Genomic DNA, 72,089 nt, shown 5'->3' on the forward strand with positions numbered 1-72,089 from the left:
TTTAAAATTGTCTTTTGTGATCAAATGTTTTATAGTGTTATAATTGAGAAAGTTGAGCAGGCAAAGATAGAAACAATATTTTTTAAGAAACAGGTAATGCAAAATGGGTACTTAACGTATTCTAGTATACATCTAGTCAAATTTATTTCACATGATTGTATACATGTAATCGACTGTATAAAAAGTCAAACATGCACAAAATAGCAGAAACAACATTTTTGCAGGGAGGCAAGCCCTCCCTGGACCTCCCATACCCCCTACTAATTATATATACCAACTCTGAGATCACTCTACAGTGGGGAAAATGGCACATTCCCCAATTCTCACTGTACTGTGATCTCTGCACAATTTGTTTGACTTTCTAAAAAGTCTATCAAGTGGTCTTGTATCATATGAAATTCAACTTTTTTAAAAAGTCAGTCATATAAAATAGTCCTGCATCTAGTCTCCTTAAAAATTACTATAGTGACAGGGGAAGCCTATGATGAAATGGGAAGGCTTTAGTCTGAGCAGCAAAACCTATGATAAAACTATATTATTATCAGAAATAGCTAATGTAAACTAGTTATACAAATAGACAATACTGTGCCTAGTGTAGTAGTTGTTAGGCATGATAAAGTTATGGTTATAGTTTTGGCCTTTACTGTAGACAGACTATTATACATGCTATTAATAACTGGAGAATAATAACTGGACATAACGTTATTAGTAAAAAGCTACAGGATGTAAGAATTATTGAGAACCATTTACAAAGGAGAGTTTACTTCAATCCTTGTCTAAGAGAAAGCGATTAGTCGTAGTGATGATTTTCAGCTATGTCAATATATCACTAAATGGAGAACATTTTATATTATTAATCATAAAAGTATATGTCAACCAGTTTTTTATATGCCATTCTAGTTAATGTTATGTTTCCCTTTGTTCAATGAGCCCTGCTTTTTTAGTAGGCAAGACTGTGCATAAACTGCAAACCAGAATTTATAAGCATTGTTATACTCTGTGACAGGAAGTTAAACGGATGCCTTATATGGGCATTTGCTAACTTGCAATGGTTGCAATACATTTTATTTTTCAATTTTAGATTATGCAAATGTTGACTTAAGATGGGGAAATATTGATAATAAGTTAGAGTTCAAAGAATACTCACGGCACATTAAATTAAATGCATACACTCCTCCAGCCATAAATAAAACAGTATTTATTTTTCAGTGTACTTAAAGATGAGAAGCTTCAGCTGTTTATGTATTCTTTTATTTTTACATTGATAACAGGGTAGATAGTTTGGTCTAAAGAACCCCTTTCAGCTGTAATCTGGACCACAAGGCAGAAATAATAACATTACAGTAGTTTAGGAAGTATACAAAAATATTTGAACCCCGAAGACAATGCAGCAAAAGTTTGTATTGTGTTACAGCTGCAAGGTTGTGTACAATTTCAGCTTTTCAGGACATATAAGCACCTATAAGCACTATATACAACAGTGAGAACCCATATAAAACTGTAAAGCACATAATAAATTTAAGGAGTTCAGCATGTCAATATGAAGGTTGAACAGACAGCAGCAGATAGGAAGAATTCTACCAACTGTTGTGGAAGGATTTACAAGTTGCTTTATTTCTAAGGTGTCCTTTAAGTTTAGCCTTGAATGCCTGAAGTGTGATTTGCTGTCTGTATTCTGGTGGTAGGTGGTTCAAGGCTGAGGGGCTAAGTTTAGAGAAGGGTCTTTCTCATACTGATGTTTAGAAATGAGGTCTACCTAGGTACAGGGTGCCATTCTGGCTAGCTCTCAGTGTGTAGTTTTGTTCACTGAATTGTGGACTTGATTTTAAAGGTATACAAAGGCTCAATGAAAGAATTTTAAAAACAAGAGTGCTGAATGGTAGGCTGGTTCTTCCATTTGTGTGCAGCCAGTTTAAGCCTGTGAATAATCTGCAACATTGAGTTTTGGGATGTGCAATAAGGGCAAAATCTACATATTTTATTAACTCTGACTTGAAAAACGTCAACATTTGTACTTGAGTGGAACGTAAGCAGTGGAAGTCCATATTCTAATCTGGGTAACTGGACATTTTCTGCAAGTGCTTGCCTTGATGGATGGGAGACGAGTTGTGTTAACTTGTAGCATAGTCTTAACTGGGTTAGATTTTTACTCACAATTCTGTTTCTGTATTGGATGAAAGTTAGTGAGGGGTCTAGTGTTAGTTCCAGGTAGCTTTGTTCAGTGGTGTTAGGAATTTGGTTATCACTGGTAAGCAATGAGAATATATTTAACTGTTATTTCTGTAATGAACATATAGTCTGAAGAAGTCTTTGCAGGAAGACAAAAACACTAACTGCAGATTTTTAAGTTCAGTGTTAAAGTGGTTACTTGAGTTTCCATAGTTGGCTTGGGTTTTTTATTACCTTGCCATTAAATCATAATGTTATTCTTGATATAATTTAGGAAGTCTGTCTTGATAAACAAAGAATGGTTGATTTCCTTTTAATTGTAGTCAAATGACTGCCTATTTGATATAGTGATAACATTTAAGGAGTAGCCAGATAATTAGATGCTCTTGATTTAGAACTGAACAAATGTGATCGTGATATGCAATAAAACATAAATTAGTATCAGTTATTCTTAAAAATGGTTTTTGAGTTTTCCTTAAATGAGTATATCTATTATAATATTTATTTATTTTTTGCTTTGATCCATGTGGCTATTAAATGAGTAAAGGCAGCAATTTTGGTTTGAGTTGCTGTCTGTCTTGTCTGCTTATGTACTGAAATTGTTTAAAAGAGTTGCGGTTTATAGTATTCTAACAATATATTTTTAAAGACTTTGCCTGAGCCTAAGTCTCCAGACTAGTGTTTAATACATGTGTTACAGACTCATAAATGCTGATTCTGGCTTGCAGGAGTGCCATTTAGGTGAGATGTATGATCTATATGCTCTGTGTTGACAGTGCATTCTATGCATGATTATGTCATTCTTCATAAATAGGTTTGATTAGTAGGTATTTCTGATTAGGTGGAACTATTTAGAAATGTCGTCCAGGCTGCATTATTAAAGAAAAACTTGTACAATCATGAAAAAAATGCTTTGCACTCAAAAAGCAAACCAGTAGCTAAGTTTTATGGTAGTTTAATTCTCCCTATAAAGTAAAAATAAGCTTTTTTTGTGGATTTTACGGCTCACACTATAATCATTTTTTTTAGATAGAGGGAGATAATGCAGTTCATATTTTCAGTCAGTGTCAGTGCACCGCAGAGTACAGTACTCCACTCTCCACTAATACTGCTGTTGTGGAATCTTAATTCCATAATGTCCTTCAGCCTGTCTCGACTGAAGCTTTTATAATTTATAAAAGAGGCATACACTGAATCAGTTAAATAAGTTTATGAATTTATTTTAACTAATATATATAACTCTGCTCTAAATGTCATGGAAGGCCATAATAACTATGATGTTAATATATTTAGGAATACAAATTGCTACTCAAAGATGCTTATCATTGCCTGGAGTAATTAAAATATGTTGACTCCAAGAGTATCTTTGAATTTTTTCTTAAGTGGGATGGATTTCCTGTAGGCAAATAATCAGTACCCTCTTTTGATTAAAAAACAAACAAACAAAGATTGCAAGATATTTCACTTTTTTAAGGAGCTTTTATCTGCTGCAAAAGAAAATAAGAAAAAGAAACAAAGAAAATTTCTTGTGGTAGTGTAACAAGACCACATGAATGAAATCCTTGTTTCTGTTTACAAATGCTACTTTATATTCCTTGAGTAATATCATGTACAATAATTTTAAATAGAATATAAACTGCATTTTTATACTCTCGAGACAAAGCTAGTTTATAACCAATAAAAATAACAAAGAAATAATATAAATAATCAGCCCCATTCTTTGAAGCAGTATTATCCTGGCAATTAATACTTATTACATAGTGTGCTTTCCTCTTCTGTAGAAAAAAAAAAAGAAAAAAATTCTTAAATTCCACAGCCTTTCATTTTGTAATTCCAAAATGCTTGTGAGTGGCTTTAGCTTCTTTCAAAGAGTAAATGGTCAGACGTGTGCTTAAATATTTTTAATTGGCTGGGTGAAGAAAGAAAGATTTTTATATTTTGATTTCATAACAAAATGCCGTATGTGTCCTAACTGACAAGGAGTGAACTTCCTTTAAACTGAAGTTTCATAGCTGGCTACAGAAATTCTTTTGCTCTGGCTTGAGAATGAAAAAAATGTGACAATTATAGTATGAGAAGGAAGATGCTCATCCTGTTATTGTTTGGTATCGAATGAGCTCTAATGGTTTCCTAATTAGATTGCACTTCCTGTAGTGTTTTGTTCATCAAGGCTTCAATTATATTTCATAATAGCCTACCAGACAGCATAAAATATATCCCAGCTCTCAGGCATGCTTTTACTGTATCATTTTTACTTCAGTCTGATTTCAGTCTTGAATTTTTGTAGTCAGGGCAAAGCATCCCTTTTCAGAAGGTCATCTATATGTAATATCTACTGAGAATCCACCTGAACACAGCCAGCAAAAAGTTACTGTTTTGATTAACGTTACTTAAAATTCTATTTTTTTATTTCAACTCTGACAAATTTGTTTGCAGAGAAATCATTTGCTATTTCATATTGACTACATTTGAGTTTGTTGTATCTAGCAGTAAGATTTCAGCTAACCTGTCTGAGTTTGAGCTAAGGTGGTTTGCAAAAGCACTACTTTATTTTCCTTTAAATATGAGGTGAACAGACTCAAATCTATATTGTCTCTACTAAATAAAGCATTACATTGTTATTAATATGTTTTTCATTTGAATCTTTAACTTTTGACACATTTCTTTTAAAGTAATAATTTCAGGACAATAAACAATTTTACTTGGAAGAATTACAGAGCCTCTTAACAGTTCAGTTTTGCTACACTATTTGACAGTAACACCTGAAGATATGTTGCTTGTGAATCCTACAACCAGTTCCTTGATGTGATGTTACAACATGTGTAAGAGCTTATATGGTTTCCTAGAACTGCAGTGGAGAGTATGACCACCAAATGGGCATTCTATGACATAGCCCATTTGCCTGATGTCCTGGACCATTAACTCTACCCAAATTGCCATCAAGGTTCCAACTGCCCTGCATGACATCCAGTGCATTAACTAGAAGAAGCCTTCTTCATCAACTGCCACATGGTGTGCAGAGTAAAGGGTATTGTATACAGTGTGTCTGTGTATCATCCAGACAGTTCCCATAATTCACACATCTGTCATGTATATAAACTGTACCAATGTTATATGTGGTGTTGACTATTCATAGATTCATAGGTATTTACTAGGCTGATGACCACAAGGGCCTTCTTAAGCCTAGCCATGCATCCCGAATTTCTGACAAGTTCTGGTACCCTTGACAAGTGGAAGCAGTGGCCTGGGAGATGAACCATTTACAGGTTGCCTGTGTCCATTAGAGACATAGGTGCCAAACCAGGGATGAATTTCCTGTTCCCCATACAATTGCCCAAGTTACACTTGAATTGGGTTAGGGAGGAACTCTGCTTAATATGGATGGGGAGCTTGTTCCAGAGACAGGGTAGTCTCTAGAATACATACCTGTCTCTCCAGCAGGTAATATTTATATCACAGGCAAGGTTTAAGTCCTTAGAATGGGTAATTCTAGTGCAGTTTTTTTTGTGGATATGCAGGAAGTCCATCAGAGTGGGGTCTGACAATGGCCTGTGTGCCAGGCATAGATTTCTCTTCAAAAGCCTGTAGGATATAGAATACAGGGATAGGGCCACGAGGAGGTCTGCATAGGACATTTTACTTACGTCTTGTATTCTCTTAGTAAGGAACCTCTGTGGATGTTCCACTTGTTGGATATGCCTGGTTGAATACATACCAAAGGGGACATTTAACTGAATGATAGGTATGATGAATGCAAAATACAGTGGAACAATGACTTCCTTGGACCTAGCTGCCATACCTTTGTTTATAAGTTGTACAACATAGAATGACTTCCTCACTACTGTTGACACATGATGTTCAAAGGCTAGATTATTATCTATGTGTACCCCTAAGTCCCTGACTACTGGGTCAGCTCTAAGGGGTGTGTTGTCAATATGATAGTTACCAGGGGTGGATGACTTCCTGGAGGATGCTATTATGCATTTCCTGGCATTTAGTTTTAGTCCATGGCTCTGACATCAGTTGTTTGTCTGTGTTTACCCTTCCTGGAGAAAATTTGTGTCAATGTGGGATTTAATGACAACTCCTAATCTGCTATCATCTGCAATTTTATTCAGCCAGAGACATTGACATTGGCCTTGACTTCAGAGAAGTACATGCCAAAAAGGAACAGACCAAGGACTGATCCTTGAGGGACTCCACTTGTGAATGGCCTCTTTGTAGAGGCGGACACCCAATTCTAACTTCCTGGGTCCTGTCTGTGAGCCAGTTGGCTATCCACCGGGTGGGGTCTATATTAGAACACTGAACATTTGAAATGTCGAGTGTTCTAATATCGACCTGTTTTCAGTGAACGCTGAAAATATCGAAGAAACAGAAAACCGCATTTTTTCCTAGGGAAAGAATTTGGTTGTCCGTTTCTGTTGCTTTGGTATTTTCAGCGCTCTGGTGGAAAGTTCTGGGTCGGGTTCAGGTAAGTGTGCGATTGTGTGGATGTGTGGGTTAGGGCGGGTTAGGTGAATTAGGGTTAGGGGGCGGGTCAGATAAGTGTGTGATTGTGTGGACATGAGGGTTAGGGTGGGGTAGGTGAGTTAGGGTTAGGGTGCGGGTGAGGTGACTGTGCGATAGTGATGGACCTTAGTGTTAGGGTTTGGGTTAAGGTAAGTGGATAGTTAGTGGTGTATGTATAGTTTAGTGTAGGGTTAGGTGTAAGAGTTTAGGTGTCTGTGTGTGGATTGCTGTTTGTTTGGTGTGCTTGTATTGTGTGTATGTGTTTTGGAACAGCAAATTTTTTCCCTAGGAAAAAATTAGCTGTTCTGAATGTTTGATGTTTTGTATTTTCGATTGCTAGGGTTCGATATTAAAACACTCGACATTTTGAATGTTCCATGTTCTAATATAGACCCCACCGGGTGACATGCAGGTTTGTACCTAACTTCCTGAGTTTGTCAACAATGCCTGAGTGGGGTATTGTGTCAAATGCCTTGGCCGGGTCAAGGTAGGCAGTGTAAAAATTTTTGCCCTCATCCACTGCTTTGGTGACCTTGTCAAAAAAGTCCATCAGGTTGAGTAAGCATGACCTTTCCTTGATGAAACCAAACTGGGTTGGATCCATTGTTTGGAAGTTTACTGCATCACTATTGATCATTTCCATGATAATTCTTTCCATGGCTTTACATATAAGACTAGTGAGACGTATGGGTCTGTAGTTTCCAATGTCTGTAGATGGCCCACCTTTGTGCAGAGGGACGACTGTTGCTATTATCCATTCATAAGGCATGAAGCCTGTTTGGGGGCTACAGCTAAATAGCAATTCCAGAGGGCCTGATAGGTCATGTTTCATGCTAATTAGAAGGCATCCTGGGATGTTGATCTGGGCCCATTAATGCATAAGATCATCAAGTTAGTAGGTGCAGACACAGTCATATGGACACAGGCAACAGGCTAATTGTAATAGTGTCTACTGTTTTGTGCTGCAGGTGATGTAAAATTTGCCTTGGAACTGTGATGGACAGTTCTCCATCAGTCGTTCCCAGAGTATGGTGGAGATGGCATACAACACTGTGGTATCTCAGACAGGGAACATCAATGAATATGTGTTCAGACTCATGAAGGCTGAGTTTTGCTGCTTAGATACATATGGTGGTGCAGTACATTATACACCTGAGCCATGCAGCAAAATATTCATTATGGTTGTAAGCAAGCAGATAACAACTTAGGAACATTGCGGTACTGCCTGACACGCCAGCGGTAGTAGCAGAGGAGGAATTAGTCAAGTCATGTACAGAAGAACAGACTGCAGCAATACCACATGCAAGGCAGAGGTGGGTGTAATAGATTGCAGAATTGACAAAGAAGTGGCATCTAGTCCACAACTATGGATCATGACAAAACAACAGAGAATAAAACTGATGCATACAGTAACACTTTAGGCTCTGCATTACGGTGCATTAACTGGCTATGTAGTGCATGAGACATTACTTTACTTGCACAGACCAGTGGGAGGGTGGGGTACAGTCATCATCATTTGCATAGGTGGGGTGGAGCACTGTGACAGGTAACAGTAAAGCTATAATAGGTGTAAAGGTAATATAAATTGATGTGGTAGCCACTCAGGTGGGTTGAAGGTGGTGGGAAATCAGGGATCACATCATCCAGTTTTGGGGTACAGCAGCAATATTGTGACAGTTAACCAGGTGTACTGTGTGTCACAGCAGCATCAGGCCTAAATGTGTCCTGCATGAGGGACTGAGCAGCACTTCATGAACTTTTATGGGAGCCCCGCTGAGACCTTTGGATGTAGGGAGACAATAGGTGGATGACATCCAGGTTTCCAATGATGGCCATGGCTAAGACTTTTACTCATCAGCCCAACAGGGGATTGAAAGTTGTAGAACTGTGGCACACAGAGTCACTGTCCTAGTGGGGTGTCTCTGCAGTGGGGCCAAAATGGCATCAGTTAGAAGCATTTGAGTGCAATGTCCAGGGGTGGAGGAGGCCATGATCAGAGATGCAGTCACAGGTACCATGGGTGCCATCTGCATAACCCTGGCCTGTGACCATACACTTGGTATCCAGACCCCTGCATGGTTGTAGTGGGCATTTATTAGCATCTCATTGATTCACAAATGGATGTCTATTGATCCACTGCTGCCATTAGCAAGTGCATTTAGGTTCCTGTTGTCCACCATGGCATTTCGCATGCAGCTTTATCCCTCTAGATCATGGCGCTGGGCCTGCCTCATTCTGCACTCTTTTCAAACACTGTGCACACATTTTTATGAAGGAATATTGAGAGGTATGAATATCTGATTTCTCCTCTCTAGCTTTTCTTTTCCTCCTTTCATTGCCAGAAATGTCAATTCAGTTTTAATTCCATACCTAAAAATAATATTCTCTCTTTTGAGAATCTAAGCTACACCCTATATCCACATCTATACACTATTTAACCATTTTGCTACCCTTTTCTGTTTCTTTCAGTTTGTCTTTTCTTCCTTTTTTGTGGGGAAATGACACCAAAAGTGACTCTTGTGGTAACACTCAACCCCAGTCAGTCATAACTGCTATGGCATATCAGTTTATTGGTGGTACTACTGTTAAATAAGCACTGCATCTTTTGCTGAGATAGAGACTTTAAAGGAGAAAAGTCTTAGAGAACCACTGCTCTGGTTAAAATGACATGAATATTGTACTGTCACACACAGGTCATAGTAGTGGTGCTGTAACTTCTGTTTGGGATATCTTGCTTGCATCTCAGATATATCAGCTGTCTGAGAAGGTGCAACAAAACAGCATAGCTTTGTGCCTGCTTTTTTATCTTGGACTTGGATCAGTTTCCTAATTATTTAATTTAGACAGCAATCATGAGTAAATCTGTTTGACTACATTGACAGCTTTCTGGCAGCTTGAAACATCACACGATTGGTTTCCCAATGACTCCGATGTGATTGTATCTGTGTGTTATTTACAAAGCAATTCACACCTTTATCTGATATCTCAAGTAGGGTACAATGACCAGTCTTGGTGCCACTCAGGTGTTCGATGTTCCCTTGCTGCATTCACAGCGGCTTGACCTTCATTACTTCAGGCTGTTAATGCTCATTCCTGTTTGCTTGCTTCAAACAACAATGATGTGTTTTGGTTGTAGTTTATTTTGAATTTCTAAAATTGTAACTCCCTGCCAAACAGCAAGGCAGGTTTACACCGTGTTTACGTGACAGCTCTTTCTCTGAGAATAATAAAGTAAGGGGAGACAGGAAGGCTTGCCCCTCCTACAAAAGCAGTTTTATAGAATTTTAATATGTGGATTGTTTGCTTGTAAACAAATAGGTCTGAGTACATCTGTATTTGCATGTGCATATTTGAGCTGTCAATTACAAGGAATTTATGCTGGGAAATTGTGACCCAAGTTATCTAGTTCTGAGCAGAACTAGTGGATCCAATCAGATTCTATTTTCTGGATGTGCTATTCCATTAAAGCACTTCATTGTTCATTTTAAGTTTACAGCCTTTGCTTTACAGAACTGCTGCGTGGAAAGGATCAGTGCTGGGAGTTCACTGTTTTCTTCTCTAAGCATTTATGACCTCCTTTCCACCTTGCATGTAAAATTAGGTAGATGGTCAGCAACAAAGATCAGCTTGCTCAGTGGACAATCCCAGCCTGTTTTTGTAATTAAACGTACCCAATTTACTTGATTCTTCCTGTTTTACCCGTCCTTAGAAGCACATGCTTCTCAATGCATTCTGCATAGTTCTGTCGTGTTCTGTTAATTTTGTTATCATGCCCTCTGACATTGTGTTTTAACAACTTTTGGTCCTTGGTACTGTTTTTACTTCTTGACCTGTTATCACATCTTTATATGTTACTGCTGACCTAAACCACATTGCAAGTATATCTTTGAAATAAATCTTTTAATGCCATCTAGTTTGTTTTAATGCTTTTAGTGAAATTTCATACACAGTACAAGTAATGTATGCAGGACTGCTTTCTTGTCAGTTTGTTGAGGGAATATCAGACCATTTTGTTCCAAGACAGCATTTATATTACTTCTAGTCTGATTAGTTTATTAGCTCATGTGTTTTGATGTGAGCTTTTTGTTGTTTTATACTGCTTTTAGCTATTACTTCAGTCCTGACTGTGATTTCAAACTGGGGATAAGCCCGCCCCTCCCACACTGACACATCCTACTCCAGGATTACCACTGTCTTCTTGATAATGAATCATCAGTACCGTAGGGGTATCATTACTTCTTGTAATCTTATACCACCTCTGCATTCATGTAGCCTTCGCAAAAACATTAAATATGTCCCTCTGTCCTGTTCTCTTCTTAATAATTAATACTCTCTCCATGCCAACATCTTTCCCTACATGAAACTGATATAACTTTCTTATTTCTGTATGACTCACATTTCTGATCCCATGACAAGTGGTGGCTGGTGACTTCAAATCAAAGGGGGGCTGCAGGAGACAGTTGAATGGATGGGGCCAATGGGAAGGGGTGTGGTCAACTAGAAAGGGGTAGAGCTATGCTCAAAACCACAAAAACTGGGACTTTAAATATGAATAATATTCTGAAAATGAAACAAGTCATGGGCATTCAGAATCGCCAATTAGCTGAAACACCTGATGTTCATAAGGATCATTTGCATATATCCCATGTGCCTCTGATACAAGAGGTTTGGGAAGTCACTCAGTGGAAGTTCTAGTTTTGCTGGAGTTTTCATTTTGTTTTTACTGATTGGTTTTTCAGTGACATTCTCACTCATTGTTTTAGGTTTGGATATAACTAATTCTATAAAGCAAAGTATTTGTGTGTACCTCTCAGCCTCTTAATGCAGGAAATCTGGACAATGCCAAATATATTGGGGGAAACAAACAGTATTAAAAATGCTCTTGTATAAACTTAGACAGCTGATAGAATAACAGGTCTTGCTTTAGCATGCATTTTTCTGAATGGTATGAAGTCTGAAACTCGATGTGTCATTATTTAGTGACTTCATTCTTAAATGATTTGCCAGAAAGCCACAGATTTTATGAGGAACAAACCAAAAAAAAATAAGAAAAAATCTATTCATGCTATGAAAATCTGGACAGTTAAGAGGTATAGTTCAGCCAGGGCTGTCTTTGAGTTTACCACCCTTCCCCCTCACAAAATCATGGTTTTAAGGGCCTCCCCCTGCAGTCATTCCAATGTCTTATTACTTGGGCATTTCGCCCCATTTGCCATAAACACTGTAATGTGCATACTGCTTTACTTCTACAATGATTTGAAGTTCATTTAAAAGTTTTATTTTACATTTTACAGGACAAACACTAATACACATCTGCTAAACAAAGCAATACACTTTCACAATGAAAATAGACTTAGCATTAAAACTTCGATGCCCTTGAAACTCACATTCATTGAAACAGCATTGAAACCCACATTCAAAGAAAATACATCTTGCCAGTGGCAGATAAAGATTAACTTTGGGCTGTTTCCAAATCATAGGCCCCTTGCACATGAAACATACATGTGCTCTTTGATATGCCTTCCTGATTGTATTAAATTATATTCCTTGTATAATAAAGTACAGTTGTTAGAGGACATTTTAAATTTATTGTTTTGAACATTTTCCAGTAAGCAATGAAACAAAATGCATGCACCAATAATGACAAAACTGTCCAATTCAGAACATTTCCATCATAAAAGTCTACTCAAACTTCTACAGTCCACCAGTATCAGCAAATATGCACAATCTCTGCAGAAGTAAAAGTCATCTAAATAATTCCACATTAAAAAGATCTGTAACTAATGAAGAGGTTGCTGCTAGCAAACAACTTTATATTTCATTGTTTCATCTACAAATAAAGTGCCTGTTGCCCGTGAGGAATAAATTGCCTATGTTAAATTAAAAAATGACACACTAGTAATTTTGCAATAGGGAATGGATGGCAAACTGAAAACAGGTTCATAGTTACTAGGTATCTCTGCCAAAGAGGACATTCTCAGGACTGCAGCATCCACCCCCTTTAAAAGTACAACACAGTACAGTATTAGCAATGCATCTATATACTGTGGGAGCAGAACCCACAGCCTTCTGCATCAAAAACAAGTATTCAACCTGTTATGCTAATAGCAATGCAAGCAGACTTAACATAAGCAGCACTAAACTTCTCTTTCCCTGAAGCTCTCAGTTCCTTGTAAAATCCACTCGACACTCAACTGTACCTCTCAACTTTTCAGCACAAGAAATCTGGAAAAAGCCAAAATTTACTGGGGGGGGGGGAGGGACAAAAGCCCAAAAACTAGGGACACATTTTAAGCATTGCTTGTATAATCCTGGAAAGTTGCTGGAATAAAATGTTGTGTTACCACCATGTGTTTCACTGCCAAGTCTTGAATTCAGGACCCTGTACACTACAGTCAGAGCAACATACCAGTATGCCAAATCAGCTGTGTCTTGAAAGACGGGAAGACTGAAACTTAAATGGCTATCATTTAGTGAATTCAGTTCTCACCATAGCTCTCAACCTCTTAGCAGAAAACACTTGAACAAAGCCAATAATGGGGGAATAGAGCCCCCAAACATATTCAGTGAATTCAGTTCTCACCATAGCTCTCTACCTCTTAGCACAAAAAACCTGGACAAAGCCAATAATGGGGCAATATAGCCCCCAAAATAGGGACAAATTTCAAATATTGATCTTATAAACTTAGAAAATTACTAGAATAAAAGGTTTGTGTTACCATGTATTTTCTGAAGAATATGAAGTCTGAAATTCAAATGCCTGTCATTGTTTTGTGAATTCAATCCTTCACTGATTACAAAAATCCATTAAACCACATATTTTATGAGGAACAGAACAGAACAAAAATGTGAGGCAAAAATCTGGGCAGTTTTCACAAGTGGTGGTGGGTAGGGAAGTCAGGCTCTTGCTATCTGTACCCAAGGTACAGGATTTGAGCCTGTGTAACCTTAACCACCAGCTATATTTAACTGGGACATTTGACACACACACACACACACACACACACACACACACACACACACACACACACACACACACACACACACACACACACACACCTACCTTTTCCCTTGCAGAGTTACAATAATGACCACACACACCAAATTCCCTTGCAGTTTCGAACCAAATTCCCTTTGGATATTCCCTTGCAGTGTTACAATAATGAACCTGAATTTCCTTGTAGCTTCATTGGAGATGAATCAAATTCCCTTTGGAATCAATCAGTAGCCATTCTAACAAATTCCCTTGCAGTGAGAGCCGAAAACCAGTCAGTATCCATCCAAGTCATATATGTGACTACCCTTTGGAACCAATCAGAAGCCATTCTAACAAATTCCCGTGCAGTGAGAGCCGAAAACCAGTCAGTATCCATCCAAGTCATATATGTGACTACAGACATGGCAGTCTGATCCCCTTCCATTTTACTGCAGTTACAAACCACACAGACTTCTGGGCATCTGTACACTGATGCCTTGTTTTTCTTAAGCCAAACTGGTTTAACAGAAGTCTAGATTTTTTTTTTAAAAACCCAGAACTCGCATGCATGCGCAGTTCGAGTTACTTTAACAGCGAGTCAGTCAGACTTGCAGCTATGCAGCCAGTATACAATAGTATACTAATTATTTTATTTTTTTAAATTCTTTTTCTTTCTTTTTACAGCTGGGGGGCTGCAGTCCTGCAGTCTGATAGCACTAGCAGCCCCTGCCCATGAATAATTTCCTTTTCCTCTCTGCATTCCACTCATGTCCATTTTTACTTTACTATGCCAGCTTTGACACATTTTATTTCCAATAGGTCTTGATTTTGTATTATTTGTGCAATTAATTTTCTTCACTAACTGGATCTACCTTCTTAAAATTTTCCTAAGGCCTTTACATTTCTGTGGCTAAGTGCCACACATTTGAATCTATTATGTAACTGGAACTATCCTCCTAAAACCAGCCAGCAGTCTTTACATTTCTGTGGCTGATTATCACATATTTATGCTTACTCTGTCCTATTCCACTGCTCTGTCCTTTCACCTCGGTGCGTTTTCTTTTTACTACAGTTACTGCATTAGCTCTCCACCACAGTACTCACTTTGATAATTATACCATCCAACTCCCATTCAAAATATAAAGCTTTTCTTTCCATCTTCAGTCTGTCTGTTTGCTCTTCATACTATTTCCATTTCAATACCCCAAATCCAATATATGTTATTTTGTTCAGATTCATCCAAAATTAAGTCTGTTATTTCTTTTCAGATTTCTCTTAAATGTTCATAGGTAGGTACTAGGCTATCTGCCCGAGGGCATTTATAAGCCTAGCCAGAGTGTGTCGGCTTTCGCCACCCCATTGATTAATTAACACACTAAAAATAGTATCCAACAGGCTCCAAGTAGTGAAAACTGTATATGTTTATTGCTGTGAAGCACTTTTCATTGCTGTGGTACAGCAACTTCATCAGATAGTAACAACAACTCTTTTTTCTCTCAAATTTAAATAGTTAACCAGGTCACATGGTACTAAGATCAGCTGATAACTACGTCACAACACATTCCCAACATACAAATGTTTTTTACAAATATAAAACTAAAATTAAAATTAGTCAAATTTACACATATACACATAAGTACTTCCCATATATTTAACCTAACAACACAATAAAATCAATCAATAAAAAAGAATATGCGTGTAGACACACACACACATATATATATATATATATATATATATATATATATATACACTTAAGCCCCATTTCTTGTATTGTGTGGTTGTTATTGTTGTTTGTTTAAAATGACAAAAAAACAGTTATTCACTTTCTTCATGCTAAAATTGTAAATTATAATTCACAATAGACAAGTCTAAAACTCTCCTTCATCTTTTTAAACTTCTAAGTTTTAGTAAACAGGCTATGTTTCAGGCATCATTGAGCCCTGGACTCATAGCAATAAACGTATGCAGTTTTCACTACTTGGAGCCTGTTGGATACTATTTTTAGTGTGTTTAGTAGTTCTTAACTCCCAGTTTGTACTTTGTGTTTGCTATTGATTAATTAACTGATCCTCTGTCAAGCAGAGCCAGTGAAGTGATCCCAGGGGTGTATTTTCTGTTACCCATCCACTCGTCAAGGTTTCTCTTGAAGAGTGTTAGTGAGGGGCTCTGCCTAATGTAGTTTGGAATTTTGTTCCAAAGCATGGGGAGTCTCTGTGACAGGAATCTATCCCTCCAGCATGTTCTATTTATTGTTGGGTGAGGTTTAGCTCACTAGAGCGCGTGGCTCGCAGTGACTTGGATTTATTTAGGTGGAGCATGTCCATCAATTCTGAGTTGGACATGGCTTTGCAAGTCAGGCAGAGATTACCTCTGAGTAAGCGATATGCGACTAAGTACAGCCAGAGTTTTTTCAGCTGGGCTGCATAGGAAATATGTTTGAGGCCAGTAATCCTCTTGGTGAGGTACTTTTGTGGTCTCTTCAGCTGTTGGAAATTTCTTGTGAGGTACATCCCTAATGGGGCATTGTACTCTATGATGGGTCTGATGAGTGATGAGTACAGGGGCACTATAACCTCTTTATTTCTAGATGCGAACCCTTTAATAATTAGATGGGCCACATAGAAAGATTTCCTAACTACTCTGGCAATATGATTGTCAAAGGAGTGATTACTATCTACCTGGGTCCCCAGATCTCTTATTACCTCTTCTGTATTAAGGGGGCTGCCACCTATGTGGTAATTTGTAGATGTTTTGTTTTTCCCAAATGGGATGACTATGCATTTTTTGGCATTTATCTTGAGGCCATGACTTTGACACCAGGTGTCCGTCTCAGTAAGGCCCTTTTGGACAATGTTCGTGTCAGCCAGAGAGTCAATTATGGCTCCCAGTTTGCAGTCATCTGCGAACTTGGTTAGCCATAGTCCTCCTGTGTTTGCCTGTACTTCTGAGAAGTATATGCCAAACAGTAGGGGTCTCAGGACCGAGCCTTGTGGGACACCACTTGTGACTGGTTTAGAGTCGGACCTGGACCCCGCTATTCTTACTGTGTGAGTTCTGTCTGTAAGCCAGTTGGCAACCCATCTCATGACGTAGGGGTTTATGTTCAGGCTGTAAGTTTTTCTGTAATACCTGAGTGGGGAATGGTGTCGAAAGCCTTGGCGAGGTCAAGGTAGGCGGTGTGAACAACCTTTCCCTCGTCTATGGCCTTGGTGACTGTCTTGAAGAAGTCAACCAGGTTTAGTAGGCATGATCTGCCCTTAACAAAGCCAAACTGGGTTGGGACAAGTGTTTGGAGGTTCCCAATGTCTTTGTTAATGAGTTCCATGATGATGTGCTCCATAGCCTTGCAGACCAGGCTAGTCAAGCTTATGGGGCAATAGTTACCAGGGTCAGTAGTGGCCCCTCCTTTGTGGAGTGGAATAACCGTTGCTGTGCGCCATTCTATGGGCACATAGCCTGTGGAGAGGCTGAGGTTGAACAGCATGTTTAGGTGGGGGGTTAGTTTGTTCTGTAGTTCATGCAAGATGCAGCCTGGGATACCATCTGGCCCCATTGATGCTGTGTTTTTGGCTTTTGAAAGGGCTATTTTCACCTGTGCGTCTGTGATTTCCGGGACACTACACTTTTCTGTTATTGTTGTGGGCCCTTTTGGGGGTGAGCGGCAGGTAAAGTTTGCACTGAATCTATCTGCCAGGATGTTGGCAATATCAGTAGGTTCAGTATATTTTGTGCTATTTTGCACTAGTTCAGTGCATATTTGCGAGTTGCCACTTAGATTCTTAACATAGTTAAAGAAGGCTTTGTGGTTATCTTTTGAATCCTTGGCTATTTTTCTTTTGAAGTTAGCCTTGGATGATTTTATGAGGAACCTTAGTTTCTTACTGATACTGATCAGGGATGTCTTTCCTTCTTGGGATTTACATTTTTTCTGAACTAGTTTCCTCCTTCAATTGTATAGTCTGTTTATGGCAGGGGTCCACCAGATTGGTTTCCTTCTCTTAGAGGAGTGATGGCACGATCCATGCATCCTTGTAGCTGCTCATAGAGTGCATTTGTAAAGGTTTCTGCAAATTGGGCAGCGTTATCCTTTAGCGTGGGAGCTGTGAAACTTACCGCCTCTGTCTTAAGTAAGGTGAAGTTTGCTTTAGAAAAGTTTTTTATTGTGGTTTCCTTAGTTGGGGGTGGTGGTGGGGTGTGGACATCCAGAGTGATTAGTTTATGGTCTGATCTCACCAGTGATGGGTTGACCTCTGGTGTGGAACACCTGTCACCCATGTTTATGATGACCAGGTCCAATATATTCTCACCTCTGGTAGGGGAGTTTACCAGTTGATCCAGGGCATTTGAGTTCATGAATTCCAGGAAGCGCTGGGCCTGGGAGTTTGTACTTGAGTAGTTTTCCCAGTTAATGGAAGGGTAATTGAAATCACTCAATATCAGGGTATTCGGTAGGACCTTCATGTTTTCCAGTGTCTCCAGAAAGGTGGAGTGTTGGTCCTGGGTCATGGAGGGTGATCTGTAGCAGGCCACAATTTGCATTGCAGATTTGCCCGATGTTAGAAGCACATGGATGATCTCAGAGGTATCATGCTGCGCAACTAACCTGGAGGTGTAGGTATCCTTGATGAATATGGATACACCCCCTCCTTTTGTGTTTCGGTCCGTGTTCTGTGGCTGAAATGTGTGGTACGGTTTGTAGCCCGGTAGTGCTGGGGTGCTCTCTGGAGCCTTGAACCAAGTTTCGGTTACTGCACAGATGTCGATGTTTTCCATACTGAGGAGTGCTTCAAGCACGTGCATTTTGAGATTTAAACTCCTGGCATTGAGTAGCATAACCCTCAGTTTTTTGTTAATTATGCTGTTTATGGAGGTGGGTTTGACTTTGAACCTTGCCTAAAAAAGGCACTATGAGGTCAGCAAGAGCCTTGGCCAGTATTCAAAAGCCTAGGGGTGACAGGTGCAAGCCATCTGCTGCAAAGCAATGAGGCTTGCCGAGCATGTCGTCCCAGGCTGACAGACACTGGATCCCCTTTGAATGACACCAGAAGCTTAGCCAATTGTTGAAATTAATCATTTTTTCTTTATACTGAGGTATCATTCTTGGTGAGGGCAGGATGCTACTCAGGATCAGGGTCATACCAGCCTGGGATACATGATCAGAGAGCTCCTCCATGTCTTTTTTCATGTAGTCCAGGGAGGTACATCTCAGGTCATTCACACCAACATGAACAATGACAGTCATAGTTGTACTTGTTTTGGAGTAACCTGAGTGCTTGTGTTATGTGGCCAATTCTGGCTCCCGACAGGTAGCTAACTGTAACCTTCTGCTTGTCCAGCCTAGTGAGTGGGACATCAGTGTGCCTGACTATAGTGTCACCTATTACTAGTGTGTTAGGTATGTTATTTTGCCTTAAGGGCTGTGATTGTGCGGCACACTGATTTTGTGTTTTATGTGTTGTCTGGTTTGTGACAGGAGGTGCAGGTTGTTTGGGTGTCTGCTTTGGAGGTCTCTGATGCTTTTGCAAGTTTTTATTTAGAGCCTTCAAGTATGATTTTGTGTATTTATGTGTATTTTTTGCCATTGCTGGCTTAGTAGGTCTATGTGTGGCTGGAGGTGTGGTGCAAGTGTTAACCTTCTCCTCTTTACTGTCTGTTCCAGTCTTGGGTGGAGACAGCTTAGCCTCCAGTTTGGCTGTATAACTGCATCTCTCGCATATGTTAGTGTTTTGTGGTAGGGGGAGAGGGTTGTCTGTGTACATGAGGCAGTTGTAACATTGCCTCAGCATACCCAGATTCACCAGCGGGCCTGGAGAGTACACCTGAAATTGCCATTTGGTCATGCCTGAATAGTAGGGTGGGCTGCTTAGTCGCTTGGTTGGTGAGGGGTGAATAAAGAGCCTTGCCCTGCTGGACAATCAAGTGTCAGGGTATATTAGTGCTTGCTATTAGGTCTGAGCAAGTGCTGGGCTGTAGGATGCTTTTTGAGTGCTTAGGTTGAGAGTTAGACTAGTTTCAATGGAAAACTGAAGAGGAGACTTAGTGGAGCCGGGAATAATTAAACCCTAGCTAACCGGCACTGCCCGGCGTGCAAAACCGTGCAAGCACGGTTTTTATAGCAGAGAAATGAAAGAGACAGAAATTAGCCCAAAATGGCCAATAAACTACTAACTTCTGGGCTGGAACCACTACTTCAGGGACAGATAGGCTGCTCAAAGCTCCCCTTTCTCACAGGTGAACAGAGAAACTTCTTTCTATCCAAGTAAGGTATGGGCAACTCAGAAACTTGTAACACAGCCCTGAATTCAGCACTAGTCTGAAAACTGGACTATACTAGCTTAGAAAGGTGGGAAACAAGGAATTGTTTTTTTTTGTTTTGTTTTTTTGAAAAGATAAGGCAAAAACAGTAAAAAATACACTTAAAACAGCTTTAATTGACTACAAACGATCAGAAAAGGCTATCACACTTTAGTGTGTAGCCTACAACAGTTAAACAAATTATTTAAACAAAAAACAACATTTTAAAAGTGCAGGCAGTTAAATACGTACAGTATGTGAAAAAAAACAAGCTTTTAAATCACAATAAATGCTGGAAAATCGGCATTTAGGTGGAAAACAGTTAAGAACAGCAAGAAAGTACAGAAAACTGATACTTAATCACTCCAAAGTCTCTCTTCTAAGCTAGACTGCTTGTATCAGTTTAAGGCTTTCTAGTGCTACCCAGTAGGTTAGTTACAGGAAAGATGGGAAACAAGAGCAGATGTGGTCTTTTAAACCAGAAAGTTGAAAGAGATGGACAAACTGTCCAAATGGTCAATAAACTACAATTTCTGGGCCAAGAACCACTCCTCTTGTGGTAGACAGGCCACCTAGTGCTTACCACTCCCACTGATAAGTTAGAAGCCTTTCCTCCAACACAGAAAGGTTTGTGAGGCTCAGAAGCTTACCAACAGTCCTGGATACAGCAAGTCTGTATCTGGACTAGGCTAGTTACAGGAAAGGTGGGAAACAAGCGTAAATGTGACTTTTAAACCAGATAGTTGAAAGAGATGGAAAAAAAACTGCCCAAACGGCCAACAGCTACAATTTCTGGGCCAGGAACCACTCCTCTTGTGATAGATAGGCTACCTAATGCTTACCACTCCCACTGATAAGCTAGAAGGCTTCCCTCCAACACAGAAAGGCTTGGAGGGCTCAGAAGCTTACCAATAGTCCTGGATACAGCAAGTCTGTATCTGGACTAGACTAGTTACAGGAAAGGCAGGAAACAAGCTTAGAATTTTTTGTTTTATTTTATTTTATTTATTTATTTTTTACAGAAAAGCAGCTAAAACAGCAGCAAATACAATTCAAATTGCAGTGCAGGCTAGAGTGTGTAGCAATATTATGGCAAATACAGTTTAAATAAATGCAATTAAATTAACAAATGACTAAAAAACAAGTGCAGAAGGCAGTAAATTAGAAGGCTACTAACAAGCAGTAATAAGTGCAGAGTAAGAGTGACTGAACAGATAGCACGCAGAACAGCAACTAAGACAGTTACAGTAAGAGCAGCTGAATAAAATATGTATATATTTTATTTATTTATTTATTTATTTTTTTTTTGAGGGAGGGACCAGAGCAGGATTAAGAGGCTACAGGGTTGTCCTTCCTAAATGCTCTTTTTGTACACAGTAGGAGTGTCTAAAATCAGAATATGATCTCACTGCACTCAGCTGAGTGAGCAAATGAGATGGGCCCAGAAAGAGTATCCAAATACAAATTTACAAGAGGGGCGGGCAATTTCAAAGCCACCAACATTAACACCAGAACAAGAACAGGGAGGGTGTTTGGGGAACTAACTGTATTGACACAGCCACAACTTTCAGTTGAGTTAATATTCAGTGAGAAACACAAATAAATTAATTAAATGCAGAACTATATGAAAAAGAGCAGATAAAAGTGTACTTAAATTCACTTATGTGCCTATGAACCTATGAACTTATACGTCCAGTTGATTTCAGGTAGATCTTAGCCGGAGCAAAGCTCAGATAATAAGCAGAAATAACTTCAAATGTACCACTTATATAAGGCGGGACATAATATCAGTGATGAGGTGAAACTACCCCCCACTGCTATCAATGGCTACACAGAAATTCTAACAAGTACTCACTAGAGACACAGCCACAACTTTCAGTTGAGTTAATATTCAGTGAGAAACACAAATAAATAAATTAAATGCAGAACTATATGAAAGAGAGCAGATAAAAGTGTACTTAAATTCACTTATACGTCCAGTTTATTTCAGGTAGATCTTCGCCGGAGCAAAGCTCAGATAATAAGCAGAAATAACCCAAAATGTACCACTTATATAAGGCAGGACAGAATATCAGTGATGAGGTGAAACTACCCCCCACTGCTATTAATGGCTACACAGAAATTCTAACAACTATTCTGTAGAGACACAGCCACAACTTTCAGTTGAGTTAATATTTAGTGAGAAACACAAATAAATAAATTAAATGCAGAACTATATGAAAAAGAGCAGCTAAAAGTGTACTTAAATTCATTTATACGTCCAGTTGATTTCAGGTAGATCTTAGCTGGAGCAAAGCTCAGATAATAACCGCCCGATGTTTCAATTGTTTCTTTACTCCATGCTGTCTTAAGAAAAGATTGTAATGAGGCATTCGTTTTTTTTTTTTTTTGATTGCTTGCTTATAAACGTAACATCATACAAATATAATTAGTCACAACAGCAAAGTTATCTTTAAATAGTGTGTTATTATTATCTGTAAAGATAGATTTTAACCCTGGACCTAAAACTTTCTCATAGATTATCTCATTTCTTACTATCTCATCTTCTGGACTTTATCTGACTTACTTAACTCATTACATTTGAGTGACACCTCCAAGTGCATCTGCAGTTAACTCCTGCTGATGCTTCTAGGCATCAGTAATTCCAAAACCATGCTTCGTACAAGTTTTTAAAAAATGTCATCTTAAAGCTTACACAACAGCAAACTCAACTGCATTAATATTTGACCTCTGTCTAGTGCAGGTAAATAGATATTAACTGTTGTTTTTATGATATTAATTTATATAGATATAATTTTCACATTTTCCTAAATATCTCAAAAACCAAGTAACACAGGCAGAACTCCTTAGCCTCATATAAAAGCTCTCAGATGAATAAAATACTGCTGACAGTATGTGTGTAATTTGAGTGGTGGCTGAGACAGTATAAGTTGTTTACAAAATCTTACAAATGTAATAGTTACTGTGTTTACTGTGACTTATAAAATTTGGTTTAAGACCCAGAACCTAAATAATACTACCACTGTAAAAATAGTTTGTGCCATTTTTACATCTTTCATAACTCCTATGGTTCCAGAGATATGAACATTTGTTTGAAATGTGAGGACTTAATTTGAGTCTGTCAAAAGACTTAGGTCCCATCCATTGGAAGTTACAGTGTAAACTTCTTGAGCTCCATTGCAGTGAATGAGTTAAGAGGACCTTGATTATAAAATGGACACTTGAAACTTGGATTCAGACCACTAAGTCACACATTATTTCAGTCTTCGGATCTTTGCTAGAAGTATGATTTTCTGTTCTCCTTGCTTACTGCAATGGTACTGCATCATTTAAACTGATCATAAAGAAGAGATACCTTACTAAAAGGATATAAGGCATGGACAGACTCTAAGCCCTGTCACTACACTTGGTATCTTACAGACTGCTAATAGGTGACCTGTATCAGGCAGGAAAGGCATCTTCTGACCCATTACTGATGGAGTTACTGCACAGCAGCAAGTCAAATGGCATCAGAAATCCAATCTTCTGTCTAGGGATCTAAGCCTCTTCTATAACATAAACAGAATGGTTTGGAGGGGCAGGTATATCACATAGGATAATGCTGCTGTGAAACAGTCTCCACCCACATAAAACAAAGTTCATTTCTGTCCATATTCAAGCGCAGCTTAGATCTATTGATGGGAAACAGAAAATGTACCCCAGGACTGTCCCCTGTACTACTAATGGAAAGAAGCAGCTACTAAATGCAAGGGACCCCCTCAAATTATCCATGGTATGATCACAGTTATTCTCATTAGGGGTAATTAAAATTATCCACACTGGGATGGGTAAGAGCACTGTATAACCAAATGGGATACGTTATTTTGAGCACAAGAAGGGAAAATGGCTATGCTTAAAATGGCCCACAAGGGCAACTATCATAGTACGTGTCCATAAACCTATGACCCTATAAGAGGGAGTAGGTGTAGGGTCACTAATTTTGGCAAAACATCACTTGATAATATCCTCTTCAGTTCAGATACTGTCACAAATATTTTTGTCCTTGTGATGCCACAGGACTGGCCCAGTAATAAAGGAGCCTCAGTCCTCACTACTGGCAACAGTGGGGGGATGTGCACACTGGGAGGATGACAAGTACACTCACAGTAAAGTGCAATTTTCCTTAAGAGCACACAGAGATCGCAGTCAGTCTGGGGCTGGTTTCTCCCTCTTTCTCCAGATCCTCAGTAAGACTCCCCACTGGCACAGCTATAAAGTTGAGCTCTCAGCTGAGTGGCCAAGCTAAGACCCCCAGCACCCTCTCTGTCCACCCAATGCTTTGTGTCCCTGCCCAAGTAGCTGACAGACACATACTTTGAGATTTGATTTATACACACACAGACACACACACACACACACACACACACACACACACACACACACACACACACACACACACACACACACACCTAGGAAAGGCTGGCATAGGTTTACTAGCTATGCCTCCTTTTGCCCAGACTATAAGGTAGTTTTCACTGCCACCAGCCAACTACTTATCAGCTACTTTAAGGACCCTCACAAAGGGTGTCCAATCCTACTGTGTAATTTTACTATTAATTCAAATGGTAATTTGACCAAGGGCCAGGTTTTTAGGAGTGGCCTGTACAGTGTCGCCAAATAGATATGCAAGTACTCTAAGAGCTTAAATATGTCTCACAAATATCATCCACAAAGATAGGTTTAAATATATTAATAATAAATAGTAGAACAAGAAAATACTCAGTAAATCATCACAGTAACTTCAGAGTTCAAAATCACAGGAAATATTTAAAACAACATTGCGGGACAGTCTCAAATAAATACAGAAAACACCCAAACTAATCTTTACTATATTCCTTACTGAATCTAAAAGAGTTACTATGCCCTAGAAATGTACTTACAGCAAAGCAAGTGTGGTGAATTAATCTTTTAGCTGATGTTGTTGTCAGATGAAAGACAGATATACAAAATTACCTTTCTCTATATCTCATATAGTTCATGAATTAATATCAAATATTACTGCTGAGTTAGCTTGGATAAGATCACTTTTTGTCACCTGACTTTACTTCCCAAGCTAAACTCCCATTGTCAGAAACTACCAACATTTTAGCATCTCTCTATGAAAAATACATACCTCTCAGATCTTTGCAACTGTTGGAAGACATAAAACAATAAAACACTTACAGAACAATGCAGAAGGCACCCTTGTTCTATAAATCCTGTCTCCTTGCTGTATTGAAACTAGTTTTTATAGCACAATTGTAAAACAATTTAATTTCAACTATTTTCTTGATGTTTTGCAAGTTAACCCAATATGTTCTAGTCTCCACTGTTACAACACATACATTTACACATGTACAATAATTTATATATATTTCTGCTCTAATCCAGCAGGGCATGCTGTGGTCACACATCCATGCTTAGCACTGTACAAACCCTGTTTAACACACACTTCTGTACCAGCAGTTTGATATACACATAACATACAGTTCTAATACACCTGTAACACAAGCATATGAATCATGTTGATATTCACAAATCACATATGATTATTTACAAAATTCCAGATAGCTGTGCTGGCAGTATTTCCATTTGTCACAGTCCTATGTTTTTATAAGTCATAATTTGCAACAAAATATTTACATTACAATTCCTTCAATCAATATTCTTCTTCCAGGCATCCCTCAATGTGCATACATTGTTTTTGAGGAAATAAGCAAAGTACATTCAAGAAGATCCTAATAAAACCTGATGATTTTAATTTGAACTGGAATTAGGATCAATCCAGTCTGCTTTATAATGAAGAGCTACCCAGCTATGGTCTTCTCCAGCTGTATTGGGGATTTCTTGAAATACAATTTGTCTTTCAGTAGTCATATTCTCCTGGACTGGGCCATTACCAGTATACCAGGGGGATGCCAGAACCTTCTACTTCTTCTCCATTCTCATAGTTACTAAAATTCTGCAAAGTTACTATGGTCTTTCATTCATCAAAAAAATTCTGCTGTCAGAGTATCAGGAAAATATTTAAAAATATTTACCCCAGGAAATATCATAGTCTTTGTTTTATTTATTGTCAAATTCTCTGGTCACCAGCTCTTTGTTTCTGTGATGTGGAAACTGCTTCAAATTCATTTTGTGGGAATCTTGAATACCCCAAGTCTCCAAAAGTCATTAGTCTCTTGAAGACCTTAAAGATTCTGATTAAAGGCAGTGAAAACATTCTTCATTTATTGGAAAACATGCTGCAGTGATATTACAGTTGTCAAAGATTAAGTCTCTTACAAACTCAAATCATACTCTATCTTCTCCTTCTTGCACCTGACAGGTAATCCTAAACTGGGTGGTTTGGAGTTTACTGACAGACTGATTTAGCACTTCCTTTCCTTTATTTTCTCCTCATATCTATCAATAGTTCTCGTGTTCTTTCCAAATTCTTCTTCTTCCACTTTTGATCTCCAGAGTCCATTTGCCATGAGAATTGTGTTTAAATCTGTCTTTTCTGGTTATGTTTATATTCTCTTACTTTATATGCTTGACTCATTCTCTTTAGATCAAGTTTCTCTGCACACTTCATTCCATAAGAAAATCTGTATTATTTATTGCTAAACCTCTGGGTCATATTCACACTATATCACCTGTACAAGGGCATCTTCAAACTGACTAGAAACATTGTGCTGCTGTTCCACCTCTTATATTTACTCCACTAACTTTTTTTTTTTATTATAGATCAGTTTCTACTTAACCTCACCTTTATGAAGATAGGCAAGAGGCCTATATCTGCTTCCAAATCCTTGATGTTGTTATCAAGTATGGTCCTCTTCCAAGACAACAACATGGTTTGCATTCCATCCACAGCAGTTTCACAAATCAAGCTAAGACATGGACACTGGCCATCTTACTCAGTAGGATGCTGGGTCATGGTACTGGTAGAGGATGCTGGTTGAACTAGCTATGTTTCTGTCTTACCAGCTGTATCTGTGAACCTTAGGACAGCCTTCAGCTCTGCTAATCACTGGTTTCTCATCTCCTATCTCTATTCTTTGTCTCTGGCCTAGCCTCATTAGTCAGTAATTACTTCACTGACAGAACAACTGCTGTTGTGAATGGTTTTACATTTCCATATTGCAGTAGGTTCTGTAGTTGACCCTTTTTTGTTACTTAAACTAAATTATGTTGTCTAAGCAGACAATCTAGTTCGGCTACAGACTGACTACAATGCTTATGATATTTGCTGTCATCTACTAGTTGTCTCTAGTTGTCCTTACTAGAGTCTGGATTTATTTTTACTAATATAGGTCTTAAAGTTAATATTTAGAAAAAAAAAAATGTTGTTTGGTTCCTCTCAATGTTTCAAAACTACCCCTGTCTTTGCTGTAGCAGACCTTCACAATATAGCAGTTCATCAAGTCCCTAGAGTTTAAATACTTGGGAGTTTGATTGGCATAGTCCTGTAATTCTTTTGTATTCCTCAGTTAATTCAAAATGTCACTGTGCAGTTTTGGACTGCATTGAGGGTTATTCATTTGTTGATTCTTGAAACCAGAGATGCTATTAGTAAAAGTGTTTTAATATACAGGATGGAATGTACAATCATCTCTATGGATTATAACTAAAAATTCTAAGATATTGCAAACACTGTTAAATAAAATATGTTGATTTATTGCATTTGTTATCCCTTTGCAACTTCATTGCTGTCTCCTCCAAATGCCAAACTGCCTGTACATTTTTGAAATTTTTGAAAGCAAGCTATAACCAGACACAACAGTGGCTAGAGCTCCACACACAAAAACAAAACAAAACAAAAAAAAAAGTCATGTAAACTGCACTTATCGTAACAGTAGATATTCAAATTCCTCAGTGCTGTAGTTGTCTATGGCTCTGTGGGTTATATCCTGACAAGGATATAAGATTTGGCCAGTCTCCAAAAGTCTCTGGCTCCCTCTAACACATTTGTGCCCAGGCTGCTGTGGCTGAAGAACCCCAACGGAGAAAACAGCAGGCTGGTTGTGAATCTCTTCAGGACTTTCTTGCCCCCAGAAAAGGACAGAGCATACTCATCTTGGAACCCAAACAAGTAGGGGGATGGAGGAGGGTGCAGCGAGTGTAGCAGTGAAACAATTTGAACATTGACTGTTATGTTAAATGCAACTTACACAAAAGTACTATGTTCATCATTATCATTGCTACAGTAGCTAAGGGCTATATGTAGATTACCATAGCTCATCCATTGTGGAGGAGAAAATATAGGATCCAAGATCCCCAGAAGTATGGCCCTAGCAAAGCCTGTCCTGAACCTGCAGAAGAAATCCGGTTAATAATGCTTTGTAAAAGTATGAACAAAGGACCATGTAGTACTGTAGTAAAGCTTCTAGAGTCCACCCATTTCCTGTATACCATCAAAAGGGAGAAGGCTCAAGTAGGCTGTGCATCAGTTCTAACTGGAATTGTTTTACCATGGTGGGAGTAACAAGAAAAAAAATAACAAGGAACAACCAACAGATGATTGTCTGAACTGACATGGGCTGTTATTTCTTTGTCCCATCATAGAAAGTAAATAGCTCTTCAACTTTCATAAAGGGCTAAGAACTGACAAGAATTTATCTGAGTTGCATAGTCATGTTCAAAGTATAGAGAATCCTTTTGTCCCGGAAGAGAATACATGCAGAATTATAACTAGGTTCAAAGCAAACACTGAAACTAATATAGGCATGATTGTAGGATTTGTTATAGAAGTAACTATGTCTCCAAGGAAAACCAAATAGGGTTCACCCACTATGAGAACTTGCAACTTGGATACTATCTTCCAGATGTCAGAGCAATAAAAACAACAGTCTTCTAAATAATGAATCAAAAACAGCCAAAAGAGTCTGTTCAAATGAAGACAGATTTGACTTTTCCAGGAAAAAGTCAAGATTCCCCCAAAACTGCCACATTTATACTAGTTGGCCTTACAAATCAAAAAAACCTTTCTAGAACATATTGAGCAAAGTGTGATGGAAGAGGAGGACCCCATGAACAAACATGCTGAAATGACTGACATATACATCTAGCTAAGACAGGCCAGAGGATAGTAACTTACACAAATATACAAGAAGCAGTTGTACAGAATCTCAGAATGGGCTCTGATCATTTCTGTGTTACCAACTAGTAAATCATTCACAATTAGTAACCAAAGATTTACTAGTAGCAGGGTTTATTACCTACTTTAATACATACTGCATGCTCCCAAAAACAACATGCCTAAAATTATCAAGGTAAAATTATCCAGGAAATAAGTTGCAATTTATTAAGACTGGGTTATATCAAACTCCCCTGGTCTTGTGTCACTAGATCTAGTCTGTGAGGAAGCTTGTGGTAATTGCCTTTTGGCAATTCCATAAGAAGGAAGCACCACTGTTGTCTGTTTCAAAAGGGAGTCACTACAATGATTTTTGGAGAGTCCAGAATCTTTATAATGTCCCTGAATATCACTGGAAAGAGTAGAAATTCATACAGGAGCATTCTCTTCCAAGGGAATACAATTACATCTGTTTCTGGGCCAGCTTGTCTGCAAGGAGTCATGATACAAAATCTGTCTAGCTGCCTGTTTTGAGAAGAGGCAAATAAATCTATTTGAAGTGATTCCCCAAAACTGAATAATAAGAACTCCATGTTCAGTTTACATTTCTGAGGATCTGTCCTGGTCCTGCTCAGCTTGTCTACCAGGAAGACTGGAGGATTAAGCAATGCCTCAGAGTGACCTCCCACACCACCATATCCTGCCTGCCCAGAGGGATCTCGTGTCTCCCTGTTCATTTATGTTCTACATCACCGTGTTATTGCCTGTAATCACCTGCAAAGGTCTCTAGGACCACAGATGATAAAGAGATTCTTTAGCAATGATCACAGCTAATATCTCTTTGACATTTATGTGTTTTGGCCAATCTGATTTCTTTCAAGGAAGCTGTGCTTTTACTGCAGAAACAACCCTCCCAAGAAAAATCTAAAGCATCTCTTTTGAAAGACTAAGACAGGACTGGAAGAGAGGATGGGAGACTTGGATTCAGAGTGATCTGTTGTCTCCACCAAAACATTTCTGTCTCCACAAAACTCAAGATTGGAATTAGAAAAGTCAGAGGGTGAGAATGTTGGATCCAGATAGTTGCAACAAACAAACTACAACACAGCTAAATGGACCATATAGGTAAAAATGCAAAATCAAAGATCCAGATAGTTTTCAAGAACTACTGGATTTTTCTCATGTGCAACCTGGAAAGAGGAATCATGACAGTTATAGATGTGATGAACTTTAGAATCTTGGGGTCACCATCTCAAACTCTGGTACTTTCACAAACATGCTAAGAAGGGACTGGTTGAGAACTGGTTTCTATGAAGGATCTTTCTTTTTTTACTAGAAAAATTCTGGAATAGAATCCTTCTCCTGTCTGGCTTTGGCAGTGGTTCTATAATTCCCAAACAAATCACCTATTGAAGAACCTGAGAAAAAACCTGTTTGGAATGGAGGATTGGAGGATGGGGGGGGGGATTCCCAAAAAAGGAGGTATGGCTATCCAGTGCTGTTTGTAACCTCTTGTACTACTCCCAGAACCCATTTGTCTGAAACAATATCTTGTCAAAAGGAGAAACTGAGAACCAGTTTCTAGGCCAGATTTGAAGGGAAGGAAGCAGGGAGTGGGGTCGGAGTTGGAGGGGTAGAAGAGATGAATGCTGGGAGAATCATTCTGAAGAAGAGGCCAATCCCATTTTCTGAAATGTATTATTTATTTATTTATTTATGTATTTATTTGTATTTGTTTACCGGGATAGTCCACTGAGCCAAGGGCTCATTTTCAGTGGAGGACCGGGGAGAAAAGCTACATAGACCATATACAGAATCATATGGCACAACATTATACATGTACTATAAAGCAATACATTACATATAAGCAGCATAGTACAAATTCAATACAGCAACATGCAGTGGAGAGTAATAAGCAGTGCTATAAGAACAACATACAATAGGTCAATACAAGACCAGTCCTAGAGAGGTAGAACATGGCTCATAATATATTTAGCATTAGTCCAGTTGGTGATAGGAAGAGCTTGGTGTGAAATCTATGCAAGATGTAAGATAGTACTATCTAGGTAGTTTGTTTAGGCCAGATGACCCCAAATGATCCCTACTTTTTTTGGACCTCTATTGTGATTTCTTTTTAGATTCTATTTGTTGGAAGCCTGATGGGATTGTTTGTTTTTCCGAGAAAAAAAAAGAACCAGGGGATTTGAAGGACTTAAAAAAATGGGACCGAAAATTTTAGTAACACCCTGGATCAGTTTACCTGCTTCATCATGTTTGAGAACCTGACTATCTGGTTGACCAAACAAAACCTCCCTGTTCAAAGGTGAATTCAAAAGCTCAGATTTTATTTAATTTGAAAACATCTGATTACATGTCTAGGCAAAACATCTCATTACAGTAGCAGTAGCTTTAGCTCTGGACACTTGTACAATTATGCAAACATTTTAAAGAATGTGTAGACCTTTGACAAAGAGTAACAATAATGAAAATCAAATAGGACCTTCCTTCTGAAGGTAAAGTAGCAGAAACATTTCTCAAACCGTCCATACAATCAACAAGTACTTCAAAATATATCTCTGGCCATTTGGGATCCTGAAAGCCTAACTGTTACAGAACAGGAAACTGTCTTTCTAAACCTGTCAAAGGCTTTACCACTCTTGTCTGAAGGCAAAGGAATATCAGCAGCTGAAGATGAACTAGATCTTACCTGATATCAGATCTGAGGTGAGAAAACAAATACCTGTTAGGCTGAAAACCTTTATAAGGTCCATGGTGACTGGAGGATTGATTATCAGGGTTTTGGAGGAATAGGAGTAGAATATGACATATGCACTTGTATCATTTCAATGTATCTCCTCAAAGAGAGTGGAACATCCATTTGCTCCCACAAGAATACTTTTTCACACCTTTACTGAATTATCACTAAAGACATAGGCAAACATACATTTATAGAAAAGTAAACAAACCATGTTAATGTGTTCACACTTACAAGCATTATACATCACATTCATGTTTTTATACAATTATCATCAATCCGACATTACATAAATAGCTAAATTCCTGGCTTCCCTTAAACCTCATTCCTCCTCCAAAACATTATTTTGCATGTATTGTTCCCACAATTTCCATTTTTTTCTGTGTAGTTTGCTCCTCCTCTTTTCTAACGATCCCACTTCCCGTTATTTTATTTCTGTTACAACATTCACTTTAAATGCAGTTGGTTTAGACTTTGATTTCCACTTTCTAGCAATTGCTTTTTGGCATCCACCAGAATTAAAGTTAACAAGATCGTACCATGTTTAGATAATTCAGATCCTGTATCCCAGCTGAAAAAAAATCATTACCTGAGTTACACCCATTTGTTTACTCAATATTTCTGACAGAGTACTCTGTAGGGAATTTTTAAAGTCTGTGAATGCATTACACTCCCAAAACATATGTTCCCGGTTATCCGTTTCTTCCCCATTGCACCTTCAACATTTGCCATCTACCTGAAGAAAAAATCTTTGGAGTCTGCTTGTGGTATAGAAATACCTATGCAAACATTTCCAAGTAAAAATCCTAAATCTTCTAGTCTTTGTTGAGTATTTGGGAGTCATACATATGTCCTACCATTGTTTCATTGTGAAATGCTTATCCAATCTGTCTTCTCCATCTTTCTAACCTCCTATGATTGATTCATATAGTTATCAGGCAATATTTTATATGCCCTACTAATTATCCCTTTTTTAAACAGCAGCTTCTGTTCTACATTTAACTGAAAAACTCTGCCAGAACAGGTCTTTCACTTAGAATTCTCCTATCCATTTCTCTTTGTACATACTCTGATATCAGTCCTTGATAAGGAAGGCAGTTTCTAACCTTCAGTCCAAATGTCTTCTTGACCTCTTCCCATTCTACTGCCTTTTTCTTTCTCTCTCTTTCTAATTATTTGCTTCCAGTACATTGGTTGTTTTGCCATCTTTCTCCAGTAAATTCCAGCTTCCTCTTGCCTATTTTCAATACTCCTATCTGCAGAATCTCCTTTTTCCATTCTTGCATTGGCATAGTCCTTAGAATGCTTTTTGCTACTTTATGAATATAATATTATATATGTCTGTTATCCTTCTTAAGGATCTGAATAAAAAATCCCATTCGCTCCTTATTTCTTGAATTTTTCCCTGTTTTACCATCATCCCTTTCCATTTTGAATTATAACTTTCTGCTTGTGTTATGCATATGAGCCTTAACTGTGTATCTCTAAAAATATCCATTCAGATAACGTAATATTAAACCACCTTATTCTATTGGAAGAATCAACTTATCCCACTTGGCCCTTGACCTCTTCCCCTACTAAATAAAATCCTTCAATTCGTCATTAATTATTGTCCACAACTTCTCCTCTCACTGATAAAAATATGCCTGACCTGTATATAAAACTAAAGGGACTGAAAACATTTTCATTGCTTGCATCTTGTTATCCATATCCATAAAGAAGAGTTTCCAGTTTCTTAGCGTTTGTAGGATCTTTTGTTTATTCACTTCCCACATATCCGTAGTTTCCATAACATAATCCTTTCTAACCCATACTCCTAAATACTTCATTTTATCGTGTCCACATAAATACGGGTATTGCTGAACCAATTCATGTACAGGTACATAGTTTACAGCTTTAGCTTTTGTTTTGTCTTTACTAATTTTATATTCCCAAAAAACTATGAAACTATTTCAGAATGTTTCACAACAGTGAGATGTCCATTTTTGGTTTTATCAGGTACAAAATAACACCATCTGCATATAAAGCTAACTTTTCTTGCTTACCATACCAATTATATCTTTTGGAGTTCCTTACCTTCTTTACCAATGGCTCTAAATATTATGCAAATAACAAAGGGGAAAGAGGACACCTCTTCCTGATTCCTCTGTTCAGACACAACTTATTAGAGAAGAACTCTCTCACTTTAAGTTTTGTCTCAGATCCCTCATATATCCTCCTGATTAACCTTATTATTTTATCAGGGAATCCAAATGCTTCTATTGCTCTACTCTTAAAATCCCAGCTTACTCTGTCAAATGCTTTCTCTGCATGAAGACCCACCAACAACAGTGGTATTTTTCCCATCAAAATGAGCTTATATGAAGCTAGGTCTGATGGAGCTTTACCATCTTTAGGTATTACAGCCACCATGGCTTTCTTCCAGGGCATTGATGTTTCCCCTCCTTTTAAAATACTGTTAAACAAAACCTTCCAGATCTTTTTCACTTTTTTCCCCTCTCATCTTCCAAACTTCCAGAGGAATACCATCTATTCCTGGTGCTTTCCTGCAGAATGGTTATACATCACTGTTTTTATCTCACCCTGTCTTAACAGTTAATTGTTGAACCTCATCAACCTCTGACCTTGGCATGCTTAAGTCTTCCATAAATATTTCCATTTTAACTTTTTTTTGATTTCCACATTTTGCTGCTTTATACAAATTTTCATAACATTTCTAAAATGTCTCTAATACCTCTACAGGATCTCTGGTTATTTTTCTTGTTATAGGTTCCCTAAGTTTGGTAACTACCCTTTCTTTCTGTTGCCTAAGTCATTTTATTAAGAAGTTTTGTGCTCTGGAGTTATTATAAAAAAAAAAAAAAGTTGCTTAACAACAATCTTTCTAAACTCATGCATATTATCTAGATACTCCTTGATTTACTCTTTAGCTCTGCAGTTGTGTCTTTTCTTGTCCTGTGAGATTCCCCTTTTTCTGCAATACATTACCGTTTGCCAGCCCCTCTAAATAATTCTTGTTACTTCTTAACCATATCTCTTTCTTTTATCTCCACCTTGTTTTTAAACTCTGCTTTCATTTTATCCCACTCACTAGCTACTAGCTATAATGTCTGAAGAAATTTCTATCATCTCTAATAATTCTTGAATAATTTCCACTACCCATGGCTTAAAGTACTCTGTTGAACCTTGAAAGAAATCAGATTGACCAAAACACATAAATGTCAAAGAGATATTAGCTGTGATCCATGCTATAGAATCTCTTTATTATCTGTGGTCCCAGAGACCTTTGCAGGTAATTATGGGTGGGAAAACACCAGCGTCTCATTTTTATTTCATTACCCTCCATTTTTATCTTAGTTGTTATTGGTACATGAGCTGAAATAGTTATTGGATGAGTGTTGAGGCTTTCAATTAAATACACGTTGCTCTGAAATATAGTTTCTGCCTAGTTTAGCCGGGCCTATATTATGACATAGAAAAAGCCATTAATCGAATAGCTTTATAACAGAAAATGCAGATAAAAGAACTGTGTATTGTGAGATTGCAGTACAGTGAAGACTGGAAAATTTGCCCTTTCCTCACTGTAGTGTGATCTCGGAGTTGGTATATATGATTAGCGGATGGTGTGGGGGCAGATCCCCCCACAAAAGTGAGTTCTATTAACTGGATTTTTGGCTATAAAGCAATTCGATTAACGGCTTTTTCAATATGGTAATATAGACCAAGTTTAACCCAGTTATTGTAACTTGGAGAATAATAAGCAAATTCTCTTTGAACTCCTACTACTACATTCACATATTCCATACTAAATATTTTCAGAAATCTCTTCAAAATCTACCTTCTTTTGTTATATTTTCCCATCTAGGTCCCCCCAGATGCATACTTACTGTTGCATATCAAGTTCTAGTCCTCACCTATAAGTAATATTCCCTGCTGAAAGCTGATTATTTCTCCCAAAAATTTCTTAAGCTCCATAATAGCAGTTTTAGATGAGATATAAATACATACCAGTGTAATCTTCCTCCTTTGCCGGTAGCCCCTTACTACCACAAATCTACCATTATTATCTTTTTTATCCTCTTCTATACTATTGGAGCTCTCCTAGCAATTAGTATAATTACTCCCCTTTTCCTTTGTTCCTGATATTCTGCTGAATATCCATCATGCAATCCTTTTTTTAATCAAATTCACTTGCTCACTTCTTTCCAAATGAGTCTCCTGTAGCAATGCTATTTGCTCTGTGCGTTTCTTAATATAATTCAATGCTCTTAACCTTTTTATCTATACACATGAGGCCATTTATGCTCCATAATAATATATTTAGTGAGGCCATTATGATAAGAAGTTATTGTTCCCACCTATTATATATGACAGCTTTTTTATTGTCCATTTCCAGCCTTTGTGTTACATGCACCAACTAATATTTGGCAAGTCGATCTCTTACACAGTTGTTTCTGGCCATCTCCCTTTGAACCTATGTCACATTTTACAAGACATTTTGTTTAGTGAAAATCCTTGAACAAAATGCCACACACACACACACACACACACACACACACACACACACACACACACACACACACACACACACACACACACACACACACACAATACCCACATAATCTATTAATTTAAAATAAACACATTAAACTATGTACCTCTTCAAATAAAGAAATGTAACCCTCCTGATATGAAAAATCGTCCCAAATTGACAGTTGTACACCAGGCATAACTTTACCTAACATTAAGGTTATCCATGCTAAGATGCATGCTACAGCCTGTGCTTCAACTTACACTAATTGCTGTCTGATCTTGAGTGTTTTCATTCCCATCCTAGATGTGAAAAACAGTTTATATGCTTTCAGAAAATATTAACCTTCATCCTTAAGAAAGGTCTTCTGACTTTTATTGCTTCCCACTGTAGTCAGCTTGTCTCCACGGAAACACAAGTACCCAATGTACAGCTCTGCTAACCTCTCAAATTACATTTATTTGCCAAAAGAAAACTTTTCATTACACTCAGTGTTCTCTTATTTACTTGATTACACAAAAAACATTTGATTAAGTCAAAGGCCTTATTCCATTCACCTGTGCAAAAGTAAGACAGAAATATCAACTCTACGTATCCTATAATCTGTGCATGTTTACACCCCATTCCCCACCTTAACAAGTCAAGATTACAGCATATTGACTTAAGCATGCTTTTATCCAGCCTTCTTCTCTTTTTACTTTGCAATGCCTACTTTTCTTAAAACTAAAAAAGAAGGAAAAAAAGGCATTTGTTTACTTTAGTATCCTTATCACATACACCAGCAACTAAAAATGCTTTACAATATAACATGCAATTTATATCATGACGTGTTATATAAGTACTCAAAAGCAAAAATTGTTTTTCTTACAGTTACGTTTTTTCCCCTTTCACTCTCCTTGCTTTCAGTGTTCTTCCAAACATTAATAACATGAAGTGGGGCAGATGTGTTTCATTCCCCCACAAGTTTAACAAAGTCACAAAACTATTCTTTTCACTTTTTCTTGTTAAGCCATACTTCACACATGTGATTGATGCTTTATAGTCTCACATTCATTCACTAATTTCAATTAAATTTTGGTTCAAGTCCAAGGTACTCCCGATTCTTCTAATCAGCTCCTATGCTTTTTTTTTCTGTGTCTCAAACATTTTCCTTTGGAACATTGCAAAAGGTTTCACTGGCAAAGTCTCTCTATAAACTTTATTACTGGAAGAATGAGGAGCAAGAGTCCCCTTCTGTTTGATGTTTCACATTTTTGTTTGACAAACTTTTGTATTACTTCCTTAGTCTGTTCTATATCAACACATGACTTTGATCCTCCAGGAAAAGATATTCTGAAGACAGCTAGGTACAACAGCTGGAATCTCATACCTGCCTCTCGACATTCTGCAATTGCTGGGATAAATTTGCTTCTCTTCTGCCTAGTGTACAGTGAATAATCATTTTCACAAGCATTCTACTGTCTCCAATTTTTCATACTTTGCCTTTTGCCACAGTTTTGTCAGGATCAATTCTTTCTGCTGGTATGATTGCACCTTTACTAATACAGGCATTGGCTGCTTTCTCATGGCCATGTTTGGAGCATACACATGATGTGCACTTTCAATTAACAAAACATGCTGTGAAATGCTGGTCCAGTTGTTTATTTGTATTTTCATAAAATTAATATAGACAGCTCCTTCCAGTTTCTCTGGTACAGCAGAAAATCTCAGGTTTTCCATGGACACTCTGTCTCTAATTTTACTATTCTCTAAACAGCTCTTCTTGAGCAAGCTCATATTTAGCCAACATTTTCTTCATTTCATCCTCTGATTTTTATAGTTTTATCAGTTCATCTGAATAGCTGTTTAAAGCTTCTTCCATTTTTTAGCCTTTTTTATTTGAGTTGATACACTCCTTCAGTATTTCATTAATTTTAATCAACTCTGAGCACATCTAACTTATTTTTTCCTCTAGATTACTGGAAGTCATGTTTTGCACCAAAACTGGAGCTTGAACTGCTTTCTACTGAGCTGCTGCAGAATTCTTCCTAGTATATGTTTTCTTTTCACCTTTTCTACTTGCTTTTCTTTCAGACTCTCTAAGTATCTTATATGCTGGCATCCAGGCAGTGTACTTGCTCAAAAGTAACTGAATTTACTACAACTTGCAGAGTTTCTGGCTCTTAACTCTTGAGTTTCTTTTTTCACAATGGGATAGCTGAAATCAAGCTGCTGATAGGCGTGTAGTCATCTTATCCAACTAGAATATTTTGTTCATTTTTGGACACAGTCTCAGAAGAGAAAAGTCCTATAGGAGAATCTGAGGAAACACTCTCAGAATAAAAGTCAGGGGCATGTAAAGATAATGCATAGGAAGCACTGTCCCTGTCAATATCCGATTATTCTGATAAAATGTCCCCAGGAACTGTGGTGCTAAAGTTAATGCAGTTATTATGCTGCTGATGCACAAGATTCAAAGCCTGCAGTGACCCCTGAGCTAGTGTAAGTAGTTCTCTTTATCAACAGACACATAGACCTAAGATGAAATATGTCTAATCTTTTGTTTCTTTTTTTTTTCTAGGGACATTCTTAGAAGAAGACTGTCTAATGGCTGGCACTTTAATCTGGAAAAAGGTGTCTTACCCCAGCTACTCCAGAAAGAACCTCCCAGAGAAACTCCCATAGCCAAAAATGAAGGCTTTCACATGACCATCATGGACACTGGAATAGTTGAATAGGACGTGGCTAACTCTAAGTCCATGGAAGTGGAATGAACTACAGCAAAGTGTCATAGAGAAACCAGCAAGTGGTCTGAGGAACCAGCAGTGGCCACTGCAGAGTCACCCAACAACAGTTGAGGTTTAAACTTAGCCCATAGTACTGGCAAGGGCTCTTTAACTTGTTTTTTTTTTAGGTACAGTGGGAGAAGGAATGACATGACCAATAAGGGAATCCATTTTTCTGCCAAGTAAGAGAAGCCTGTTTGCTGTAAATGTTGCTGAAAGGAGTCAGTGGGAAGGTAAGTTGTCACTGTAGTGTTCACAACCAGTATGTACACTCAACCTTCCCTATAGTCCTCTCAATATTCACAAAGTAAATGCACAAGCAGTGCACTTTAGTTTCCCACAGTAACAAAGTGTAATTTTACTAAAATCTCACTGCCTTAAATAAAATGCAGAAAAGTTATTCCAAAGTATACACAAGCATAAAACATATGTTTTTTTCCTTAACATAGGTAATGTCTTTCATTTCACAGCTAAAAATATTCAAACAGCACATTGTTTTCACAGGAAGTGCCCCAGACAACTTTAATCTGCAGCTTGTCTAATTAGATGTTTCCACTAGACAGTAAATATAGTACAAACATGGTCTTCTTAAGGAGACCCAGTGCCTATTTCTGTCACAAAATATTGAAACAGTATTTTTGTGTGGAAGGGTTCCCCAATGGGGACTTATCTGTTAGAAATGGAAGATTGGAGCCAACCATCGATCTTGTGAATCCCAGACGTGCTATCTTGAGGGAGGCAAGGAAGAACTTAAAGAGATTCAAACCCAGACTACTGTTTTCTTCCTTGAGGTTCTCAAGACACAGCAGCCTGGGTGCAAGAGTGTTGGGGGGAACCAGAAACTTTTGAAGACTGGCCAGCCTTTACATCCTGGGCAGGGCATAACTCATACAGCCATATGCTACTGCAGAAGTGAGAATGATGAGCATAAAATTATATGGTGAAATTCCCTTCAAGTAAAGCAAGAAACACAGAGACAGTAGAATATTGCGTCTGGCATTAATACACAATAAAACTTTCAATAGAAGTTTGATACAGATTTAAAAGAACAAGAAATGCTAGCATTTAGATATAAAATGCTCCAGCCTTTCATCAGGCATAAATTGTTACTTACTGTGCGTTAAATTCAGTATTTTACTGTCTCCTTGTTACTTGTTTTACCACAAACAGATTTTACTACAAGAAAGTTTAACACATTTGCCTGCTCGTTAATGACTAATACATAAACTTCTCTTTATAGAATACCTCCCAGCCCTTACATCCAGTTTAAAACTATATATATATATATATATATATATATATATATATATATATATATATATATATATATAAATATAAATATATATATATATATATATATATATATATATATATATATATATATATATATATATATATATATATAAAACAAAGCTCCTCATTAGCACTCCAAGAAAAATCTTGATGATTGGATGGGAAATAAGAAATTCACCCCGGGTATCACCTCTGTGGCTCTGCTCGACAGTGGCACAGGAAAATAATTTTCTTGAGTGGCAAAAGCCAGGGTACCTTTTTGGCTGGGCTTGTATAGGCCCCAGGGCCAATAGCCTAGTACCTACCTATGAACCTATATACTTTCTCCAGATTCAGATAAATGATATTGTGGTCCAGTGCAGGGCTCTTGTTTATCTGGTCTCTGGTATTAAAGCCTTCTCCCAAATTGCTTCAAACCTGTTGAGTGCTCTAACATCAATTCTTGGAAATATTACAGATCACTCTGAGAATAGAAATAAACGTTTTCTTATTACGTCTCAGTTATAATTTCTTTATGTAATCCAGTGTTCTCATACTTCTCAACCTGTCAATGCAAGAAATCTGGACAAAGGCCCAAAAATAGAGACACATTTTAAATATTGCTCTTGTAAACTTAGAAAGTTGCTACAGTAATAGGATTTGTGTTAGCATACATTTTTCTGAAGGATATGAAGTCTGAAACTCAAATGCCTGTCATTATTTTTTATTATTTAGTGACTTCAATCCTCAATGATTTGCCAGAAAACTGCTAAGTTTATGAGGAACAGACCAAAATATGAGGCAAAAATCTGGACATTATGTGAAAATCTGGACTGTTGAGAGATATGATTCTTATACATACCATCTTTGCTTGGTGTACAGGATTTTCTACATGCTCCTTTCAGTCCTTTTCTGACACTGTTGGGTTTACTTTTTGTTCTCTGCTGAGCTCATACTCTGCAATCACACTTGTTCCTTAATGCATGTTGCAGTACTTTGCATTTTGTTTACAACTGGTAATAACTCATTTTTGTTTATTACTAATGATAATTTTACTTCTGTTTCTAAGTTTGTTTATGGATATTTCTTTTACTAGCTATTCTTTTTCAGATATTTTCATATCCCTTGCATACTCTACGTATTGTTGTTGGTACTATGTATTCCTTATTTTTGCCTGGGTTGTATCTGGAAATGGTCTCTGCTTCAAGTTTACTTACCAGGTTAGCAAACAAATACAAACTAATGAAAAGATTCTATATCATGGATCACAGATAAAATCTCTTTGACATTTATGTACTTTGGCCAGTCTGATTTGTTCCAAGGATCCTGTACTTTTACCCAAGCTGAAACATCCCCCAAGCAAAATCTAAAGAATCTGTTGTGACAGACTGAGCAGGGGTTGGAAGTGAGAATGGGAGACCTGGATTCATGGAGATCTATTGTCTCCACCAAAGCAGTTCTGTCTTCACAAAACCCTAGAATTAGAAATTGCAGAGGGTGAGAATTTTGGCTCCACGTAGTTTTCAAGAACTATTTCTCCACATTACCAATTATCTTCTATCTATCAGTATGTCTGCATTTCTTTACTATTGTCCCCACCTTTTGTGTGTATACCAGCTATGCCTGTCTCCAACTGCATTTTATGTCTGCCTACCACATTACTTGCTTCCACTTTTACAAATAAATAAACACTGATGAAGAGATTCTGTAGTGTGGATTACAGCTAATACCTATTTGATGTTTACGCCCTTTGGCCAATCTAATTTGTTCCAAACAACCCCTAAGGAAAATCTAAGGCATCTATTGTGCATACCTCTCAAACTCTTAGGACAAAAAATCTGGACAAAGCCTCAAAAACAGGGACACATTTTGAATATACTGTTCTTATAAATTTAGAAAGTTGCTAGAATAAAAGGTCTTGTATTACCATATATTTTCTGAAGGATACAAAGTCTGAAATTCAAATGTCTGTCATTATTTAGTGAATCCAAACCTCACTGATTTGCCCCAAAATCCAGAAAATCACAAATTTTATGAGGAACACTAAAAATATTACGCAAAAATCTGGGCATTCTGCGAAAATCTGTACAGTTGAGAGGTATGCTTGTGACAGACTGAGCTGGGGTTGCAGAAGACAATGGTAGATCTTGGTGATGGGGGATATTCAGAAACATTCATAATGATACAGCAAAGCTCTAAATATCAAAGATTTAGTGTGATGTGGCCCGATGCTGCTCAGGTAGTATTGGTATTCTGGGATAAGGGCTGTAGAGCAAATTAGAACAGCCACATTACTGGCAGTAGACATGCTACTGTACTGTAGCAAAGTGGCGGTGCTACTGCTGCCCACTTGACCATCATGACAAGACCAGTAAGGCAGTGTGCTTGTGGCTATATGCATTCATATGTGCAACAAAGTGTCTCACAGCTGCAACATGGACACTGCGAGTTGTCCACAGAAGGACAGCGCAGCAAAGTGGCAACTCGATTCAACATATAAATGGGGAGGAAATGGCGAGATAGGAAAAGCAAGAAAAGTGGAATGAGCAAGCAGAGGAACACAGAGAAGGGTAGCCATAAGGAAAGCTAGATGGAGGAAGGAAGGGCATTTTTGTGGGACATGTGCCTATTTTAATTTTTCTGAAAAAAAAGGTAGCAAGGGAAGGAAACTAGGAACTTTTAGGAAAAGAAAAAATGGGAGTACATAAGGTAATAAGGCAAACAGCCGTAAAATGCAGAGACAGGAAAGGGTGGTGTGGACACAAAAGGTGGGGACAATAGTAGAGAACCACAGACATACAGATGGAAGGCAACTTGTAATGGAGAAGAATGGACTACAAACAGTTTATTGGGAGTGATACACAAAGAAGTGGAAAACACCATAATAGGGAAAAGGTGGGGTGCAGGAGGCCTATCTGACTAGTCCAGGGGAGATATTACACAGTCAACAGTTACTTCTGTGGGTGATGTCATGGAGGGGCTGTGTCTTGGTGGACCTATGCTTTGAGCCAGCAAGTCATAGGACTATATTAACCCCAGCAGGAGGTGCTCCATGGCCCCAACACAGAAGTTCAGATGCCGGTGTTCTTCAAATGTGACCAACCACTGCACCTAATGCTCAGTGACCAAGGGTGTCTTAACAAGTCATGTCCACTCAAAAGGTCAGAACAAGAAGCAAAGAGCAAAATGGTAGCTCCCTGGGCATGGCCGCGTATTAGAGACATCAGATGCTGTGCATTGTCAGGCAGTAGTGGTGTGCTAGAGCAAGCATCACTAGCATAAAGTGGCAACACTATGGACTTTGGAATCTCCAAGCATGGCATAGTGTACACATTTCTAATCAGCATGGGGATGGGTAGGGAGGAGCATGGTAGTGGGTGTGGCAGAACAATGCACTGCAGCATCAGTTTACAATGGATCACATTAACTTACCTCATTACCTTAAATAATGCACTTTGAGGCCTGCAGTACCACTGCCATATTGTAGGACAGCAAGGTAAAACTAGTAAATCAGAAATAGGAATTGAGTGGAGAAGACCTTTAATGCAATATAGGTATAGAGAAAAAAGATAAGGCAAGTGATAATGTACCTCTGCTTTGCAATGAGCACTCATGGTGGATTGTAGGAATGGTGACATAAAGGAGGGTATGACAGGTTAAGTTACAGCTGGGGACTCACCATGACAGAGATCATAGCACAAGTGCATGCTAAGTTTCCTGTTCATGGTTCTGAAGTACTATACCATCTATCTCATAGTAATGTATCCTGCCTAAGACTGACGGGTCACATGGTAGACTTAGCCAATACTCAATAACATGGAACTAACCCTGACTGTAGAGGATGTATATGTATCATCATGCCATATCAAATCAAACCATAAATTAGTGACCTTTTCCTTTAAAACTTGTAGTACTTTTCCTGTAAATAGCACTGTGTTTATGGACGTCTCAAAAGCAAACTATCTTCATTTACTTGATGACTTAAACAAATTCTTATGTAATCCTCCTCTGTGAGATCCCAGTGCTAAAGCTGCTACTCATGCTTCTGATGTATACAAATACAATGAGAAGTTTAAAAACAACCCCCTGTGGTGGAATGCCCATATAAACAAATTATATAACTAGAGAAAGAAACTGCTTAATGCTTATAACAGGTCTCCTTCTACCTACCTTACGAGTACACTTAAGCAAACTAACAAAGAGCTTAAGGGAACCATTAGTAAGATGAGTGTGAACGTAAAATAGCCACTAAAACTAAAAATAACTGCAAATCTTTCTTTAACTTTGTCAGGAAGTTAAGAACAAATGCCCAACAGTGTTAGGATCTTGTCCACAATAATACTGCACTGTCTGACCCAAAGAAGTAGCTAATATTCTAGCTAACAATTTTGGAGTAAATTTTACTCCATGCACAGTTATAGCTATCCCACAGGTTCCATAATCCCAGCCACACCCTTTAATTACTATAGAACAAGTTCTCTCAGCCCTTTCAAAAACTAAGAATGCTTTATCCATGGGCCCTGGCAACATACCAGATTATTGATTACCAGTGCCAAATATGGCCTTCCTGAATCCCTACTTACCCTCTTTAATCTGAGCTTCTCCATTCATCAGTTTCCTGAAGCCTGGAAAAAATCAGTTGCAATGCCATTATACAAGGGTCATCCAATCATGGACCTGGTAATTATAGACCCATTAGCCTCATATATAAAGCTATGGAGCACATTATCTCAGATCTCATCAATCTGGACATTGCAGATCTCTTAACCCTGGACCCTCATCAAGTTTTCTTTATCAAGTGAAGGTCCTTCCTCTTCATCCTCATTAATTTCTTTGAAAAAGTAACTGAAACATTAGATTAGACGTGTCCAACCTGCAGCCCGCGGGCTGCATGCGGCCCTCAGAGCTCTTCCATGCGGCCCTCAACCTCTAACTGCAACATCGATGTATGCATGCCCCAAAACACTTTTTTTATTTTGTGTTTTTCGCTCCCGTGACCTGTAACGCTAATGTCGGTGTGCACATGCGCCAAAGCACCTTCTAGCTTTGTTTTTGAGCCAAAAAAGGGTCAGTGTGTTTACGCCATTATTTTGTGCCGAACAATCAGTGTGTGTGTGTGTGTGTGTGTGTGTGTGTGTGTGTGTGTGTGTTCTCGCTGAAGAGGGACTCATGCATGGATTTGCCGCTGTTGCCTTTGAAAGGGACAGCAATTACCTGTGTTAATAGGTAAGTACGGAGTGAGTGAGTGCATGCATGAAAGCAGAATTGTGTGCGTGAAAGTAGAAGAAGAGTGTGTGTGTGTGTGTGTGTGTGTGTGTGTGTGTGTGTGTGTGTGTGTGTGTGTGTGTGTCTATATGTGTGCATGAGAGAGAGAGAGAGAGAGAGAGAGAGACGCATGCACAAAGAGGCTAACAATGATCAGTCTACCTACTGAACACAAACAAATTAGCTCACAAATATATCATACATTAAGAGTACACTTTCATTAAATTGCGGCTTTCCTGACAGGGAGAGTGTTGTATTGAACATGAACTCATACCTCTTAACTGTATGGATTTTCAAATAATGTCTGGATTTTGCCTCATCTTCCAATTTGTGTCTTTTGCTTAGGAAATAAAAGTAGTTGTTCAAGGTAATGCAGTTCCAGGGAGTAAGAATGAGACAGCAGCCTAGGGTTAATGGGTCAGTAGTGGACTGACTATGTGGGACTGTAGCATATAAAGTTGTATTGTTTTTTCAGACAAACAAAAAAGCACCTAGTACTGTTTTTTCATTGGTGGGTTCTAAGCAGTGGTAGATTGGACAACAGTAAGCTTAGCTTTGGCGGATCATCAATACTGGCAAATCAAGTGGGCACAATGTCAGTTTTTAAATGTTGGGGATTTTAGTGTGTATGTGTGTGCTTATGTGTTGGGAGTGCTGCAACAGTAGATGATTATTAAAGACCGAGACTTATGACTGTGGAGAATATGTTTCTTTGTTTCAAAACCTAATACTTGGGTACGCATGCCAGCAGTAGATTTTTTAAGACATAGCTTCTTGCCATTTACAGTGGATGGATATTTACATTTAATGGACAATGTATTAGTGTGGGCCTGTGGGATTCTGAAGGATGCCAAGTCTACCACTGCCAATGTCTTGTAAAGTGACCTGGAAATGGATATTGGGATGTTACTGAAAAAATATAGTAAGTGGGCTTAGAAATATAGTTTAATTAAACAAAGTGTACTTTCAATTTACAGGCCATAATTTAATTTATTTCAGGTAGTCCAGATACTGGTAGATTGTATACCATTAGACTTAATTAGGGAGAGCTGTCATTCTGGGGAAACAAGCAGCCCTAGTTTCAGTGAAAGCTCTGTGGTTGCTTGCAGGTAGGAAGTTGCAGGATGTTGATGCAATGTGTTTTATGTATTATTTTTAATGCATTTGTCATTTCAAAGCATGGTTTTCTTTGATGCAAAAGAAGGCAGGACTGAATGAGCCATATAATGTTTAACTGACAATAATGGGATAGAAAGATTATAAGTGATGTATAATGTTTGCAGCTACAGTTGTTTCAATGGTGTCTGTGATGCATAACTATTTTTGGGCCTGTGTCCCACTTTTATTTTTCGCTTTGTCCAGATTTCTTGCTCTAAGGTTGAGAGGTATGGTTCCATACTAAATCAGAAGTTGTATTTACCTTGGAAGACTTTTCGGCATAATTATGAAAAACAGAGCCTTTTTAATATCTCTGCTTATTTCCAATATAAACTGCCATGCAACCTTGCAAATAACCTTCTTATTAAGCTACTTTACTTCTTTTGGAATTGACAGGTATGATTCATCTGTTCAGACATAAGCATAGAGTGCTAATGTGACTTTGATTTCTTGCAGCAGTCTGTGGTTTCAATAATCACAATAACTTTTCTGTGTTTCTGGGTGTGTAATCAATTTAACAGTTTTAAAGATGTTTTCTAAAAATAAATAAATAATCCTCTCTACATTTTGAGCTATTGACAAAGTCTGGGAATTTGTTTTTTTCAAAAGCGAAGGTCAGCATTACAGCTCAGTAAACTGTCAGTCTGTGAGTAACTTCTGCACAAATTAAAATGTCTGAATGTCAAATGGCTTTAGATTGCAGGGAAGTTTATTTTTATTTATTTTATTTTATTTTACATTTGATTACCGGGAAAGTCCAGCTGGGCACAGGTCCATTTTCAGCGGAGGCCCGGGGAAAAAAGCTCCAAAAATAACACAAAACAATATAATACATGAGAGAGAGAGACAGCAAATTATGGATGTAGTACTCATACAATATGGCAGAGATTACATGTCGTAACAGTGAGAATAATTGCGGTACAGAATAAACTTAAAAACATTTTTTTTACAGTTATAATTACAGCAAGGCAAATATCAATGAGTTAAGTTTTTAGGAGAAAGCTCTTTGTACATAGCTGAAGCTCTGAAACAATCTTTTGGTATGGATTAACCTGGGGATTGACACAAGTTATATGTTTACACCAGTATATAGCATTATAGTTTATGGTTTTCTTATTGATTTACTTTTTGCCGAGCAGTTGTTTGTTAATTTATTGATGGTCCTTTTGGTGGTGGGAAATTACAGGGATGAATCCATCTCTATTATGATTTTTTTTTCAGATATTTTGACTTCCAGACAATTTCATTCAGTGAGTGTGTCAAGTGATTACTGAGGTTGCCTATTTTACAAGTAGGGGCTTTTTTGTGTGTGTTTGTGTGTGTGTGTGTGTGTGTGTGTGTGTGTGTGTGTGTGTGTGTGTGTGTGTGTGTGTGTAAGAGAGAGAGATTTAATATGTATACTGAATATAATTTTGCAAATGGAATTCTTAGTTAAACATGCCCCTCTTCTTGGGCAACTAGACTTGAGCAACCAATATTAGATCTTAGCCATCCAGCTGGGAAAGGTTAGTATGTGGATTTTCCATCTGGTTTGATGAAGGCTATGCTACTTACCCAAGGACTACATTTATGGCTATCCATCCAGTCATCGTGTTGCTGAACTACATTGTTTGATAATGAGAGGAGCTTTTTACAGAAGTTGAAGGTTTATGTGTCAAGAAACTGTCCATAAAAGTGGCTTGTTTATGTTGCAGTGAAGGTTGTGGTCTTTGTAGTGAGCGTTTTAAGTATAACCAGTATTTCTGAGGTAGAGGAAGTCTCTTAAGACAGGATCTTTCTTAGTCTGGAAAGCAAACCAATGGTGAAATTTATAGGGGCCAGTGAGAGACAGAGGAAAGCAAGAAGCTTTTTAGTCTGTTTAGATAACTAAGTGAACTCAGTCCTTTGACCTTTTTTGTCAGAAATGGTTGTAGTCTTTCTTTTGGCAGGGTGTTTTGCTAAGGCACATGTCAAAAGGGGCATTGCACTCAATAATGGCTCTTGTAAAAGAAGAATACAGGGATGTTATGACCTCCTTGTCCCCGGATGAGTTACCCTTACTAATGAATTGGGCCATGTAAAAAGCTTTCCTTACAACGGCGACAACGTGGTGGTCAAAAGTCAGGTTTCTATCAACCTGGGTGCCCAAGTACCATACGACTTATTGCATGCTTACACCATTGTTATTAATGTGATAATTTGTGGGGACATCACTCTCCTCAAAGGGGATGATGATGCATTTTTTGGCATTTAGCTTGAGGCCATATTTCTGGCACCAGTTATTTGTTTGGGTGAGACCCTCTTGTAGCTTATTCAGAATTGTTTTATTAAGTCAGTAATGTGAATTCTTTACTTTATTGCAAATTTGTTGGGTTGGTTTTGTGGATTATAGTATTGTAGGACTGCTGATGTTGATATTTTACGTAGTTGGACTGCTGGAATGGTTTTCCCAGTGAGAAATGCTAGTGCTGTAGTGAATATCTGTTTATTTGTAAAATATATATATATATATATATATATATATATATATATATATATATATATATATATATATATATATATTAACTAAGATGTTAGAGTTAACTGTTAGATTATAGAATTAGAATGAGAATTAGAATTTTAAGGCAAATAATAGGCATTTATTATGTTTATTCATTGTTCAAATGCACCTACAGTACAGCCAGGAGGTTGACTGTGGTCTTCCGGAGCAACAAAAGAGTTAACTATATGATATATTTTATATGCGGCCCCAAGACCATTTCTGTTCACTCAATGCAGCCCCAGCAAGCCAAAAGGTTGGACACCCCTGCATTAGATAGTGGTTAGATCAATTGCTCCACCATAGCGTAGACCATGTTAATAATTGGTGCAAGGACAACAATCTCAAACTAAATGCAAAAAAAAATGTAGCACAGTTAATTTTGGTAAATAAAACAATTTCACTTACCATATAGGAGATGCACCTCTCCAATCAGACACTGTTGTAAAGGTTCTGGCCACGCTTGTTAATAATTCGTTATCATTTGACCATCATGTCTCCACAGTAGTTTGGAAAGCCTGTTATCTGACTCATCTAATTCCCAAAAGCATCTCCACTAGATCCAAAGATGTCTTAATTCCCAAGCATAGATAATTGAATGGGCAACCTCATATTCTCTTCTGGTCTATCTTGTCTTGCCTTCCTTGAGAGAAGATGGAAATTTTGAATATTTTTTTTGGCTAGGCTCAAAATAGTCTGCAGACTGATTGCCTAGTACTTAAGTATGAATCTGTGAACCCCCCCCCCCCACACTTCCCATCTGAGTGGCTACTTAATCCATGTTCCATGACCCTTATACCTATGATAGCTTTACTGTTACCTGTCATTCTGAGCCACACCACCTGTGCAAATGATGATGACTGTGCCGTGTCCACCTCTCTGGCCTGTGTAGTTAACATAATGTTTGATGATCGGCATGGTAAGTCAATACATCATTGTAATGTATCGCCTGGGTGTGTTAATGCAAACTTTATTTTTATTCTGTGTCTTCTTTGTTATAGATCACAGGTGTAGACCCTATACCTCCTTTTAGCCATTGTCACAATATACAGTGTCTGTCTCTGCCTCACATGAGATGCCTTTGCAGCCATTTCCTCCAATGACTCTGTACCCAAGTCCTCCAGTGCTGTAACAGGTCTGTCTGGCAGCACTGTGATTTTTCCAAGTTGTGGCTGCTTGTGTATGACCATATTGCATAACATGGGGCATACTATGACTAACTGACCATGGGTCTCAGGTACATTCTGCAGTGCAGCACCAGGTGTAGCTAAGCAGTGGAAGCATGCCTTCAGGAGTCTGTACACACATTTGACAATTTACTTTTCTGTGAATGTACAGTGTAGTATACCAGCCATGGTCTGGGGGATTTGGATAAGGGTCATTATCCATCATTTCAAGGCATATCTGGCCTCACCTATAATACACAACAATGGTCACCCTTGTAAGTGGCCTGCTGCCTCTTTCAATGGTACGTGTATCTCCTGGCCTACATAGCTGGAAATCTGTGCATCTACCAACTAGATGACCCTGTGGGAAGTCACCTATCGAAAACACTGATAGAAGTTGTATGTCTGCCAGTGCCAGAGGTAGGAATCGAAAGAATTGCCTGGGTGGCTCACAGAGAGATGGTAGATAATCCCGTGTGCATGGCACACCACCTGGCAGATTATGGAGTGGAAGTCCTTCCGTTTGATATACTGGGTCTTACGTAGAGCAAGAGCAGGTAGGGCTTTGGTGTCAATGTGGGTGGAATCAGTGGCCCCAGGAACTCAGGGGAAACAGGTTATGTTACAAGAATCCATATAGAGGTAGTTCTGGCTTCTGCTGTCTGTGTAAACTGTATATGCAACTCTGCATGCTGTCCAACATGTCAAAGAACTGGTGTAGGATCTGCAAGGCTTGCAGCTATAAAATTTCTAAAAGTTCTGTTGATGCTGAAAGGTCTCCACAGTAGAGATGTAAAATACTGCACAAACCTCCATATCCACTGGTTAAGACAGTATACCCCCCCCCCCCCCGATTTTGAATTTGGGCAGCATATGTCTACTAAGTCCTATTTGGTGTCTCATTTGACATGGTGGCTATCGTCAATGTCCTGGTCATGGAAGTGATGATATGTTATCAGCTTGTAGAACTGTGTACAATACAGACTGTCACTGAACAGCACTGTGGGCTCTGGATTCAAGTGAGGTTAGTAACACTTGTTGCTCAGCCAGGACCACTCCCATTTGCATCATAATAATTTATGTTAATCTTCTTGTACACTGTGAAGTCCTGGTAGCTCTTAGCACTTGATTTATATGTTTCTGAATTGCTTTACCATGTTGAATTCAGTCCTTTGCATATGTGGTGAATCTTATTAGCATGATGGCACTCATTTGCATGCTGCTATGCAGTCATTTGCATCCCACAGATACTGTGCTATTACTCCTTTAATGCATTCATGCTACTTATGCCTCATGAATCTCTCCCTCCCTATGCATTGTTGCTCAGTGGACTATTTTGCATAACACCGTGGCCAAATTATTTTTGAATAAACTACATTACCTCTACCCTTATCATGCTTCAGAAAACATTTCTTGCTGAGTCCAAAGACCCCAGGTATAGAAAGCCCTCTCTCACTATCATGTACGTATGATAGTTGTTCTAACAGTTGGTAAAAGTTAATTGAGAAGGCTCTTATTTCTACTTTCTCATTGTATTTACTTCATGCCATACACAGTTTGTAATAATGTATGATGTAAACAAAGGAAAATTATACTCGACTCTGCTGCCACCATGTGGACAAATGTTTCAGTATCAGAGGCATTTTAATGACAAAAACACTTCTCTGTAGGTTGATAGTGTGACAATTACAGTTGCTGTCAGGTACAGTTTATGACCGTCTAAATTTAAGGAAATCAGAGCAGAGACCCTGCAAAAAATTTTAAAAGTTTAACAAACTAAACTTCATAAGATAACAAAGCTTCAGAGGTGATGCGAATAATGATCACAAATATTCAACTATTTTGGAAGCTATGGTACCTTAAAGCATCATAAAGTAAGATTTATTTATTTACATTTGCTAACTATGAATGACAAGCTGAGAGGTCTCATTTGCAGTGGCATCCCTGGTAGACAACTCCAAGGACAACAAAAAAGCAGAAAAGAGCAATTTACATTGAATAACATAATTATTGTTGCATAATGTATTTTATTTTTAATACCAAAGGTGCACAGCTACAGGAAAAGGGAGTATTTGGCTTTGCTGGAAAACAAAGCATCTTTCTCAAACTTATCTCCCATCACAATGCAGGATAGAAAAGCAAGCTGTGTTTGTCAGTATCCCCAAATGTTACCCTTGAAAGCTCCCTGATCCCTATATGTTATTACATTTATGTTTTTTTGTTTCCTTCTCATTCTAACAGTGAAATTTAAATTGTTTACAAATCTTATGTTGCTTAAGTAGTTTATTTACTTGTTTTATTTTTATGTTTGTTTACCAGATAAGAAGACTGGTCCAAAGATCCTTTTCTGGTACGACCCAGGCCATCAACATACACGAAGATAAAAAAAGCAGCAAAATACAGCAATCAAGAATAGAATCCATTAACAGTACAATACATATTAGCGAAAAACATGCGATACACAGACTAGTACTGTGCATTGAAAAGAAGCAGTTGTAGTACGTTAAGAAAGAAAAGAAATGTGACATTAAGAAATGAGAAAGGGACAACACAGAAGGGAATATATGTAATAGCTTAGGGGACTAACGGTTTATTAATACAGTGAGGGAAAGTACGATTAAGTGGAAGAAAAGGAAAGAAGGGGTTCCTAGGGAAATGTTGGCACTCAAAATGCAGAGTCCCAAAAAGCTGAAAAAACATTGAAAACCAGGAGAAGAGTGAATCTCAAAAATTGCTTTTCTCCTTAAGCCCCCCCCCCCCCCTACACACCTCCTGTGAAGTTATATATACCAACTCTAAGATAACCACATCTCAGAGAAAAGGGAATATTCCATGAAATGGCATCTCAGACTTAAAATTTGTAAGTTCGATCTTTCAGCCATTCAGTCTCTGTATTTTGGGACTTGCTATAGTGGGTCCCAGCATTTCAAATAGTAAATGGCCGGATGATTAAAGAAATATGTAAATAAATGCAGATAAAAGAAGGACATAACTGTCAAAGAGTACAGGAAAAAGAGCCCTTATTAAAAGAAGGTTTGTTGCTCGTATGGTCAGGATAAAACAGACAAACTTCTGTGGGTTCTGTTCAAGCAGCTTTATTATGTACAAACGCATCAGGATTGAGGCTTAATAACTTTAACTTAGACAGACATAAATAAACTAGCAATCACACGCATACATGCTCACTCTCTGGCTGCACTCTCAAAATGGCCCTGAAGCTAGCACTTGCTATTTATATGCACGTGCTGTCCTTGAAATGCTTCTTAAAGGTAGACACACACACACACACACACACACACACACACACACACACACACACACACACACACACACACACACACGCACACACACACACACACACACACACACTATACAAGGTTTATTTGTGTTGTTGGATAATCAGTTACACCGTAACTGCTTGTTTAATGCAATCTATTGCATGAGACAGAGCTTTTTCATGTACTATCATGTCTCAAGTATCTACAGTCACATCTTTAGTAGATCCCACTTGAAAAGTTGTCAGCTACATTGCAATGTATAGCAACCACTACAAATAGATATACCTCACCCTTTACTCACTTAGGATAATCTGACCCCTCCCCGACAGCTGACCGATTAGCCCACTACCACTGAAATCCATTCAGAATGCAAACTCATTTAAAACACAACTAAAATTTCACCCAACAAATCAATGAATATGCTGCTGTACATCTCCAAGATAATTACTACCGTTATTTTCAACTTGCCATATCTTCAGATCATTTCTGTTCTTTGAGAATCTCATGCACCAAAACCAGTCTTTAACCAGGCCTGAATAGTCAGTCTCCCAGCTATATCCATTATTTTGTGACATTGCTCATCCCCACCTCTAGACTTCTAATAGAAATCTTATGATAGCTTAAAATTTGGATCTATGTCAGTAGATCAGATATACATATAACCGAAATTTACATTAATGTGACAAAAAGGCTCCATCCTCGGACCTCTACTCTTTTCTGTCTTCACTAATAACCTCCATACCTCTTATTCTAGAAGCCTCCTTCATCCAATATGTGGATGACTCAACACTAATCGGCTCTTCTCCTTCCCTCCAGGAACTGCAAAACCAAACTCAAGCCTCTTTCCTCTCTGTGGAAAAATGTCTCATTAATTATCAATTAATATTTAACCTAAATAAAACCAAATCATTTTCCGCCCTACTAATCACTCCACACCCCTACCCTCATTTACCATATTTTCTAACAACAAACAACCATCTCTCCAGTTGCTCACACAAAGCTGCTAGGTGTAGAAATAGACTGTAACATGAGATTTGATACCCACATCTCTCCCACCATAAAGAAAGTACACAAAAAACTGGGGGGACTATACAGAAATAAACAATTCCTCACAAGCAGCACCAGAGCTAAAATAGCACAAACCCATTCACTTCTATATGCCTCTCCCATTCTCATCAATCTGAGAAAATCAGATCTAACTAAACTTAACACCTGCTATAACAAAATAGCAAGGTTCGCCACCAATAGCCCTTACAAGAAAAAACACTGCCTAACCCTTAAACGACTCAACTGGCTAGAACTTCCCCATCTCCTCCTGTACAATCAGCTCACGCTAACCTATAAGATTTTAAACTACCCCAAGAAAACCCCTGCATTACAAAACCTAATACAGTCTTACTCCAGTACTAGAGTTCTACGCTCCAACAACAAACCTCTTCTTGAAGTCAATAAATCCAACAACTCTGCAGGAGCGTCCTTCTACTCAAACTATATTGCTAAGAAATGGAGCTCTCTGCCCACTAACATAACAGCTGCAACATCCTTATCTCTGTTCAAGAAATCTCTAAAAACACCTCTACACTAATTGGGCTTGCCACTGTGACACCCCATGCTAATCCTACTCCAGCCTCTTCTGGCTCATCCCTAGACAAAGTCCTCTTCCCATATTATCAGGTTGAGACCTCTGTTCTTCCTACTAGCTCTTATTAAGCCACTCTCTGTTCTTTCCACACCTCTCCTCCTGTCAAGTCACAACATTGGTTGCATACACCATCGTATTATATCATTTTGAGTGTTTTTACTGATGTACTGTTTGATGTTTACACACTAGAATTACAGCATTCTGAGTTTTTATTCAGTAAAACCGAGTATAAACTGCAATACTATGTGTATGGTTTTACTGTTCTACTGTCTATTGCAGAATCATAGCTTTATTTTTACAGTTTGTTCACGTGTAATTTCATGGAATCTTTTGTCATTGTTGTGTTATTAACCTTTGTTATAACTGGAGATTTTCTCTCCGGGCCTCCACGGAAAAAGGACTTGTGTCCAGTTGGACTTTCCCGGTTACCAAATGTAAAATAAATAAATAAATAAATAAAAACATCGCAATTTCAAAGGAACAAAATTTTACCATTTTGAAGTTGATAATAGTGAAAAACCAACTGTGCATGTCAGATACCACTCTAAGAATGTGAATGAAGATTGCAGTGTACTGACAGAAGCAACTGCTCCATTTAAAATAAAAATGTACCTTTTCAAGTGCAGATCGCGGTACAGTGAAGATTGGTAAGTTTAGCCTTTTCTCCATTGTAGTGTAAGCTTGGAGTTAGTATATATAATTTGCAGGGGGTGTGGGGGGCTTGCCCCACTGCAAAAATGTTTAAAATGGTGTATTTGTATGTTAAGTAAAGTGTTTAAATGGAGCAGCTGTTTCTGTCAGTACATTGCGAACACTATTGACGTGCTCCGCGTGGTGTCTGACATGCGCAATTGGTTTTTCATTATTATCAGTTTCAAAATGGTAAAATTTCATTCTTTTGAAACTGCAATACTTTCGTCTCATTAATGTAAATTTCAATTAAGTGTATATTCGATCTACTGAAGTAGATCTATAGATATATATGTATTATCAAGGCTCAGAATCTACTAGTGCATAAGTACTTTTTATACTGTATAGTCACCTTTATTTTATATGAATGCAAACTAACTAGGAAATATATGTGCAATTGATAATGTGTATTATTTAATGTCTCCTCATGTATTTTCCTAGATGTCTGCTTAAAAATGTATATAATATGTTGGAGCCTTTCTCCCTGGGCCTCTGATGAAAAAATTTTTTTGACCAAACCCAGTCGGACAAACCTAGTAAAGAAAAGCAAATTAAAATAAAATAAATATTTATCTATTAGTGTTGTACTAACAACAGTCTGTCCCTGTAGTGTTGTTGGTGGTAAGGTGTAATCATAACATCTGTGAACACAGAACTGCATAAACATTTGGATTGCGAGGACATAGACATTTATGTCAGTTTTGCATCTTTCAGCTTTCCAAGAGATTATAGCTACTATTATCTAGCAGATGTTTAAAAACATACTGTTTTAACATTAATCTTGCATTTTGATAATAACATGCATTTTGGTAACAATTTGGAAATGATCAGAAGCTTTTTATGATTTGTACCCTTATAATTCAGTAGGTATATGATGATGAATTCTACTCTGGAAAAAAATATTCATATGGATAATGACGAGTATTTATAGGAATAAATTAAAGCTGGATAATCAATTACTCTTTAAAAAGAAGTTATCTTGATGCTTCATATTTGCTAAAGCTCCATTTAATGCCATTTTTTTTAAATGTTGTTATGGAAGTCGACATTGTTTTTTAAAATATATTAACAGTTTCCACTTTTCTTCATCTGATGGAAATTTTTATAAACCCTAAGTCCATACCAGTCAACTTTCCAGATTTTTGTCTCATATTTATGGTCTGTTCCTCATAAAATTTATTTTTTTTCTGGAAAATCACTGAGGTTTAAAGTCACAAACTAATGACAGATGTTTGAGTTTCAGATTTCATACGCTTCAGAAAATGCATGGTAATACAAAAACTGTTATCCTATCAACTTTCTAAATTTATAAGAGTAATATTTAAAAATTGCCCCTATTTGTGGGCCTTTATCCCCCCATTATTTCGGCTTTCTCCAGATATCTTGCTCTGAAAGGTTAAGAGGTATGGGTCAGGCTTCCAGAAAAAAAATCTGCTAAATCCAGAGTATTTTTATTCCCCGAGTTCAGAGGACCTTAAAGCTTCACATGCCATAACTTATATCGAACATAACATGACTATTATATTGAACTTTAAAATGTAAAATTTGATAATGTCGAAGGCACGGACCATCGATTTTTTTCCCAGGAAAAAAAAATTGATGGACCGTTCTCCGGACTTTGCTGTTTTTTCCACTGTGGTGCGATCTCGGAGTTGGTATATTTAAGTTGGGGGGTGTGGGGGGCACAGCCCTCCACTTTATTTTGCTTGTACATTGTTTTTTTTTTTTTTGGATCAGTGAATTTTTTTCCCTGGGAAAAAATTTGTCGATCTGTTCCTTTGACATTTTAAGGTTTTGCGTTTTTAAGTTTGATAAAAGAGTGTTCACTATTTTTAGTATTCGATCTTGTGATATAGATGCCATAAGAACAGCTATGCTCCTTGGTTTTATTCTGTAAGCTGTCTGGAATAGATTCCTTATTGTGACAGCTTCTCTGTTTACCAGTGTTATTAGATCTGTGTTACAGCATTCCTGTTATCACCTTGTAAAGTCTCCCTGAGAAATAAAATTGAAAGATTACTGAAGAGGTGGACAAAGTGGTTAGCTGGTTTAAAATCTTTTGACTGAGAAACTATGCAGATGATCCTGAGCCTAAATTATTTGTTTTATTGTACAGTTAGAGCTAACTTTATCCTGGTATTTAGGGACAGAGTTGTAACTAGGTCAGTTGGTGCCCTGAGCAATCCCACTGGTTGTGACTTCCAGTGACCAGAGTTAAGAAGAGAAAAAACAAATCTTCCAGTATAGTCAAAGGTGAGTTAGAGTTGTGCATAATAGTTCTTTGCTACTTTTCTTAAACCATTTAAAATGTGTTTCAGAAACTGCATAAAGAGCTAAGCTAGCTCTTTGCTGTTTACGTGATTGCTAATACTGCCTGAAGTTGCAAGGACTGAATAGTACTTATGCTCTGTTACACAGGAACAGTGATTGCAGCACTGATTCACAGGGAATGATTGATATCTCTTCCGCAATACTTCTACAATGCTGACTGTGCTCCATAACAGCTTGCTGCCACCTTTTACCAGTTCCTACTTTGTTTAGGGCCTTCAGAGATAAATATTTGTTTACTACACTGGGTATAACACCAAGAAAGATGACATAAAACTTGTTGTGTCTTTCGGCTTTTCCCGGTTAGGGGTCGCCACAGCGGAACTCCGGTCCGCTAATGATTGGAAGTAGATTTTTACATGCCGAGTTGCCGGCCCTGACGCACAACCTTCAACGAAGGTACACCCATTCACGCATGTTTCCACACAGAAGATGCTCTAGCAGAGAATCGAACAGGACAACGTCTTACTGTGAGGCGACAACGCTACCGCAGCACCACAAAACTTACGTGTTTAAAACTGGCTGACAGTGTGTTGTCTGAGTCAGCATAATTTTTACTGTTGCATCAAAGAATCACCAGTTGTGTTGTTTTTATCTTTTTTAACTTTAGGCAGGATCTATTAATGCCTACACTACACTAATATTGACGATTGGATGGGAGAAAGGAAATTCACAACGGGGATCACGTCAGTCGCCCTGCTAGACAGGGGTCCAGGGAAGTAAATAGTGTGGGAAGAAATAGTCAGGGAATTGTTATGGCTAGGCTTGTATAGGCCCTAGGGCCGATAGCCTAGTAACAACCTATGAACCTATAAGTGTACACTAAGCAAACATCCTACCTTCTTCTTCTTAATTTTAGTTTATCTATTGATTTTCTTGCAACTTTAAATACTGAGGGGGATTCATAAAGGTTACCCAAACGTGTAGTCTACATCTACACTTATTCTAATCTTTCTGAGTGAATAGATGACACAAAAAATGTAGTGGGGATGTTCTTGAATACAGATCATCTACACTTAGTTGTAGGCATTCATGAATCTGACCCTTTATCTTTTTTAAATAAATATTATAAGCAGCAAGCAAGCATGTAGATAACTCATATTAGTCAAGCTAAAGAAACATATTCAATAAAAGAAAAAGAGAATAAATTAAAGCAAACTATTTTGAACAGTTATAGAAAAAAAAAAAAAAAAAAAGAAATACTTGCTACCACTTACCCTCAAACAAATACTCAAATTATTTAACATGATTCCCTCATGTTATTGTTCATGCAAGCTAAACAGGGATCCCAGAAGGATAAAAGAAATTAAAATGAAGAAAAGAAACAGTGTACTAAAATTTCAGAGAAATTAGTTCTCCAAAATTCCTCCCCCCTGGTTATAATATAGTATACTGGAACCAAGCACTTCTTATCTCCATCCCTTATCGGTCTACTAAATGCAAATGTTGCCTACAGTCAGATTCATAACTGGCCTAACTTACCCACTGGAGAATGCCATTTTCGATGGTTAGCAGGATTATCAAAGTAGACAGCTTGGGTGTTATAATGAATATCTTAGAGACCTCAATGTGATATCAGGGATTAAGTTCGACTCACAGTCATTCTGTATTGTCTGCTGTACTGCATTATTTTTGATGTTCCCTAGTCATTTTATCTACTGCTGTCTCTTTCTGCAAACGTTTCACTCTCTACACTTGTGTGTGCATGTAAACCCACCAACACACACACACACACACACACACACACACACACACACACACACACACACACACACACACACACGTGCACACACGTGCACACACACACACACACACACACACACACACACACACACACACACACACACACACAGATGTATACACAAATATTAACTGTATAAGGGAAAAATAGATACAGTTGTCTTTTAGGCTGTCTAGCAGTGGGATCAATTTGGGAAGAACAAGTCAGTCAACCAAGTAAAGGAAGTGATGATCATAGCCAAGTAGCAAGCAGAGGGTTATTTACTAATTAAAAAAATAACTAATTAAAAAAATAATAACATAATGATGTCCTTTATACAGCTGTTACATTTTTGTTTGAAATATAATTACATTTATCTTATGTTATTAGTTTGCCTCTCCCATACTGCTTATGTACTACAGCTGTGACGATGTTAGTCCTAAAGAAATTAATTGTTTTCCTAATACGTCCTCTGCAGCACATATATTAATCAAATTACAAATCAATTCCACTATTTAAAATGCTGTGCCAAGGCAAAATAACAATAATCAATGATGTGAGTGTGGGTTATGTAGTACTTATCCACTTCAGCTTTTAGTAGATATCATGCTTTTTGCCCTTTGAGGTCTAACTTGAGCACTTTTGGGTAAATACATTGATTATTTGCTTAATTAACAGTTAGACTAGGATAGTTTGATGATCAGTCACAGAACCCTCTCTGTTGGTTTGCTTTCACTTGAAGTGTTTGGCTGTTGTCTGTAGCTTTTTTTTATAATGGACTTTATTTATAATCATCATTAAACCAGCAAACACATAAAAAAAAAGATAGAGAGAGAGAGAGAGAGAAGCAAACATTTAACACACAGTGGCACATCTAAATGCTGAAATTTGTGCAAGCTACATGTATACTGCTTTATTTAAACATAACCATTAACAGTGATTCCATCATACCTCTCAATCTCTTAGAGCAAGAAGTCTGGACAAAGCCATAAACAAAAGTGGGACAAAAGCCCAAAAATACTGACAATTTTTAAATATTGCTCTTACAAACTTAGAAAGTTGATAGAATAAACACGTTTTGCATTAGCATGAATTTTCTGAAGGATATGAAGTCTGAAACTCAAATGTCTGTCATTATTTTATAACTTTAATCTTTAATGATTTACCACTATTTTGTCAGAAAACCACAATTTTATGAAAAACAGACCAAATATATGATGCCAAAATATGGACATTCTGCAAAAATCTGTAGTTGAGAAATATGGATTCCATGTTACATTAGTAAACTCATTCTATTATTTTCTATCCATTTCTCATCATTAGGTGATCAGTTATCCTGCTAACCCTTCTGCTGGAATGATGTGGTGGTGTTGGGAGGTTGGCCACATTACCAGTTATTGTAGTTCTACACTATTTAACTAGTCATCTGCTTGCTATGCTGAATATACATATTGATTTAATGTCACTACTTAAAAACAAAACATTGTCTGGCTTTACCTGTTACAGTGCTTTCCTCTGCTTAAGTTTATCAAGACTATTTTCCTCAAGTCTTCTAACTTAGTGACTGCTTCTCTTCTGACTATAGTTATCACTTTTCATCTAATAATAGGATAACATTTAGTAGCTTAATATTATACTTAAAAAGTTGGATTACCCAACAAATCTCCAAAAAGTCAACATTGGATATAGCAGAATGTCCATCCCAAATACTTACTTTCATTGATTTTCAAGATACTGTTTAAGTGTTTCCAAACTGGAACAGACCTAGAACATATGAACCCAGTCTTCCCTGTACCAGGTCTTACATCTCCAGGAAGCATAGCCTTATTAGGAAACATTTTCTGAAGTCTCACTGGACTACAAAAGTATTGACATAGGCACATCCACACAAATATTTGAAATCAGTGTGACTTCATGGAATACCTTGATTCCCTTCCCATGTCAAATCACTGCTCTTTCATGCATTTAAAGTAAACAACTCAGTCCAGCATTCCTTCAAGATATTCAGCACTGGAATTTAGAAAACAAATAACATATTATACTTCTGATCCACTAATCTCCTGTTTAATATCTGTATTTTCTTGTTTTTATTATCCAGTCACCCAATCCAGGCTTAGCCATATCTTTTCTTCTGTTATACAACCTTATTTTAACTCCTTGTAAGTAAACCCTGAAATTTAATTTTATCAATATTTTTTTTGTTTTAAATTAAATATTAGCTGAGCATCTGTCATGTTATCATTCCCTGTTCATTTATCAGCTGCTTCCAGTACCTTAAACCAGGTTTCTTTTCACATGACTTCAGAACAAGTTTTCCTGCTGATTAATTCTCCCAATCTGCTGGTATTATCACTGCTATCCCTCTCTAACTTCTAGGTCCATAAAAGTAATTACATTATAACCTGCTTTACCATTTGCTAACTTATACTACTCCCTCAATGACATCTAAATTCTCAGTACCTCCAAAAATTCTAACATCATCATTTTCTGGCATGAAGTGACTGGGCCAGTCATTCTCACTTAAATAGCCTGAAAATAAAAATCAAGATCCAGTACCCCCAGTCCTAAAAAAATCTATCCCAACTAATTCTAGGATGCTTCCCAGCCAGTATCAACTTCACTATCCAATGTTCTATACAACTTTGAAGTTTTGGAGACTGACACAGGAACACCTGCCCCAGATTCAAAAAAATAAGTCAAATATCTGTGCCTTCAGTGACTGATTCAAGAAGAGGAATCTAAATGTCTCATTTTACATGTCTGTTTCTTAGGACCCTGCCTTGAAGGCACTTCTGGAGACAGGTTAGAGTCCCCCAGTGCACTCACATGATGAGCTGCCACAAGACTAAAGGAAGTTGAATGTTCCTCTAGACGTGGGTGTGCTGAGTCAGATGCAATTTCTAAAAGGGATTGGGATGGAGCCAAGCATGTGTAAAGAACCTCTTCTCTTGGTCTAGCAAGAACCCTTTCAAATACCTTGAATGCTGAGGTTGAGACTGGAGTTGAAGAGACTCCTACATCATCCTGGTGTGATGACAGAAGAGCATTCCTGTCCTTCCCTGCCCCAGATGTGGAGAAATTATTGGAACCGAGCTATCTAGTGCAGAGGTTTTGAGTAAAAGAGATGGTTCTGAAAGTTTCAGTATTGAATCCATGCCTCGAGCCCTAGCACTGATGCTTCGCTCCAAGACTTATCCCGATCTGAAGTCATCAGAGTCAAGAGAGTAAGGGACATGGTCGGAGTCAAAGTCTACAAGACTGTTGGCTGCGAAGTGAGTGCTCTCAGGAGGCTTGGATCCATCAGCACTGGATCTGAAGGATGGGCCAGAATAGGAGAAATTAGTGGAGGGGTTGTTGGAGCCATTCTTAGAACATCGTGTGTCATCAGAGCCGGCAGAATCCCTAGTTGAATTTGTACCCTAAGAAACTTCTGCATCAAAGCAGTTTCAGAACCGATGAAACTGCAAAGTATTTGGGACACCTGGGACATATGCAAGCCCATAAATATAAAACAGATGTTTGCTCTAATCATGCACTCAACCCTCTGAATTATCTTTGGTTCCCTGTACCTCTTCAAGTTGTTACAGAGAATACCACAGTCATGTGGTACATCAATAAGCAAGGGGGAATCAGGTCTTACTCCTTATGCAAACTAGCCATGTTAGCTTGGAATATAACTTTACAACACAATTTCACTCTACAGGCATCCTAAATCCTGTCAGAGCAAAACTGTGCAGCTGAGAAGCTGAGCAGGACAAAGATAGACCCTCACAAATGGAAACTAGATCGGGGGGGGGGTCTAAGATTTAATCCATCTGTGGGGAGTTCCTCAAGTAGACTTCTTTGCTTCCTTTATGAACAATTAGCTGGCAAAACTCTGCTCCATGATTCCATGCAAGAAGGCCTGGAAGACAGAAGCCATTTTTTCCTTGGAGAGGGATGTTCCTGTATCCTTTTCTACTCTTTCTGCTGATATCCAGGGTACTTCTGAAGATTCAGAAGGAATACCTCAAAATAATTGTGGTGACTCCCTTTTGGTTCACTCAACAGTGTTTTTCCCTTCTTTTAGAATTGGCCAGGGGCAATTACCACAAGCTTCCTCACAGAATGGATTTACTCATACAAGAACAGGGGTGTTTGATATACCCCAATGCCAATCAACTTCAAATGACTGTCTGAATGAGAGGGTCTGAATTCCTTTTAAGCACCTATTTACTGAGAATGTGCAGCAGGTAATACTGGAGACAAGAAAGCCTGCTACTAGAAAATCATATATTAGCACATGAGAAAGGTTTTCTAGTTGGTGCCAACAACATAACCAGCACTCATTCAAGGCTTGTGTTTCTCTGGTTTTACAATTTTTTTTTGTGAGTTACTGTTCTATGACCTTCCTTATTCCTCCATCAGTGTTGTAGGCTAGGGTAATCTACTCATATAGCTGAGGCTACTGCATCCACCTTAGTGTTTTTGAGTGTTTTTTTTTTGGACAGGGTGAGGGGGTGTATGTGTGTGCATATCACTCTTAACTATGGAGGGCCTGGTGCTCAAACCTGTCTTTTTAGGCAGCTCAGCTCAAGCTGTCTAATGGTTTGAGCATGTTGAAGGTGCCCTGAAGCTTTGGAAGCTGGCTGGCTGTCATAGTCTTGGTAGAATACAAGCCATATAGCTAATGCTACTGCAGCATTGATCACTTGAATACCACATTACATAATTGTACTTTAGCTGCACTTGATGTTTTTATTTATTTTATTTATTTATTTATCATTTGTTGACCGGGAAAGTCCGACTAGGTTCCACAGAGCCTGTTTTCAGCGGAGGCCCAGGGAGAAATGCTCCAGATGCATGTCTTTGGAATGTGGGAGGAAACCGGAGTACCCGGAGGAAACCCACGGGAACACAGGGAGAACATGCAAACTCCACACAGAAGGCACCCCAGCCAAGAATCGAACCGGAGAACCTCTTGCTGTGAGGCGACAACGTTAACCGCTGCACCACTGTGTCGCCTCACAGCAAGAGGTGTTGTGTGAGTATTAGACTGACAGTGCATTTCTTGCCTAAAAGAATGAAATTGGTAATTACGGAGAACCTGCTCAGCATATTCCCATGCCAGAGCATGTGCAATGCAGCTTGCGGGTGTTCAGGCATGTGGACAATGTTGTGTAAAACTTTTCATGAGGGTTTGTTCATAGATGTGACATGTATAGTGAATAATTCAGAGACATTAATGATCTGTGCCTTCATTTGCATAATCATGACGTTCAGTGTGATAGCCTTCATTTGCCTAATCATGATGTTCAGTATGATAGCCTTCATTTGCATAATCATGATGTTCAGTCTGATAGCCTTCATTTGCATAATCATGATGTTCAGTATGATAGCCTTCATTTGCATAATCATGATGTTCAGTGTGATAGCCTTCATTTGCATAATAATGATGTTCAGTGTGATAGCCTTCATTTGCATAATCATGATGTTCAGTGTGATAGCCTTCATTTGCATAATCATAATGTTCAGTGTGATAGCCTTCATTTGCATAATCATGATGTTCAGTGTGATAGCCTTCATTTGCATAATCATGATGTTTACTGTGATATAAATCCCGGGAGGTACAGAGAGTATCATTGTGCTATTAAAGACGATTCAGCACCCCAATATAAGCAATCTAAGGTCACCTGTGGGTGGGGACTCCAGTATTTCCAATCCAGCTTGGCCATATAAAAGTATTGCATCAGGACAAACCAAAATTCCAACACATGATTATCAAGGGTCCAAGTATTTAGAGCAATCCCTTCAGCTAAGTAATTTCATTTCAAAACCAACACCTGTGTAATCCTTGCAACACAACTGAAAACAAAAAAATGCCCATGTAGTGGCATAAACCTATAAAGATTGCCAATGGCCAAAAATGAATAAAAACTCAACTTTGTTACAACAAAACTGCCTAAAACTTGATTGCAACCATAAAAATATTAACTATGAAGCTTGTTTAAAACATCCATAAAATGTCAAAACACTATGAACCACATCAGTTTATTTATGTTAATATAATAACATGGCATGGAAACAGAAAATAAAATATGGAATCCCCCTAATCTGTATAAACCGTAACCATCTCTTATATCTCTAAAGCTCTCCTCTTTAAAATTGGCATGAAGTTTATAGTATCATTCAGACCAGGTAATGTGGCAGCATTCAGTCTAAGTTGCTAATAAAGTTCTCTTAAAGCTAAACTGTTCTCCCAAAAACCTCCTGTTAAATCCCTTTTCACTATCTCTGTTATTTTAAAATGAAATGTAGTGACATGCTGGCAACTCATAGTATGTTTATACAGTGCATTATTCAAGTATTGTGGTTCATAGTGTTTTGACATTTTATGAATGTTTTAAACATGTTTCATAGTTAATCTTTTTATGGTTGCATTTAAGTTTTATGCATTTTTTATCATCAAGAAGGTAGTTTAAAATTAAATTAAAAGTGTGGTTGGTGCAATCAATCTAATGAGCATCAGTTAAACTAATCATCATGTGACTGTTTTTTACCATATAAAATGTTGGATCAAAATGATTTTATTGTTCTGATGAAGTCCCAGACAATAGGGGATGAAAGCACTTAACTCTTTGTTGTAATAAAGTTAAGTTTTTATTCATTTTTGGCAGTTTGCAATCTTTACAGTTTTATACCACTATGTGGGCAAATAATTTTAATTCTAAAAACAAAACCAGTTCCAAATCTTCCTTCTTCAAGAAAGAAACTGACTCCAGATAATTCTTTGTAAAGGTTTTATTGGGATAAGCGCTTTCGTACTTGTGGACTTCTGCATATCTAGTTCTTACATCTAAATTGTGTATGATCATGACACTACTATAAATACTCTTACAGAGAGGCCATAGTACCCTGTGGAACAATTCAGCTCCACCTGATTGGCCTTTCACCTGCTCAAAATGAAGACATCTGATAGGATGTTAGACCAGTCATCATTTACATGGGGCACATTTCCTCTGCTCAGAATGTAGAAATCTGATAGGATGTTAGTGTCATGGGAGAATTTATGATAGATCCTAACTTGCAGTCATCTGTGAATGCCAGAGGTCCTTGACATTAGCCTTGACCTCTGCGAAGTAGATGCCAAACAGGAGTGGGCCCAGCATGAAGCCCTGAGGTACTCTGCTGGTAACGATTCTGTTAGTGTAGGTGGTTTCACCATTCCTAACTTCTTGGATCCTATCTGTGAGTCAGCTGATAATCCAGTGGCTTCTGCAAGGATTTATGCTTAGTTTTGTGAGTTTGCCAATGATACCTGAGGGTGTATTGTACTGAATGCCTTAGCCAGGTTTGGATAGGTGGTATGCACCATTTTCCTCTCATCCATTGCCTTGGTGACCCTCTCAAAGATGTCTACCAGGTTAAATAAGCATGACCTTCCTTAGACAAAATCAAACTGGGATGGGTCCAGTGACTGCAGGTTGCCAGTGTCTTTGTTGATCATTTCCATGATAATTCATTCCATGAATTTGCATATTAGACTAGTCAGACCAAGGGGTCTGTAGTTTTCAGGGTTGGTTGATGATCCACTCTTGTGATGAGAAATAACCATTGCAGGCCTTCATTCACATGACATGTAGGCTGTTTTGAGGCTGTAGTTGAAAAGTGATTCAAGTAGTCCTGATAGGTCATGTTTAAAGCTATTTAAGGGGCAACCTGGGATATTGTTGGGGCCTACTGAGGCTGTGTTAGCGAGTGCCACCATAACCTGTTCCCTGCTAGTAGTTTTGGGGTCATGCTAGTAGGTATTTCATGGGGTGGGGGAGTGGGTGAGTTGAGGTGAAGTTAGAATTGAATTTGTCAGCCAGCAGATTTGCCATGTCAGTTTGCTCATTGAAGGTCATACTGTTTATCATCAGTTCAGCACACTGCTGTGAGTTACCTTTAAGGTTTTGGACATAGCTGTAGAAGTCATTGTTTTGGCTTTAGCCCAAAAGGCTGTCTTGACCTCATAATTGTACTTGTTGTATTTAATTAGTCCTCTTAATTTCCTGTTTAGTTTAATCAGTGAGCTCTTGTCAGCCGAATGGTTAGAGTAATAGCCATAGGTGCAGGGTTCAAATTATGAGAGTTGCTCTTTCTGATTTTGGCCACAACTTTTTTCCTTTTGTTATATACCCTGTTATGGTTAGGATTTCATCAGTGTGATATTTTTTTTATGGTTTGTTTTGGGCTTATTTCTGGTAGGTACAGCAGCCTGTATGTGGTCACTTACATAGTCGTACAGGGTTTCTGTGAACAATTCTGCATAGGTTGCTGCGAACTCAAGGTTCGGTGGAGCACTACATTTTGTTAAGCTGTTGCTTAATAGGACGCAGTTTGCTTTATAATAGTTGCTAACTGTTACAGGTTTTGCTGGGTTTTTGGAGATGATTTTTATTTTGAAGGAGACAGCTTTGTGATCCAACCTCATCAGTGAGAATGTGACATGGGGGGGGGGGGTAGGGGTGTAGCACTCTCCCATATTGGTGAGTAGTAGGTCCAGTATGTTTGAACCTCAGATTGGAGTGTGCACTATCTGGTAAAGGGTATCTGTGTTAATAAAGTCCAGGAAATGTGCCTGCAAATTGGAAGCGGTGTATGTTTCCCAGTCTATAGAAGGGTAGTTAAAGTCTCCCATGAATAGGACATTTGGTTGGATGGTGAGTGTCACCAGCAGGTCTAGGTACGAGTTATGGGTTCCTGGGGCATAGATGACCTATAACTTTTTAGGATATGGTAAAGGACTTTATCTATCTTGATTTGCACATGAATGAACTCCAGGACATCATCCTGCTTAACCAGACTAGAAGTATACTTGTTAATGTAGATCGAGACACCACCACCTTAGTCTCTGTCGGCGCAGCTGATAGTCTAAATGTGTGGAAGCACTGCAGCCTTGCACTACTAGACTACTTTCTGCGGCCTTAAACCATGTCTTGGTAATGGCACAGATGTCTATATTCTCCAGACTGAGTAGAAATTGTAGGGAGTGGAGTTTCTTGTTAAGGATTAGCAGTTCTAAACATACCTATTGCCTAGCCCCCTACTAAAAGTTCCTTCTAATTGGCTCTATCCCCTAACCTTTCCCATCCCTTAGCCTCCTCCTTCTATCCCTCTGATGTTTTGTCACATTCTTTTACCTGCCAATCTATTGCATTTCCTTACCTTCAAAGTGTATTACTTCAGTTTATTAATTTTCACTGTGTTAAACTACTCTCATCTGTTATGATTGTTATTTTTCTATTCATAATGTTTTATATTTACTTCTGCCTAGGTATGTCTTCATTTAATTTTTTGTCCTGCATACACAATGGGCCGGATTCACGAAGGCTTACACGGAGTCTAAGAGTAGTGTAAGACTCCATGTAGCCTTCGTGATCCAGGAACAGCCCAAAGTCCGTGTAAGAGTTAGTCTAACACGGCTCTTACACGGAGTGGGCGTGGCTAAGCTAATCAGCCCACTTGCAGCCGAATAGCATGCAAATGAGGCTGATTAGCGATCCAGGAAGCCCAGAACAGCCCGTGTAAGAGCCGTGTTAGCTGCAGAAATGTACTCAGTTGACAACTGAGTACGTTTCTGCAACACGCAATGGAGCCATGTCAGCTCCAAATAAAGGGTGCATATGTCATAGGCAGCATGCCAATGGCCAAATATGTGGCCATTGGCAATGCAACCCCATGCAAAAAAAGGTAAAATAATTTTTTTTTTTTTCGGCAATTGCCGATGTGTAAACCCAGCGCAGCCCCACGCAAACGGGCTGCGCTGCATAAAACATGAAAACGAAGGTTTTAAACCTACAAATGTAGGGTTCATGCATTATATGGAATGTCAATGGAGGGACCAGCATAGGAAAACCAACATGGCCACCGTGTAGTGGTTGCCAAGGGGGGAAGCCAAGTGTAAGAGATGTAACTAAGCATTAGTAGGCAATCTGATGCAAATGAGGGTAAGGATACTGAATACCACTGTCACATAGCAAATGAGCACAGTCTGAGTAGTGTAAGAGTTACAGAAGGGGGAGGAACAGAGTAGGGGATAGGTGACATCACAGGGGGGAATGGTAGAAAGGGAGAGAAGTCATTGGAAGGTAGAGTTACATGACAGATGTCAGAGAGACATCAAGGGAGGAGGTGTGCCCCCAAGTAAACATGAGAAAGCCAAGAAATGGAAGGTGTACACTGTTGCCTACACCAAAGTTTCTTGCTGGGCGTGTATCTTGCGTGTGCGCCGTGAAGCGAGTAATACGGTGTGCGCGTGTAAGGCAGTGTGCGCGCGTGTAAGACAGTGTGCGCGCGTGTAAGGCAGACTAAGCATGTGGGAGCGTGTTGGGAGCTGTTTAACACTGTTTGCGCGGGCGTGCACGCGTTTAAAACTGAATAAGCAGATTCTGAACTGTGTAAGTATGTGTGCGCGCGTGTAAGCCACTGTGAGCGTGTTTCTGCTGGTTTGCACACGGCCCCACCCTGAGGAAACAGCAAGGAAAAAGGAAACAACAGATGTACTAGGAAGTTAGCAGGGAATACTGCTGGAGCTAGCAGGTGAAAACAATTAGATGCAGGCAATTACACAGGCAGAATACTAGGCCAGCCCAGCACTTAAAACTCTGCAAACAGCAGTGCAGAATGTTTCTCTCAAGAGACACTGCAAGACAGGAGTTCAGTTATCAGAAGTGAAAACTGAAAAAGCTGAACTCAGAGCAGAAATGTTAGGGGCTGCCATAGCTGCCATAATGAGACATAGGCGACTTGCTGAGGGTGGTGACAATGCAGATGGTGCCAGACAACCCGCAGTGAGGAGACGGAGAAGAGTGTACAGGCCCAGGGTCACCTACCACGGGTTACATGAGCTGGAGATAGTAGAGCGCTATAGAGTGGACAGAGACCTCCTGCAGCAAATAGTGGAGCTGTGCAGGCCACGCCTCACACACAGAACCAACAGAGGGGAACCCATCCCAGTGGAAACCAAGGTATGTGTTGGCCTAAGAATACTAGCAACAGGTACCTTCCAGAGACCAACTGGCGATATGATGGGGATATCACAGGCATCAGCTTCCAGGGTACTGCACCAGTTCCTGGATGCCATGTCAGCACATGTCGGTGATCATGTATACTTCCCCAATGCCCGTGAGGTATTGGCCAGCAACATGCGGCTCTTCCAGCAAATAGCGGAATACCCGGAGGTACTGGGTGCCGCATCAAAGCACCAGCAGGAGAGCGGGGTAGGGCCTACATAAACCGCAAGGGCTTCCCCTCCATCAACTGCCAGGTCGTGTGTGATGCCCAGGGCATAATAATGAATGTGTGTGCCGGCTGTCCTGGGAGCTACCATGATTCCCACATCTGGCATCTGACGCAGCTGTACCAGACATTTGCCAATGGGGACATCCCACACGGACACCTAGTGGGGGATGCTGGATATGCACTGGAGCCGTGGCTGATGACACCCATCAGAAATGCACACACACCTGAACAGGAACGCCATAATGAGGCACACGCACAAACACGGAATGTAATAGAGCGTGTGTTTGGGCTGCTCAAGTCACGGTTCCGGTGTCTGGACACATCTGGTGGAGCCTTGCAGTACACACCAACTACATGTACCCAAATTGTCATGGTATGTGCTATGCTACATAATATGATCATGCGAAAACAGCTGCAGCAGGATCACCATAGGGCTGGGCCAAACAGGCCCCCACCATCGCCAAGGCCACCACAGGCACAGCGTGACTCGGAGGAGGAACAACCTGAGCCTGCCCCAGTAGGCAGAAGGAGGCGTGCCCAGTATGCCCTGGCTCTGGCAAAGAGGCAACGCATAGCACATACATTGGCTCAGTAGGAACCTTGGGAATGATACCCCTCTCCGACTCACCATATAGTAACAGGGATGCCTAATGTGACACAACCTGTTCACAAACATGTACAGGTAAGTGTAATATGTGCATCC

Source organism: Protopterus annectens, chromosome 6.part0 (genome assembly GCF_019279795.1).
Source record: "Protopterus annectens isolate FY-2018-M chromosome 6.part0, PAN1.0, whole genome shotgun sequence".
Classification (NCBI taxonomy): Eukaryota; Metazoa; Chordata; order Ceratodontiformes; family Protopteridae; genus Protopterus; species Protopterus annectens.